Here is a 72,089-nt window from a genome sequence, read left to right as displayed (position 1 = left end):
CACTGTGTTTTAATGTTTCATATTAAAATCCGTATGTATCCGTATTAAAATACCAAAGTTCACTTTAGAATAGAATAGAAAAAAACCCATGAACTGAGTTAAACCAATTCTTTGGAAATTTTCCTATGTTAATAGGAATAAAAACTCAGAACAAACACTTTCAAACACACATGTGATAACATATGTTCAAACTCTTCCTACATCCATAAAATAAATTTTTCTATTTTTGAATTTTATTAAAACCATTTTCCTGCAATTCTGCACAAGCAGCATCAAATTCATCATTATTGTCCGCCCCCCTCCTCCTTATCCCATCATCAGATTTGTAAGTCGTTCTGTGGACAGATTCGCAATTGTTTCTTCACTGGCTCAAGCAACATTCATCCACTTTATGAGTTTTTTTTGGCAACAGGGTATCAGAAGTTCAAGATCTTACTAATGGCTGCGTTTAGCGACATGTCCCAGCCCATTTCAACACTGCTAACATCGTTTCTCGCGGTTCAACTGTTCAGGAACTCGCCTCATCCATCTGGTTGAACGGACCATCATTTCTCGCTCTCGATCCTGTTCAGTGGCCCCCTACTAAAGTGGATAAACTCTCCGAAGAAAATCAGCAAGTTTTCGACAAAGAAAAACGTAAAACCGTACTTTGTCTCGAAGCTAATTCTAACCACATTCTGGATTCCATTGGAAATTTTAGCTCGTATTTGAAAATTATTCGTATTATTGCCTGGATGTTTCGTTTTGCTCAAAAACAAGCAAAGATTGTTAATTTGTGTCCCCAATGCATTCGCTATCGCCCAAAGTTGTTGCAACAAATTATGGAAAATTTGCCTGTGGAACGACTCAACAAGGCCCTTCGCAAAGTGTGCTGTCCATTTTTGTGGTCCAATCAACACTTATCTACGTATTAGAGGAAAGGTTCCCTACAAGTCATACATCGCTATATTTGTTTGTCTCGCTACCAAAGTTGTCCATATTGAAGTGGTATCCGACCTGTCAACAGATGTCTTCATTGCTGCCCTAAAAAGGATGATTGGTCGTAGGTCGTAGCCCACAGATATATTTTGTGACAACATGCAACATTTTTCTTTGGTGCAAACTCTAAGTCGTTCCTTTTTGAGCCAAAAAAATCAAATTTTATAATTAATTATTGCTCGAACCAGTTCATTAATTTCCGTTTTATTTCCCCTAGGGCACCACATTTTGGCGGATTTTGTTTTACTTTTAATTTGCATTTAGAATTGTATTTAAATTTTGTTCCTATTTTTGGCTCACTGTAAACAAGTTGAGTTGGTACATTGGAAGTGAGAAACAAATAATATTACAACAGCAGTGTAGCTAGGCTTGCCAGACGTACTGTTTTCAGCAGTACGCGTACTTTTTTTTGTAATTATACTTTTAATTGCATAACCCCTAAAGAAGTACGCAAATGTACTTCTTTTTAGTATTTGTACTTCTTTTTGTACTTTTTTTGTATTTTACCATAATTTTATAGGTGTAAGCATGACCATAGACAAATATTCCATAGAATCGCTATTTAAGGACTTCATAGATAATTTGAAAGTGAAATGTTAAATGTTTTAATGGTCTGTAATGCTCCGTCATGTACCTATTCGATAGCTTTATCCAGCCCCGCTGTGGAACCATTTTTAAAAAAACTATACTGCCATTATTATTTTTCATCGCAGGGTGGCTAATTTCTTGAAAATGAAGTATCTGAGGATGTTGGAAGAAAGTAATAATTGATATGTTTTAAATAATAAATAAAAAATAATTTAGATAATAATATATTTAAAACACAAATTCGAATAACAGAGATGAAATTTTAACTGTTTTCTAACAGAGATAGAGAATTTTTTTATTTTATTGGATATTTTTTCTTTAGAAAAAGATATCAAACATGTCTTTACAATAAATGGTTGACATGTATTTAAAAATGTAAACAAACGAAACAAAAATTTCGTGAATTTGACATTTTCTAAAGGAAAAAATATAAATTAATAGCACAAAAAATGTTGATACATTATAGCCATAAATTAGTTTTTAAATGACTTTATTGTGAAAAATCATAACAACCAATGTCAATCTAGTATCTGAGGATGTTGGAAGAAAGTAATAATTGATATGTTTTAAATAATAAATAAAAAATAATTTAAATGATAATAATAGATTTAAAACACAAATTCGAATAACAGAGATGAAATTTTAATTTTTTTTAAAAATTTTATCTCTAACAGAAAATTTTTTATTTTACTGGATATTTTTTTTTTAGAAAAAGATATCAAACATGTCTTTACAATAAATCAATTTGACATTTTCTAAAGGAAAAAATATAAATTAATAGCACAATAACATCAAAAAATGTTGATACATTTTTGCCATAAATTAGTTTTTAGATGACTTTGTTGTGAAAAATCATAACAACCAATGTCAATCTAGCGTTTTTAGGACAATTTAATTGATTTTTTTTTAATAAACAATTGTAATTTTTTTATTCAATTGTACTGCTTTTTTAACTGCGATGTACGTTTTTTGTTGATTTCAAATCTGGCTAGCCAAAGTGTAGCCCTTATTTACAAGATCAATTGTTAGGCTTAAGGAAATTATTTTTAAATAATGAAATCTTTGTCATAGTTGAATTCAATTAAGCGTCATCGATCTTTTTACTTGTCTTGGTACCACGGTCGTTTTCTTTTGTTCTTAGGAATTAATCACTGCCCATAGAACAATTTCAGCAACATATAGACAACAATTCAAAGTAAACCGAACTACTCTATAACGTGAAGAAAAAGCTCTTCATCGTACAAGACTAAAAAGGTATTTTTTCGTTTTTCAAAATGTGCTTTTTGAATTCTATTCTAAACATAAACATAAATTAAAGCACGTAGAGCCCAGAGTAAGTGAGAACATATAAAAGTTTTATAAAATGTTGATGTATAAACATAAAATTAATCATAATTTTATATAATATTGAACCTAAAATCATAAAATTGGACACGCAGCTTCCTGATTGTATAAAAATCGGTATGCGAGGAATTTTAGATTGAAATTTCAACATGCTGATTTATTGAAAAAGAGTTCGTTCTTCAACTCACTTTTTTTAATTGTCTGTAATATTGAGACTAGAATCATAAAATCAAATTTATAGAGTTCTTTGAAAGGGGATTTTTGATAGTGCATATACATTTACAATAATAACACAAGTTTACAAATTAATATTTTTTGTTTGCTCATGGAATCAAACATATATTTTTGGAAAGGGCTATGTCCGGTTGTTAATTAATAATTTTATTTTTTTCCTATACGTCGAAATATAGTCGGGCGAGGCCGACCATATAATACCCTACACCTGTTACAAAAATGAAATGTTTGTTTTCATAATAAAGCATTGTAGTTGAATTGTACCTTGCCTCAGATATAAATACTTAAGCCATTTATTGTTGAATAAAATTGTGGACATTTAAGTCAAATTTTGAAGGGGGCTTTGTATAGGTGCTATGGTCAAATGAGACCCTATAATTATAAAATTCATGAGAGTATAGTGCCATAGAAGATTTCATTGAACTATCATCAAAATGCGACCTGTAGTTTGATTACAACGTTTACAAGCCCTATTCAGGGGTTCAGTTGTATGGGGGCTAGGTGAAATAATAGACCGATGTTAACCATTTTCAATAAGCTTCGTCCCTGGGACAATAGAAATTTCATTGAATTATCTTCAAAATTGCGACCTGTAGTTTGATTACAAGGTTTACATGGACGGACATAGCTAAATCGACTCAGAAAATGATTCTAAGCCGTTTGGTATACTTTAAGGTGGGTATAGGACCAATATTATTGTGCGTTACAAACATCAGCACAAACCCAATATACCCTCCCCACTAAAGAAATAAACAATTTTCAAATTTTTAATATTTTAAGTCAAGGCTTCTAGATTATGTTTGAAATAATAAAAATTAAAAAAATTCATACAATTTACGAACATATCCTTAAATACAGTGGTGTCGGGATAGAGTGAACAATGGATAATACGAACAGCCAATTAGGCCTATTTAAACATGGGCCTAATTGAAATATTAAAAACGCTGAGTGCTATCGGGCGAAATTTAGGATCTATTAAGGAAATATTCTCAAATAAAATTGACTAAATTATTATCAAATGTTTATAAATAATATTATGATTGATTTTAAGATTTTAAAATAACTACATAAATTGATTGTAAAATGCTAAAAAATTAATATGGTAAACAACCCAAAATGTTCGCTACACTTTGGCAACTCAATAAAAACTGGGACCAAATGGGTCTTAAAATATAGGGGCAGAAGTATTTTATCATCCCGAGATCCAATATTGATAACATTTCATAAAAGAATATATTATTGCCAATTTTAATTTAAGTGCGCTATAATTTTGAATCAATAATTAAGGACTTATTTCATAAAATACTTTCTAGCGCATTTATTTTGTTATTTTATAATAAATTTCAATATTGTTTTAATAAACAGGACTATATGTTTTAATTTTCCACAAAAAAATGTTATCTTAAGTTTTTAATGGTATAAAAAGAGAAAATAATAAGCAGAAAGTGCGCCATATCTTTGAGCAGTACTTTATATTAGCACTCTCTGACTCTCTTTAGTTTTTTTTTACCACTTAAACAAAGTTTTTTAACATTCTTTTGATTAAACAAAAATTTTCTATTGTTATTTGTGGTCTTACCATGTGTGTATAAATGAAAATAAACATGAGTACAAATAAACCAAAAAAGTTTATTTCTTTAAATATTAAGCAACCCAGCGGTAAATGAAACAAAGTACTTAGATAATATTCGATGACATCAGTATGACGTTCTAAGCGAGCAATCTAAGTACTTAGAGTGCAATGTATGCGTAATCCAACATATCATGCACTTTAATTATAACATAGATTACGATTTATGCAGAGAGTTAGCTGCCTTCTACATGTTGTTTTTTGTTTTTATTTCTTAAATTTTAAATTTACTTCATATATTCTAGTTTTAATACTGACAATTTCCTCTTGATTATTTACAGGATCTCTAAAGGAAGATGACCGAAAGTTTCAAAACAAAATTAAGATTCATTTCATTTATCTTCGTTAAAATTGTTTAATTATATTTTTATTGAATTAACTATAATACATGTTTATTATTTGATGATCATTTTTAAATAAACTTGCATAATTTTAAAATAAATATAAAAAGTATATATTTTTTCTATAACAAAATCGGAAGACATGGTACTTTAACTTACAAATGCAAATAGGATTGTAATCTACATACAGTGTCTCTCATAAGTATTCGAATTTAGGTATAATATGAAAAGAAACCAAATTTAATAACATATTTTGTATGCAAAATTAATAAATTAATTTGATAAATTGTCTAGACAGTCCTTAGCTTTGATATCACGCTTTTTAAAACTTTAAAAATTCACATTTACTTAAATTAATTTAGCTTTATTTAAAAAAAGTCCATAAAATTACCTCACAAAAGTATACGAATTTTTTCTGTATTTCATATTTGACTATATTATACGAAACACAAAAATTAGAATCGAATGGTTTTTTTACTAAAAATTGTTTTAAAGGGTAACTATCAACCGAATGGATATATTTTTGGACCATTTGGTCCACAATTTTGGGGCATTTGTACCATCTTTTCATGCAATATCATTAAAATGGCGATTTTTGGCAATATTTGTATTTTTTCTCCTTTTTCCCAGAGATAAAACCAAAATTTGTTATTAGGATTTAATATACCCCTTGGGGTATCTAAAAATAATATTTTTTGTTACAAGAATCTGTATTTAAACGTTCCAAGATATATTATTGAAATCATTCTTCTATCGCTAATTCAATTTATTGGAACTCAAGTCCATTTTTATAATACTAGGGTCAACAATTTTCGGGAAACTTGTCTTCTATATATTGTTTTAGATATCAGCTGTTATACATTTTAAGTTTTCAATATATTGTGGAAGTGTACAACTCCAAAGCATGCCTCGAAGAAACGCCATTCAATATAGTGGAATCATTCTTTTTATAACCAATGGCCTATAGGCTGAATGTCACCATATCATTATGGTCTAAGTCAAAAATATTGATATCTGTTTAGATATTATCTACTATGATCAAAATAAACCCAAAATTTTGGACATACAGTGTTGTTGTAATAGGCAACATAATCGTGAATGTTATGAGTAGTAAAAACTAAAATCTACTGTATAGGATGACGTTTTGTTAAGGCATGTTTTGGAGTTGTATACCGCTACGATGTCTTGAAAATTTAAAATATATAAGTACTAATATCTACAATAATATAACTAGCCAACTTTGTCGGAAAATATCGATCCTAGTGGTACGAAAAGGGACTTAAGATCCAGATAATTCAATTAGAAACAGAAGAACGATACCAAAAATATATCTTAGAATGTTTAAAAACAGATCCCTATAAAAAAATTATTATTTTTAGATACCTCAAGGAATCTATTAAATCTCAATATTAAATTTTGGTTTTATCTCTGGAAAAAGAGAAAAAATGGCAAATATGGTAAAAAATCGTCATTTTAATGACATTATATGAAAAGATGGTACAAATGCCCCAAAATTGTGGGCCAAAAATATATCCTTTCGGTTGATAGTAACCCCTTAAAACAATTTTAAGCAAAAAGACCATTCGATTCTAATTTTTGTGTTTCTTAAAATATGGTCAAATATAAAATACAGGAAAAATTCGAATACTTTTGTGAAGTAATTTTATGGACTTTTTTTAAAAAAGTTAAATTTATTTAAATAAATGTAATTTATCCAAATTTTAAGGAGTGTGATATTAAACCTTAGAACTCTCTAGACAATATATCAGATTTAATTATTAATTTTACACACAATAAATATTATTAAATTATGTTTCTTTTAAAAGGACACTTAAATTCGAATACTTATGCGAGACACTGTATGTACATTACATTCTTATTTGCAAGCGTTTATAGGCGTCTCATTAACTTCGCTTAGAACTCCATACATTATGTAAGTGAAATTTTAATTTGTCTTAATGATATTGTGGCTTACATTCTAAGCGAGAGCACATCGATGAGGCAGCCTAGGACACTTTTATGTTAAATCTAAGTGGAAGAATAAGTGAAAGCATCACCACTGACTGCCACGAAATATCACTTAGATAAGCGGGTACATAATGTGTATTTTTACCGCTGGGAAGAAATAAATAAAGAATTGTACAAAGGAGTAGGAGTAACAGTTCTTGCAAAGAAATTTGGTGTAGCTAAGTCCACAATATGTGGCATTAAAAGAAACAAAATAATATTACAAAGTGGAATTCTATGCCAAAGTAAAAGAAAATCTTTGCGAAAAGCGGAAAACCAGGCGTCGAAAAAATACTATACAAACTGGTTTTTAAAGCAGCGATATAAAAACTTTCCTGTAGATGGAGATATGCTAAAGGCAAAAGCAAAAAATTGCGAACAATTATACAATACAGGTGGTTTTAACGCAAGTGCAGGCTGAATCCCGTTATGGGATTCACCTATTAAAAATTTGTGGAGAAAATCTCTCTTTCGACAGTACCTTTAAAAGCAAATTGAATGCTTTAATCAAAGTACATGGATTGTGAGATGAACAAATTTACTTATGTTATGCAGTAATGCCTGTAATGGTTCCATATGTCGTTTGTCCGTCAGGTTTGTTATTTAATGTTTATATTTTAGCGAATTCTATTTTTTTAATCAAACTTACAGCCAAAGGACTTACCAGTTAAGGACATTTTGCTTCTCGACAATGCCCCTTGTCATCCACCGGAGCATGGCCTTATATCTGACGATGGATCAATTTGTGTGGTATACATTCCACCAAACGTAAACCCAGTTATACAACCGATGGACTAAGATGTTATAAAGCTACGTTCACACCTGTCAAATATTTGACGTTTTTTATCAAATATTTGTTGGCTGTAATGTGAACACAAGAGCAAACAAAAAATCAGCTGTTTTTCGTGAAACATTTTTATTTGTCAACCTACAAATATTTTACCAATGTGAACACCAAACAAGAAACATTTTTGTTTAACGTTAAAAAAAAACTATTTAATTTAAATTACAAAATTTTTTTACGATTTCATAAAAATGTCTGCCTAAAAACAAAAAATTAAATACATTTTCATTTCATAATGTACTTAAAATGAGTATTTCTGTTTTGACGTTTTGTTTGAAGAAACAAAGCCAAACACAATTTAATACAAATATTGATATTACAACAAATAATTTCGTAAAACAATTGACGTATAAAACAGTAAAAAAAACAAGAGTTTGCTTGCAGGCAAAGAGGAACATAACAAGAGGAACAATTAATGGGCAACCAAACCAAAAATATATGTGTTTATATTAACTAAAAAGATATATCATTGAATAATATATATTCTAAAATTTCATTTAATAATGTTTTTCAACAAAATTTTACCACAAAAAAATCGCTATAAGCCGGGAAATAAACAAATTATAAATTATTTTCGTTAAAATATCTATAAAATTTGAAATTATAGAGAATTGTTTATTATTGATATATTTTTATATCCATTAATTTATAATTAATTAAATAATTTCTCAAGTAATTACTAGACTATAGACAAAGTAGTTTCAATTTCTCATTATGTCAACCTGATTAACCATCTGACAATAAAGGCGATTTGAAGTTTATGTTTAACCGTCTTGTCTATACCCGAACATAATTACGTACATCAATACCCAACATACCCGGGTATGTCATACAATTTATATGGCTATTTCATCTTTTTATACATTTCTAGTGTATAATTCAGATAATTATTAAAACTAATTTAATAAAACGTCTATATATATAAATTAAATAGTTTTTGATCATAAACCATGCAATTTTAGTTTTCTTATTGCTTTCCTATTAACAAAAATATCATACATATGTAAAAAACCTAAAGAAAAACGCCTTCATAACGTATAATTTACATTATGCAGAATTTGACTTTGTAAAATTTTGACTTCAAGAAGCTATTACTCAGTGATCGGGAAAGATAACACTGTGATACAAAAGTGAAGAAAAATAAAATGCAGGCGTTCTCATATACCAATTCTATTTCGTTATAGTCCATAGAGTACGAATATATTTTTAGTTTTTCCCTATCACTTCGTTAACTTACTTTTTAAGAGCAAAAGATGCGAAAAAGAGCCATTTTTGAAGTTTTAAATTTGAAAAATCATAAGTTTAGTAGTTTTCATCCGATTTTCAAATCCAATATTTTTTTTAATGATACAAGTGTTGCCTTTTAATATAAAAAAAAGAAATCCAAAATTTATGGTCAAATGTCTGAGTCCACAATTTTCGATTTTGGGGAAGGATCCGAGATATCAGAAGTCGTGCATAGAATATGACGTCGAATTAAAAAATTTTCTAAGAGTGAAATATAGCTACAGTCAAGCCATAAATATTGATATATCATATGTTACGATCGGACTTAAAATGGCGACGTTATATATAAAAAACAAAAAGGGCGGTATTTCTAGGCGTGGCAAAAAAATATTTTTTATATTTTTGGAAATGTTATTAACATATCTTTAATCGTAGGGGGTGACTGACTCAACTTTTTTTTCGACCCACCCTACTGTCCATGTAAACCTTGTGCGCAAGGTACAGGTCGCAATTTTCAAGATAATTGGATGAAATTTGGCACGCGCATTTTATTTGACCCAAGGACGAAGCCTATTGAAAATGGTTAAAATCGATCCATTATTTCACCTAGCCCCCATAGAACAGGTCCCCCCGAAAAGGGCTTTTGAGCTCATAATTATGTTAAATATACAGATATATCGATAAAATATGGCACAACTAAGTTTTATAGAAGTCTTGATGACCCTGCCAAATTTCATAAAGATCGGGCCCCATCTGACCCTAGCTCCCATACAAAGTCCCCTTCAGAAAATTACTTGAATGTCCCAAATTAATTTATAAACACAAATATCGCGATGAAATTCAGTACAATAAAATATTATGTAAATATAAATATATCCACAAAATTTTATCGGGCTTGGTCCATATTTGCCCCTAGCTACCATATAAAGCCTCTTTCAGAAAATTAGTTTTTCAACCATAAATTGCTTAAATGTATCGGAACAAGGGAATATTGAAGATAAATGCTTTATTATGAAAAATAAATCACATTTAATATTCATAACTGGTGTAGGGTATCATATGGTCGGCCACGCCCGACTATTCTTTCTTACTTGTTCTTATTTGTTTTATTTCAAATAACACTGTACGTAAAATTTCAACTTTCAAAAAGACACAGAAAAACGCCGAAACACGTGAACTTAATTTTCGGTCGTAGAATCTAGTGACATACTCCGTTTTGAAAAGTTGGGTCAAAATCGGGAGATATTGCATTTTCAAATTTAAACTGTTTCTGAGGTGATTTTTGATTATTTAAATTTGAAAAACAAAACTCACACACATAGAAAAGTAAATAAATACATGAAACTAGAGTCTATTTGAATTATTATGCATATACATTTAGTTTTTTATAATTAGTTCGTATGTCTATGCGTGAAAACTTTTTTCAAAATTTAAAAAAATAAAATATCACCTCATAAAAGTTCATACTTTAAAACGCAATATCTCCCGATTTTAACCCAACTTTTCAAAACGGAGTATGCCACTAGATTCTACGACCCAAAATTAAGTTTAGGTGTCTCGGCGTTTTTCTGTGTCTTTTTGACATACTTACAGTGTAATTAATAGGTATAATAGAAAAAGAAACGAAAAGTTGTTTATAAACGATTTTTATACCCACCATCAAAAAATATGGGGGATATATTGTTTTTGTCATTCCGTTTGTAACACATCGAAATATTGGTCATAGACCCACAAAAGTATATATGTATATTCTGGGTCCTTATTAAATTCTAAGACGATCTAGCCATGTCCGTCCGTTTGTTGAAAACACGATAGAGTCTGAACGGAAACATCTAGAGGGTTGAAATTTTCCACAAACATTTTCTATAGGTAAGGTTCGTTTGATATTGAAAATGGGCAATATCGGTCCATGTTTTGCCGTAGCCCCCATACAAGTGGCCCCCCGAAAAACGGTGTAAACAGTCATAGCTGGTTTAAAAACAGCAGTATGTCTATTAAATTCCACATAAAGAAGTTTTATATGAACCAAAATCTTCCTACCTAATTTTAAGAGAATCGGTCCATAATTGACCCTACCCCCCATACAAGGTCCCTCTCAGAAAACGACTATAACGCTCTTAACTTGCTTCAAAATAATAGCAATGCAACGAAATTCAACATTAACAAGTTTTAGGGAAACTAAAATCTCTCTGCCAAATGTTATGGAGATCGGACCATAATTGACCCTTTCCCCCATATAAGGTTCCCCTCGGAAAATTACTTTAAAGCTCACAACTTTCTTAAAAATACCAGTAAATCACGAAAGTCAACATAAAAAGTTTTAGAGGAACTAAAATCTCTCTGCCAAATTTTATGAGAATCGATTCATAAGTGACTCTACCCCCGATATAAGGTCCTCTCTTAAATTCACTATAACGCTCATAAGTTGCTACAAAATTATAGTAAAGCAGCGAAATTCGACGTAAACAAGTTTACGGAGAACAAATATCTCTCTGCCAAATTTTATGGATATCGGCTCATAATTGACCCTACCTCCCATATAAGATTACTCTCAGAAAATTACTTTAAAATTCATAATTTGCTTCAAAATGCCAGTATATCAACGAAATTGACATAAACATGTTTTATAGAAACTAAAATCTCTCTGCCAAATATTAAGAGGATCATGACGATAAAATTCTTCAGTTTTATGGGATCTAAAATAATTTTGTCAAATTTTATGACCATCGAGCTATATTGGATTAAAGCCTACATATAAGGCTTATTGAATGCAAAATCTTTGTAGAAATTTAGGAGGATCCAAAATTTACCATAAGTAAATTTACTGGAAATCAAAACATTAAAAAATTATTAAATATGATAAATCTGTTTAGAAAAAATCTAATAAATGATTAAATTGAAGTAGCAAAAACATCGGTTGTTTCCAAAATTCACCTGAAATTTAAGACATATGTTTTGATGGTGGGTATATAAGATTCGGCACAGCCGAATATAGCACTCTTACTTGTTATATGTATTTGGTAACTTGAGTCAACTAGACTATAGACTATACTATAGACTAGACTAGAATATAGATTAGAGTATAGACTAGCCTATAGAAAATGAGAACTTTTTATTTCAATTCAGAAAATATCAATTGAAATTAAGGTTGCCAGATTCCGATTCGCAAAAAGCTTGACATTGGGTTTTAAAAAGCTGGACATAAAAAAATACTGAGAAGATGTTAATTTTGGTTTTGTGTAAATCATTTCACAGTGATACACCAAAAAAAATGCAGGGGTTATCATATACCAATTCCGTTTTGTTATAGTCCATAGAGTACGAATATATTTTTAGTTTTCCCCGATCACTTCGTTAACTTAGTTTTTAAGAGCAAAAGATGTGAAAAAGCGCCATTTTTGAAGTTTAAAATTTTAAAAATCATAAGTACGTAAGCTGTACGTAAAGAAATTGACTATCGCTCGCAATAATATTTATTACGACATCAACTGTTCAAGTCTTGAGACATGTTGTCAGTGATGATAGAAGAGGGAAATCATAACTTAGTTGTATAACAAATGTACAAACAGTGTTGGCTAACATGATTTAACAAAGATAACAGTGTACCAAAAAAAAAAAATATATTTAGCTGGGAAATTAAATTTTAGCTTGAAACTGGACAAGCATCAAAAATGCTGGACAATTCAGCCAAGTCCTGCCAGGCTGGCAACCCTAATTGAAATTGAGATTTTCCATTTGAAATTCAGAAAAGAACAGAAATGAGATTTTTTTTTTTGAAATTCGGAAAACAACAATTGAAAATGAGAAAAAAATAAATGAAAATGATAATATTACGATTAATTTTAACCAAAGAATATCTATTACAAGAATACGCATCTCGACATGCGGGTTGTTATGTTTTACACGTACTCTTTATGTATCACGACCCGCTATTGAAATGGTTTGTACTTCTATAACTACTTACTTTTCAATGACTAGCACTTACCGTCTGCATTACTTTTAAGTATTCCAGTAATGGCTTTCTTATAATCTGATATAGAAGTACTTTATTTTATATATGTTATATATTAATATTGTATAAATTTAATTTTAAAACTAATAAAAATAGTTAAAATTAAAACAAATTGGTAAATTGTTTTTTTCGTGCATGAAAATATACAATAGAGTGGGTTGGTCTCTATGGACAAAAAAAAAGTTGTGTCAGTCACCCCCTAGGATTAAAGATATGTTAATAACATTTCCAAAAATATAAAAAATATTTTTTTGCCACGCCTAGAAATACCGCCCTTTTTGTTTTTTATATATAACGTCGCCATTTTAAGTCTGATCGTAACATATGATATATCAATATTTATGGCTTGACTGTAGCTATATTTCACTCTTAGAAATTTTTTTAATTCGACGTCATATTCTATGCGTGACTTCTGATATCTCGGATCCTTCTCTAAAATCGAAAATTGTGGCTTTAATGGAATAAAGTACATTGAATTATATGAACTATTAGCTTTTAAAATGCTCACTTTTATGCATAAACGCCTATTTTATAGATATTTAAAAATGTTCAAGTATTTATCAACCGTTCCCATAACAAACTATTAATTTTCCAGGAAAAACAGTCGAAACTTTTTTTAAATGAACTATATATAACAGAAATCCGTTTTATTGTTGCAGTTACAAACCATTTCAGATCCTACTTCCTTTCAAAATAGCAGAAAGTTAACTATGTATGTACTATATATCAATACAGCAATATAGTGGTTTTGCTATGTCCGTCCGGCTGTCCATCCATTTAAACCTTGTAATCAAACTACAAGTCGCAATTTTCCAGATAATTTGATGAAAATAGCCTCAAATATTTCACTTTACCAAAGGACGAAATTGTTTGAAAATGGATTAAATCGGAGCTCTTAATTGTGGCTTGTCGTTATTTCCCTCTTAAACACTTCCATTATGATGAAATTCTGCATATCTAACTCCTATATGAACATAAATCCCTCCACCAAATTTTGATAGGATCGGTCTATAATTGATCCTAGCTCCCATATATAGGCTCTTTCAGAAAATTAGTTTTTCATCAATAAATTGCCTAAAAAGAATCAAAAAATCAACTCATAACTGGTATCATATGGTCGGCCATTCCCGACTAATATTTTTTTATTAGTTTTTATTTCAAGAACTTCTTTAAAAATATATAACTATTTAAGAAAAGTTAATCTATCATTAAATAAATTTATTAAATTTTATAAAAATTAGTATAAACATTTTTGAAAATTGTTTAAAAAAGAACCAAGAGACATGCATGTAATTGTATGATAAAAACAAGAAATATTTTTATAAAGTATAACTATTTAATTTTGCATAGATTTTTATAAAATAAAATGTTTAGTTTTTATGTACCTACGTGATTTTGTTATTAATTAATAAAATTAAATGCCGAATAAAATTATCTTCCTTGTGTTAAGATAAGGGCAGAATGAAATTTGTGTATTGTAAATTAATTTGAAAAAATAGTTTTCGACCATATCCCTAGCAAATTAATTGTTTGTAGTTAGAACTATACAGGTATTTTTAAATACCTGTAAAATAGGTGTTTATGCATAAAAGTGAGCATTTTAAAAGCTAATAGTTCATATAATTCAATGTACTTTATTCCATTAAAGCCACAATTTTCGATTTTAGAGAAGGATCCGAGATATCAGAAGTCACGCATAGAATATGACGTCGAATTAAAAAATTTTCTAAGAGTGAAATATAGCTACAGTCAAGCCATAAATATTGATATATCATATGTTACGATCAGACTTAAAATGGCGACGTTATATATAAAAAACAAAAAGGGCGGTATTTCTAGGCGTGGCAAAAAAATATTTTTTATATTTTTGGAAATGTTATTAACATATCTTTAATCGTAGGGGGTGACTGACTCAACTTTTTTTTTCGACCCACCCTAATATACAATATACTGTGGCTGCAAAACATGTGTTTGTTTGAACCAAATTATTTTTGCACTGCACAGTGGGGCAGAATCGAAATTTTTTGGAAATAAATCTGGCATTTCTAAACGGCTGATTCGATCGGTATAATTAGGCGTGGTATAATTTGGCGTGAGCGTAGCCCAGGAGTATTCGAGTTTAAGTTTTGAAAATGAACCCTGCAGATGCCCCAGGGACGGCGCTGTGGCGGCTCAAAGTAAGGTACCTACGACATGTAAAATGTTTAAACTCGTGCCATTTTTTTGTTTTTCATCCAAATACAAAGATTTTTATATTTTTTAAAAGCGCTCGACGAAACATGCTTGGACATACTACTTATCTCTTATAATATAGGCATTTAAAAATTTAGTGATACAAAATTTACCATACCTTGGTCCGCCTTTTTTTGAATACCGGGCGTAATTTTGGACCAAATGGACTCAATTTTTTCTTGATAGCTAGACAACAAAATTTCCAATAATATACAATTTCAGATCAATATCATTTACAGATCCAAAAATATATGTTTTTTAATTTAAAAATTCAAAAAATTTTAGATTTTTGCCGTTTTTGTTTTTGCCAAAAATGTGTGTTATCTCTTTTATTAATAAAATAAAATTTTCTTTAAGGACATATAACAATTTTATAGTTTTCTAAAAGGTATTTTTACGCAGAACGCTTTGGCCTATTTTTTTAAAATGTTGCCACTGCGTCCTTCCGAATATGACCTATTTTTTATCAAAACTTAAATTTTGGGCGACATGTTCTAAAATCCCAAAGCTGGGATCAGAAAACTGAAAGCAGTTTTGAAAACCTCAATATGTTTTATATTTACTCCAAAAGTATTTTCCCAGCCCTGAAAGAAATGTGGACCCTTGGCCAAAAATGTAAAAAATCCCATTTTTGGGATTTTCATTCCTATTTTTGGGAATTGCGGGATGCCCTTTTTCTTATTTGAAATGACAAATTTAACAAGCGTTGAAAATTTCATTGAGTTTTGTTCATAAATAAAGATTTTGTCTTATATTACATATTTGTTAAATTTCTAAAACTATGATTTATATCAAAATTTTAATAGGGTCGCAGATAGCTACAACAATTTAGTCCATATTTATCCCTTAATATCATTTTTTAGTTAGATATGGAAATTCTCGATCCTTTACAAAAAATTTCAAGCCAATATCTCAATTACATTCAAAAATATGTTCATTTAAACCTGTGTCCTTTAATTTCATCTTTTTCATATTTTAGTATTAAGTATAACAGAACATACATTTGGTGTTGAATAAAATATTTGGACAATTTTTAAAAATTATTTAGTTAATTATTTTATTAAAGACAATAAAAAAATTATAATTTTATTATGAGCCACGCACAACAACACCTAAATCACCCCACACAAACCACCTTTCCCGCCCACCGAAATATAAAACACAATTTAATACAATATCATCAGTTAGTATAATAGATTTTTTTATTTGAACTGTTTATCTTAAACATAATACAATTAATTCTTACAACCTACTTATATAGTTAATTCCTAACACTACTTATTTTCTATAAAATAATCTGTAATACGGTATACATATCCAGAAGGTAATATAAATCCTTTTAAATCTTCCTTGTTTTGAGATGATAGAGTTTCATAACAAATTCATCTTTTTCGCATAGGATCAGAAGATAGAAGTAAACTATTAAAAATATCTTCATTCTGTGATTGCCTGGAGCATTTTCTTGAGCTGAATAGTTGAACATGCTTAAAACCTCGATTCCTTGCTTCCTGGGCTTCTTCTGTTAACTCTCCAAGTGGAAGAATATTCGATTCAATTATTATTTGACCATGACACAATACTTTGTGTACTGTTGGTGTTAGTTCCCCCCATGGATACAGAGATACAAGTAATTTAGAAATGTCAGATGTATATTCCCCAAATCGATTTCCATTAATTTTATGTTTACTATTCAGTGCCATTAAAATAGTGTTAACTCTTCGAAAACTCCTTGTCGATTCCAGTTACTTTTGAAGTAATTTCAAAATCACGAAAAAACCTTCTCGCCGTATTACCGTCATTTGTACTACCGCAACTTGGAAGTGGTTTGTCGATGTTTAATCCCATCTGAACTTTAAATTCTTCTTGAATTCTGCTTTTTTCCGCAGCTCTCAGTTCTTTCAATTCTTCATTATTTTTTGTTGATTTAGTAAGATTCTCTGGCACACTTCTATATTTGAGGTCGTATGCTATGTGTAAAAAGTAATCCAAAAATCGTATTCTGGCATGAAGTAGTGAAATTCCGAAAGACAGGACTTCTTCATTAATACTTCTGCTTTTGTTTATATTTGAGAATTGCGACTTTTTGTCATTACATATTGAGCATCTCCAGAAGGAAGAAGTTTCTGTTATGTCATTGCTGACCTTTCCATCAATCATTGTTAAGCTTAGCTGATATGATACGTTAATAGAGAATTCCTTTATTTTTATGCAAATGGGCTCCAGTGCATTTATTTCATCTTTTAAATATTCCACTAAATCTTTTGTTGTTTTCTTTGACTCCTTTATATATTCAAATCCAATGGGTCTACAAAAATTTTTTGAACCCGGAGTTGTATTGATCCATATATCTTCAAATGAATTTCCGATGCTTGACGATGATGGACGAATTCGTAATGACACTAATGATGACATAAATACACTTTTGTAGTCTGCTAATGTCCGACTTCCACAAGCTTGTTTGTATTCTGGAAGTGCTGATAAACCGTCACATCCACTTAAGACAACATCACAGTTATGAATTTTCCTTAGTTGGTCTTCTGAAAAGTCTGACACAATTCTTGATGCTGTGTTTTCGAGCAAAGATGATATATCAATACAAGCTTCCACATCATTAACAGCAATAGGTGATGGTAGGATAGTTTGTTTTTTTTCCTGGATCGCCTTGTATGATGGTAATATATTGTGTCCTTTTTCATGCAGAGCTTTCCTTAATATTTGGTACTTATTTCGACTGAGACCCAGTTCCAACATAAGCGCTATTGCTTCCTCTTCAGTAAAATTTGATTGTGATGTTGGAGTTGGTATACTTTCCACAATTCGCTTAAGTCGTTTTGGTGATGCATTAGGAAGAATAGTTGCAATATGTACGGCATCCATAGGTTGGTTTTCCTTTTTCAGCATTTCGTTAAATGTATCAGCAATTTCCTCATTTGAGATTGAAAAATGTTTTTGTGTGACCCTCTTTTTTTTTGACCTTGAACATAAGCCTTGCAAGGCGCTCCTGTTGATGTGTTGTAAGTTGAGATTTCCGTAGTAGTTTCCATCCAACTACAAAATTTTAATCGAAATTTCTTTTGATTTCCATCCACAGACTTACTTTTTACATCAAAAAGTTTTAAAAAGTTTTCAATTTTTGATATGCCTGTTTTGTCTACTTTTCTACTATATGTAGTTTTTATATAATTTGAAATGTCTTCAATTCTTTCTGGCCCTTTTGAAGATACACTCCATTAAACGGAACACAACTATTCCTACTTTAATGTAATCTTCATTGTAGATTTATTAAATATGGTACTTAAAATCTGAGAAGTTTACTTATATACCAAAGTAAAAAATTACGAATTGTCTACCTATTAACATTTAGGACTATATTACTATAACCTGTAATTCAGTCATTGATATTTCTTATTAGTGAATGAATCGAAATTATCATTACCTGTATATTTTTACCTACATGTCGAAAAAATTTAGGTAAAAAATAGTTATAAATTTCTGAAAATTTAAGCATAATAGGACCTTTTAATTATAAGGATAAGCAAACAAATAGAAAATAAGTAAATATGTTCTGTCATATTTAATACTAAAATATGAAAAATATGAAATTAAAGGATACAGGTTTAAATGAACATATTTTTGAATGTAATTGAGATATTGGCTTGAAAATTTTTGTAAAGAATCGAGAATTTCCATATCTAACAAAAAAAGATTTTGATATAAATCATAGTTTTAGAAATTAAACAAATATGTAATATATGACAAAATCTTTATTTATGAACAAAACTCAATGAAATTTTCAAAGCTTGTTAAATTTGTCATTTCAAATAAGAAAATGCAAAAAAAGAATTGAAAAGGTCAAAGGGCATCCCACAATTCCCAAAAATAGGAATGAAAATCCCAAAAATGGGATTTTTTACATTTTTGGCCATAGGGTCCACATTTCTTTCAGGGCTGGGAAAATACTTTTGGAGTAAATATAAAACATATTGAGGTTTCCAAAACTGCTTTCAGTTTTCTGATCCCAGCTTTGGGATTTTAGAACATGTCGCCCAAAGTTGAAGTTTTGATAAAAAATAGGTCATATTCGGAAGGACGCAGTGGCAACATTTTCAAAAAATAGGACAAGCTTTTTACGCCAAAGCGTTCTGCGTAAAGATACCTTTTAGAAAACTATAAAATTGTTATATGTTCTTAAAGAAAATTTTATTTTATTAATAAAAGAGTTAAGACACATTTTTGGCAAAAAAAACGGCAAAAATCTAAAATTTTTTGAAAACGTATATTTTTGGATCTGTAAATGATACTGATCTGAAATTTTTTGTATATTATTGGAAATTTTGTTGTCTAACTAACAAAAAAAAAATTGGGTCCATTTGGTCCAAAATTACCCCTGGTATTCAAAAAAAGGCGGACCAAGGTATGGTAAATTTTGTATCACTAAATTTTTAAATGCCTATATTATAAGAGATAAGTAGTATGTCCAAGCATGTTTTTTCAAGATCTCGTCGAGCGCTTTCAGAAAATAATTCAAAAAATCTTTGTATTTGGGTGAAAAACAAAAAAATGGCACGAGTTTAAAAATTTTACATGTCGTAGGTACCCTACTTTGAGCCGCCACAGCGCCGTCCCTGGGGCATCTGCAGGGTTCATCTTCAAAACTTAAACTCGAATACTCCTTGGCTCACGCCAAATTTTATCCCGATCGGATCAGCCGTTTAGAAATGCCAGATTTATTTCCAAAAAATTTCGATTCCCCCACTGTGCACTGTTTGGTAAAACAATACCATCAAATATTTGTTCAAGTCTGAACATGAAATAAATATTGCGTTTGTTTGACGCAACTTTAGAAATATTTTATAACAAATTTTTGGACCAAATATTTTACAGGTCTGAACGGAGCTTAAGAATAACTAAACCAAATTTTAGATATGCTGCAGAATATTAATTCTGATGTGAGTTCATTTAATATTAATTTCACGAGGCTGCATATGTTAAATTATTTTCTTTAATAGACGGCTTATACTGTAGACGACGTTAGAGAATGGAATAATATTGAAGCATTGTTGCCCAATACCGAAGAAGACGAATTGAGTATCAGCACAGACAATGAAGATAATGATACTGCGGTACCATTAGAAAGTGATGTATTCCAGCAACTCAAGCAGTGCAAATTTTTTAAAAAGCCATTGAATGGGCTGAGTACAATACAAGTAATTATGAAAATATCTTAGTTTTACATAAATTTCGTGATTTAGCTGTACAAAAAGTTAACGAACAAACATTAACAATTTTTGTTCCTTTGTAAAAATATAATAGTATTTTTTTCCAATCTCGATAAAGTTAATATTCTGGATAAAGTGAACAGACCTTGCATTAATTAGTTCACTCTATCTCGTCTTTAGTCAATGAAAGCAGTTCATAATATTTCTGCTGAATCTGGTTTTGTGTACTTTTTCCGAAAAACTCTTGGAAGTGTGAGTGATAAAAGTGGCATCTATTTACCAAGATTTAAGAATATTGCAACGTAATTTTTATTAATATTTTTGTGAAAGGAATCCATTGCAGAGATGCAAGCCGTAAAGGCGCGACTGGTGGCTAGCCGGATAGCTGATTTTTTTCAGTAAGCCGCGCCGGCGCCGATTTACTCGGCTGAGCGGCGGCTTAATTTCCAGCCGATTTAAAAAAATACTTAGTCCTCTTTTACATTGAGACTTTTTCCCCCTGGTCTTTTCTCAATTTTCTTTTAAATGCCCTTCGTAAAATCTTGAATGTTTACATTGAGACTTTTAAGGCATGCCTGCTTTTTGAAATTAATTTACTGTTTTAAATATTTTATAAATGAATAAATCTATTTCTTTAATATTTTTTATATTAAATATAGTTTTAATTAATTAATTAAATATTTATATAAACAAATTTATGAAAAAATACTAAAATACATATTTTTGCTACTATTAGCTGTATGTTTTAGTTCTTCTTATAGTTATTTATTTTTTATTAAAGATATAATAACATTTTAATACTCATAACATTTGAAAAAATAAATTATTTTTAAATTAGTTGAAATATGTAAAAAATTAAATTATTGCAAATGGCAACACTAATTCATGTGTGAGAGTAGTCGCGCACGATCTTTACGCTGTGAGAGCAGAATAGAAATAAAGCAACTAGCAAAATCACGAACATGAAGGAAAAGCAATGTCGAAAAAACCCCTCAAATTACGATTCGTGCGTGTCTTGCTACTTCCCTTTCTTCTTTCCCCCCTTTGCCTACAAACACGACACGCTTGCGTGCTCACCCTTGAGAAAAAGTCTCAATGTAAAAGTGGAATTAAACAATCTTAGTTTTATAGATGTAATTTTTCACAATAATCTTCCCAAAATACAACACTATTTGCTGGTTACTTTATTATATAAATCCGAATACCTAATACTAAAAACAAAATTACAAAGCGACAATGAGAGACCAAATTCAGAACAAATTGGTTCCGAACCAATCAATGACAATGAAATACTCGGTGCTCAGTCATTCCGTACCGAAGATGAAGTCTTAGAGAGCAGTTCATATGATGATATTACTCTTTTTCAAAATAATGCCGACCATCAAGTAGGTGAATACCAAAAAATTCTACGGCGCAACAAAGCCGCGAAGGAAGTCGCCAAAATTGTGCTCAGCGAGAGAAGAAAGAAGAGAAAATAGTCCCATAGTCTGGGAATATTTTGGCACTGACCCTCCGCGGGAAATCAATATTTGAAAAATACCGTTTCTGTAAATTATGTTTCGAAATGGAGCATACAACTTTGAAAGGGTAAGTTGATTTTTATAGTAATTTTTACGTTTCTGATAAAAATGAATGCTATGTAGTTTCGGCGTATCCACCTCAACTTCCAACCATATAACGCACCTAAGAAGCGAACGCGAAGTTGATCTAAAAACTAAGAACTCACAAATAAGTTTAAAGAAGACAACCGAAGCTCTTTCAGGATCATCTTCAACTATGATTAAATAAAAAGAGGATGAAAAATTCTTAAATGCCAGAAGAATAGCTGAAATGTGTTGTACTGATCTACAGAATTCAATATAGTTGAACGGAAGGGGTTTGTAAAATATTTATCATATTTTAAGCCAGATCTGAAATTTGCAAAAAGTATAACTGTAGCCACAACAGCATTACAGGATGAGTATGATGTTTACTTAGGCACAGTTAAAAATATTTTGAAAGATGCTCCAAAACAAATTTCATTAGTTTTGGATTTATGGACTGACAATTACAAAAAAATGCATATATCAACATTAAGGTTCATTATTGCAAAAATTTTAAAATGGTTTCAGCATCATTAACTACCGAATGTTTTTCCCACCCCCACACTGGCTCACGCATTGCCGATACAGTAGCAACTACATTAACTAAATTTATATTAAATGATAGATTAATTCATGCTGTGAGCGATGGAGGCTCTAATATTATTTCTGGGTTGAAAATATCAAATATATTGCGATACGAGTGCATGGCGCACTCACTTCATCGCTTCTTGGTCCACGACGTTCTGGAGGATTCTGAATTTGACGCCATAAAACTAATAGTAAAAAAACTTAAAAAAGTTTTTAAAAAATTATCATATGCCATAGAGGAGTTGGCTTCAATTCAGAAAGATTAAAGGACGATGGTTTAATTGAAAAACTTTTAAAAACCAATGAAACTGCAATTAGAGGAGGATTTTGGTTTATCGATTGACAAGCTACAAGAGGAAGGACCCAACACATTAAAAAATTCCAACGATACCCGGAATACATTACTTTATATGTTCCGAAGTTTCGCTAAAAATTTTAATTCAATATATATAGCATTAATAAAAGCGGAAAAGGAATCATTTATCTTTAATGAAATGGAGAAGCAGATTATTAAGGAGTTTACGGAATTCTTGGCAATTTTCAAAAAAGCTACAGTATATTTACAAGGACGAACTTATCCAACAATATGTAGCACGATATTTTTTTACGAAAATATTTTAAGCCAAATAGCAAATAACGAAAGTGTTGCTGAATTTGGTATATTGATTTCGCTGTACAATTTTACGAAACAAAACTTTAATAAACGTTTTAAAATAAAGAAACTGGCCAATTTTAGACAATTGGTTAAAAAAAGAAGACTTAATTTATAGTGAATTATTGAAAATATTAAATGACAGTCCACCAGTTCCCGTTGAAAATATTGTACAAGAACTCGGACCTTCAAAAAAAACCGGTGAGTAAATTTCATTAAAAACATACACAGTTTTTAAAAATCTTAATGTATTCAACACATTTCAATAACAGAAACTATCACAACTCCGAAAAGAAATGATAGATTTTGTGGCTTCAACCAGTACGCAAACATCAAGCCATTCCAGCATCTCACGGGAATTTAAAACATATTTCGATGCACCATCAGAAGATTTGGAATGTTTGCATTGGTGGAAAAAAAATTCAATTTTTGATAAGATTTCTTTTGTTTTAAGTATTTTCCCAACTTATCCAAATTCACAAACTTTTGTTTTGGTATACCAGCCACGTCGGCATCATCAGAGGAAGCATTTTCTGTGACTGGTGCTTGTATAACAGCCAAGAGAAGCCGACTAAATTCCTTTACTATAAAGAGGCAGCTATTTGTGCACGATAATAGCCATTTGGTAGAACCAATACTAAATAATAAGTAATTTTTCTTTTAAAATCCAGACTATGCCCATCAAAACTAATTGGATCTCATTAATTTTACGTTTATGTTTATTTTTATTTTTTAAATGAATAAAAAACTGTATTTTTACGTTTTGTTTAACGTTTTTATACCATTCACCTTCGTGAGAAGGGTATATATAAGTTTCTCATTCCGTTTGTAATTTCTATAATATAATTTTCCGACCCCATAAAGTATATACATATATTCTGGATCCTTATAGGTTGCGGAGTTAATTAAGCTATGTTCGTCTGTCTGTTTGTCCGTCTGCGTATTTGTTGAAATCAGTTTTTAGAGGACCCCAGATATCGGCGAGATCCGAATCTTAAATAATTTTGTTAGACATGCTTGCGAGAAGATCGCTATTTAAAATCAGCAAAATCGGTCCATAAAATGGATACAACCTCTGAAAATTTCATAAAAAAGAACATTTTATTTCATGCTTTGATATAAGCAACAACAACAACAACAACACTGCTTATTCATTGAGTATTTCATTTCATATGTTTGGATGGCTGTGTGTTTCATTGCCTTGTGTATATTAGTTTTGTTTCTTGGTGCATTCAGTTTCATATGTTTGGATGTCTTTGGTTTCATTGCGTTGTGTATTTTGTTTTTGTTTTTTTGTGTATTTCGTTTCGTATGTTTGGATGCTGTTGATTTTACTGCCTTATGTATTTTATGTGTTTATTATACTCTCCACAACCATCAGTGTGTCTGTCTGTCTGTCTGTCTGGTTAAAACACGCTCACGTTAAAACTAAGCAAATGAAATCAACCAAATTCACTAAGAATATTCAGTGTTTTCCTAAGCAGTTTGGTATTGAAAATCAGCAAAATCGGTTCACAACGTAAAAAGTTATGAGTAAAAATTTCTGACTAACTCAAAAAAAATAAGTTTTTTTCCCTAATTCGTGAATAGTAGTTTAAAATTGTAACAATCGATCCAAAATTTCCCATAGCCCCCATACAAAGGTACATATTCCTGGAAATTAATTTATCGTTAATAACTTCCTCAAAAATATCGGTATCAACACAAAATTTTGTACATATTGACATTATATGAACAGGAATCAAAACTACGGACTTAGATCTGTATCGGTCCACTTGTAATATTTATTTTATTCCATTACGATGAGGGTAGCGAATCACACTGGGTATAGCTAGTATGTAATAAAATCTTTATTTATTAATAAAACTTAAAATTTTCAACGTTTTTTTAAGTTTGTCATTCTAAATATTAAAGTATAAAAAATGTTAAAAAATTTCGCAATTCTCAAAAATTGGATCGAAAATCCCACAATTGGTATTTTTTTATTTTACCCATAGGATCCACATTTCTCTCGGGGCTCAGAAAATACTTTAGGGATAAATATTAATCACATCAAGTCTTCCAAAACTGCTTTCAGTTTTCCGATTCCTGCTTTGGGATTTTAGAACATGTGGCCCAAAGCGAGATAGTCAAAAAATAGGAGCGGTTGATAAAATCCATAACAAATATTTGACGGTTGCATATACTTTACAGTTTGTAGTCATTTTATTATATACTTTTATTTTGAGTTGTATTCTGTTTTCTGCTGCTTTACCAACACTAATAAAACAAGTAAGAATTTATGTCGGACATGGCAGACCACATGATACCCTACACCAGTGATTATGTTAAAAATGTTGATTGTTTTTTACTTTAATTTTTACCTTAATTCAATAATATTTTCGTTGACATAAACGTTATGCAGTTATTTATGCAGAATATCATCATGATATTAGTGTTCATAAGTGAATTTTGACTTGATGTCATTTTCTGAAGAGGACCTTGTATGGGGGATAGGATCAAATGAGGCCCGATCATTATGAAAATTATCAATATACTTGTATAAAACTAAGTCTTACCGACTTTTGAAGTGATACAAGAACATTTAACATATTTATGGGCTCAAAGCTCTATTCGGGGGGTACGGTTGTATGGGGGCTATACGAAATAATGGACCGATTATAACCATTTTCGTCCTTGGGTCAAAAGAAGAGCATTTGCCAAATTTCATCAAATTATCTTGAAAATTGCGACCTGTGGAGTGCGCACATAGCCCAATCGACTTTGTCCGATTTAGCCGATTGGTATACTTAAAGGTGGGTGTAGGACCAAAATTGTTGGGTGTTACAAACATCAGCACAATCAAATAGCCTCACCACTATAGTGGTGTAGGGTATAGCTATGGTAGTGTGTGTTTGGTTTAACTGGTTTAAAAGTTTGTCATAAAATCAAATTTTAAATACTTTGTCGATAATTAATTTAAATTCCTTTTTTTGTCCTTATTGAACCGGCAAAATTCTCATATCCGCAATAGTTTACACAAACAATTTCCTTTAAACCTAGTGTGTGTAATAAACTGTGAATAAGGATGTTTACTGTCGGTAAATCAACTTTTAATGCACTATCCCTTCCAACATTTGACAGACAAAACTGTTGCGGATCACCCCAGATACCACGTCTAAAGCACTTCTGGGCGATTGTCAGAACATATACTATATTTTACAAAAACATAATATCCCAGCAAAAACCTGGTAATGACTTGTACTTACCTAACAACTTTTCAGTGACAACTACATACCATTTGCATTATTTATAAGCAGTATAATAATGACTTTCTTTTATTCTGATATAGAAGTACTTATTTTCGGCTTTGTCATTCTGTTTGCGCATTTCATTTGATTGCTGTGTTTTACATAAAAAGAAAACCAAATTGTATTTGTATGTGAAAAACATTATGTATTTGACGCGTAATGAAATAGCTAAGTAGTGCAGAGTGTTTTGATTTCATATAAACATTGGCCAAAAATAGAAGGAGTCATCGCAGATAAATGAAAATTGGCATAACTAGTAGGAAAGCAAAAATAAAAAGTTTTGTGGAAATTTGGGACGGGACATGCCCACCTCTCATATATCTCGAATAATAAAAATTACATACTATTTGCAAATATTGACCGAATTAAGACAAATGAGAACAAAAGATGAAAATAGACAATACAAGTAAGTGTTCTATATTCGGCTGTGTCGAATCTTATACACACTTCACTATGATGTGTTAAAAAATAGTCGTTACGAATTTTATTGCAAAAAATCAAAAAATACCAGTTGTAAATTGAAAAAACATCAGAAAGTCCCTTTTTATAGATTTTCATCAAATCAGGGTGCTGCATGTGTGCATAAAACGAAAAAGTAACAAAAATCCTTTCCTACAGATTTTCATTGGCTTAGGACTCTTACCCACATTATCTCAATGTCTGGTTATATTTTATCGTAAGGTTAAATTGACAGTTGACCGGGGGTGGAGTTAACGGGGCTTAATATTTAATTTTATGTTTCAATATCATAGAAAAAGTACCTTTTGAAGAACGAAAAAGTACCAAAAAGTTCCCTGTTATTGGTTCTCACTTACTCCGGGCTCTACATGCTTTATTTCATATTTCAAGGTCCAATATTATAGAAAATTCTGAAGGTACCTTTTGAAGAATGTTCTCATTTACTCCGGGGCACAGTGGTCGAAATACGCATTCCGGCGTCATTTAATTTAAAACAGCGTTAAAACATAAATAGTTATTATACCCTTCACCTTCGTGAGAAGGGTATATAGAAGTTTGTTATTCCGTTTGTAATTTCTATAATATAATTTTCCGACCCAATAAAGTATATATATTCTGGATCCTTTTAGGTAGCGGAGTTGATTAAGCTATGTTCGTCTTTCTGTCTGTCTGTTTGTCCGTCTGTGTGTTTGTTGAAATTAGTTTTTAGAGGACCCCAGATATCGGCGAGATCCGAATCTTAGACATGCTTTCGAGAAGATCGCTATTTAAAATCAGCAAAATCGGTCCATAAATACCGGAGATATGAGCAAAAATCCGAGACAACTTCTGAAAATTTCATAAAAAAGACATTTTTTTTCATGCTTTGATATATAAGCAACAACAACACTGCTTATTCATTGAGTATTTCGTTTCATATGTTTGGATGGCTGTGTGTTTCATTGCCTTGTGTATATTATTTTTTTTTCTTGTTGTATTCAGTTTCGTATGTTAGGATGTCTGTTGGTTTCATTGTGTTGTGTATTTTGTTTATTTTTTAGTATTTCATTTCGTATTTTTGACGCCTGTGTTTCATTGCCTTGTGTATATTGTTTTTGTTTCATGGTGTATTCAGTTTCGTATTTTTGGATGTCTGTTTGATTCATTAGGTTGTGTATTTAGTTTTTGTTTTTCTTTTTGAGTATTTCGTTTCGTATGTTTGGATGCCTGTGTGTTTCATTACCTTCTGTATATTAGCGGAGTTCAGTATTTAGTGCACATGATTTTGTAAAAGAGCAAATGCAAAATTTCATAGCTTTTTATTGCAATCCAACAACAAAACTCACACTGTTGCAATTGTCACACCATTGCATTCATGCAATACTTAAATGGTATAGTTTTTTTGGTGCGTTATTGCGTTTGCAATTTTCTCATTAAAACAGCTGTCAATTGTAAACAACAAAATAAATGAAACTAAAACAATAGAGGCAAAAATTATTTCAAATAAATTAAAAAATGAAAACCCAAACAACAAGTGGTCAACAGAAGGAATATAAATGTTGTTTGATTATTTGGAGGCGGCACCAAGTATAGAAGTACGTTTTTTAAGCAAATAAGTGTTTTTTATACAAACCGCGGAACTGTTACAAAAAAATTAATGTTAGTTGAGGCCGTATACATAAATGGAAAGTTAGGTATCTACAGACCACTTATAAATAGGCGAAAGTCTTACATTCAGTCCAAATCATTTCCTGGTCAACTTCTTCCAAATATTATTGAAAAAATCAAACAAAAACTTTCATTAATTGTTGACTTCTATCAGCTGTTAAAAAGCTTAAATTGCATTGCAAATATCAAAGAAAGAAACCGCTCACAATCGTTAGCAATATATTTGCAAGATTATACTTTTACAATACAAAACGCATCAAACATCGAATACCGCTATTGTTTTTGTTTCTTGGTGCATCAGTTTCGTATGTTTGGATGTCTGTTGGTTTCATTGCGTTGCGTATTTTGTTTTTAGAGGGTATATTGGGTTTGTGCTGATGTTTGTAACGCACAATAATATTGGTCCTATACCAATCGTATAGTATACCAATCGGCTTAGAATAATTTTCTGAGTCGATTTAGCTATTTCCGTCTGTCTGTCTGTCTGTCCGTCCGTCCATGTAAACCTTGTAATCAAACTACAGGTCGCAATTTTGAAGATAATTCAATGAAAATTGGTACATGATCCTCTGTTATCCCAGGGACGAAGCCTATTGAAAATGGTTATGTTCGATCCATTATTTCACCTAGCCCCCATACAACTGAACCCCTGAATAGGGCTTGTAAACTTTGTAATCAAACTACAGTCAATATAAGATAATTCAATGAAATTTTGCACACGATCTTCTATGGTACCAGAGACGAAGTCTATTGAAAATGGTCAACATCGGTCCGTTATCTAACCTAGCCCTCATACAACTGAACCGGACTAATAAGACTTTTAAGTTCATAATTATGTTTAATATACTCGTATCTCGACAAAAAGCTGCAAAACCAAGTTCTATACTAGACTTGATGACCCTCATGAATTTTTTAATTATAGGGTCTCATTTGACCATAGCCCCTATTCAAAGCCCCCTTCAAAATTCGACTTAAATGCCCACAATTTTATTCAACAATAAATGGCTTAAGTATATCTGAGGCAAGGTACAATTCAACTTAAATGCTTTATTATGAAAACTAAATCACATTTTTTTGTAACAGGTGTAGGGTATACTTGTTTTATTTTGATATAACGACAGTAATGTTAATTTCCTTCAAATTCATACATTAAAAATACAAAATTACAGTTGTAAAAGTATAAATTTGTTTATTCAATACCACTAATTTTAAAATTATAATTTGTTTTGTTTTTATTTCGAAATGAAAAGTCACTTTTTCGATGAAAAACATTCAACTTGAATGGATAGCCTATAGTTGTATTTGGTTATCCTAGACACAACGCAGTGTTGCCTAAGCAAATCTTATTCAAAAAAATACATTTTCGACATGTTTTAAATCAAATCTAGTAAAATAAGTAGATTTGGATTTGTCAAAACTATATGGTAAATCTACACGTTTTCAACTAGCTTTGCCCAAATCAGATTGCCCAAATAAGATTTGCTCAAAACGCCTCAGTGGAAACATAACATTAGAGTTAAAAAATAAATCAAAAAAATTTTTTGATAGCACAGTCAAAATATTTTGTATGAATATAAACAGACCCTAACACGTAATGTATCCGTTCGCATTAATCATTTTGATCGATGGGCGCAAAAGTTATAGCGGTTTTCACCTAAATACTTAAAAAATTCTTAAAAATAGTATTTAAATATGTTATATTTAAAAAAAAAATGCACATAATTGTAAAAATAATTTAAATTCAGTGCGTTAAATACATACCATAAGATTTATTTTCAAAAATTTTTAAAATACACAGTAAGAAATTTTATTCCAAAATTTGTTTAACTTGGTGCTTATAGTTTATGAAAAATCGCGAATTAAAAAAAATTGTTAATATCTGAATTCTACGAGCATGATTTATAAGGGAATGAAATTAAAAAATTATAGTTTGAAGGAATTAAATATTTATAGAGTGATACTTTTTGATGCCAGGTACATTATATTTGGCTCACAAAACCTACAATTATTTTACTTTTTTGGTGCGCCCCAGTTTTACATTAAAGTATTAACAAAACTTGCAAATGGTTATAATTTTGTCGAATTTTGAGCATCATCCATGATATGCCTTTGCAAAATGTGTTTAGATAAAAGTGATGTCTTTGTAACTTACAAGGACATTTTAAATACATTTATGATCCCAAACCATTGTGTTTGTCATTATCTTCATGTCTATTCATAAAATGTTTGTATAAGTCGATGTTTGATATATAAAACCGCAAAAATAAAAAAAAAATTTTTTTTAAAGTTCATAAAATTTTTGAATTCGAATATTTTACAATGCTCCTCCGATTTTATATTTCGAAATAACAAAAAACTTATTTTACGCAATAATTAAAATTATTTCCTATTTTAAGAAAAGGAAACAAATTTTTTACAAATTCTGAAAGATAAAGAACGACATAACGTTTTTTCTTGAACAGTTAACAGCAACAAAATACACTAATATTTTTGTAGAGTTAAACAAGTATCTTGTGTATAGTTTAAGGTTTAAACTTAAGGCTTAAAGAATATAAAAACGCAAAAATAAAATTTTGAGTTGTGTCACTTTTGTACTAGGTGTGCGCTATGTAAATGCGAATGTGCCGCGCCAAAAACTGATATTTTAAAAAATTTACGTTCAAGTTTTCCAATTTTTGTAGCTGTCGTACACATCTCCTATTCAGGACACATTAACGAGATATATCCAATATCGTCGACAGTGTCTCCAAATTTAAAACAACACATTCAAGAAAAAATAATATTGACACAGGTTTGTTTTTAATCACTCTTGCTCCCGGTAAATCTGTAAATGTATTATCCCACATAAAATTTTTGTTGCGTCAGGTAGTATCTTGGGAATCACCCAAGGCAAATTCTAAAGAAATCCAATGTTGGCGATGCCAACAGTGGGTTCATTTCTCTAAAAACTGTAACCGAACTCAGGCTTGTGTTAAATGTTCGGAATCTCATAAATCGGGTGAATGTAAAATCATTAAAGGGCAAACGGAACCTATTTGTGTAAATTGTGGTCAAGAAGGACATCCAGCTAATTGGCGTGGATGTCCTATTTTTAAAAACTATGCTAATGCTAGAAAAAAAATTCTATAGAAATTATTAAAAAAAGACAATTATTAGCTGCAAGAAATGTCAACAAAGCAGTTAATAACTCAAATTTTATATCGAATAATGTATCATTTGCTAATTGCTTTGAAAATTCTTCTTAAATTACTGAAAGAAAAACTCCTTCTATCATAGAAAAATGTTTAAAGGTTGCTCGAATCTTATGTATAGAGGAAACTTTATCCTTAGAAGATAAAATTGAAAACTTTATAAATAATTATAAAAATTGTACAAAATCACAGGTTAAGAATGATGGTTAAATCTTCTTAAAGAAGTTCAAAATACTTATGGTAAATAAATGTTTAAATATGTTAACTTATAATGTAAGATCTTTAGTTTCTCATAGTAGAAGGATCGATCTATTAAATACCCTTAAAAGCAATAAAATTGACATAGCATTTCTTCAGGAAACACATCTGAACTCAAAACATAAAATTTTCTTGGAAGAATATTGTACTATACGAGATGATAATACAGTTGGTATTGGAATTATTTTGAAAGACAAATATTCTTTCCGTCGAATTAAAATTGATGGTGTATTATTTCCAAATTTATTTGTTGAAATTACAATTATAATAAATGGCACATCAAAGCGTTTAATTTTCGGTTCTCTATACATTCCATGTAATTCAAATCTTTTTATAATTTATGACAGCCTTTGTACAATAAGAAACTTTTGTAAAAATTACGATGGAATAATTTTAGGCGGTGACTTAAATTCAAGAAATATTGCCTGGGGTGATAATTTGAATAATTTAAACGGAAATACATTATTTAACTGGTTACAGGATTTTTCTGCAGAATTTTTAAGAATTTCTGACAAAATTCCTTCATATCCCAATAATTTATCTTACTTAGATCACCTTATAATAAGCTCTAACTTGATAAACATTACAATCCCAAATTATAGGATAATATCTTTACCAACATTTTCTGATAATTTTCCTCTAAAATCAAAACTTGAGTTTATAAGTTTTGAATTCATATTAAAACAACCTCGATTATTAACATCTTTTAAAGACACAAATTGGACAAATTTTAAAAATGATATTGAAATTAAACTTCAGAATAACTTTCCTGCTACAAATTTAAATCTAACAAATTCTGAAATAGATAACTATATAAATGAATTTTCGGATCATATAAACCAAATTTCGAATAAACATTAAAAAAAGATTGAGATAAAAAATAAACGTTTTTATATTTCGGATAAAATAAAACACTTATTTAAATTAAAATACATTTGGCAAAAGGAATTAAAGAAAATATTCACAAGAACTCTTAAAAGAACCAATCCAGATTATTTACTTATCAATAAACAAATAGAGCTGATTAAGATAATAATTAAAGAACAAGTACAAATAAAACAGGCAAATTTATTTAATGAACGCATAAAACAAATTAAACCTGGTCCAAGTGCTTATAAGAAGATTTATAACATAATCGAAAAAAAACAAGAATCATATTATGATCTCCAAAGGGAAGTATTTTATATGGTTGTCCTAATTATAATTCCAAACATTAATGATAGTTTCAGTTTATGGTAGCCCCAACCATATTTCTTCTTTGCGTGTAGATTTGTATTACCTTTGAAGTACAAAAAAGTCCCACTTTACATATTCTCACTATAAATGCAAAATTTCATGTTTCTTGGTTCTTGTACTCTCATATTGAATTCAACACAAGCATGGAAAATGTTAGAGTGCTATATTCGGCTGAGCCGAATCTTAAATACCCTCCACCAGCTACTTTTATATTAATACTTTTCTAATTGATCAAATATTTGTAGAAATAAGTTTTCTCATATCTTAAATAGAAAAATCCCTAGATTCAAACAGCTCAAATCTATTACAATTCCAAGATTTATTGAACATTACCAACGCTTGGCGATTTTTATTAATTTGCATGTATGCATGTGTGTGAAAGATTTAAGGATTTTCAAAATACATATATATAATTTTGTTCTACACAAATTGATAATGCAACTAGTTAAATACGGTTTTAGGGGCAGGACCTAGTATGGGAGATATGACCAATTATAGACCGATCGTAAAAAAATATTTAAGCAAAACTTCTGGACATGAAAGCTATATTTCAGTAAAATTTTGTATCTATATCGTAATTTAGTAATAAGTAATGTGTGTTATCGTGCCAAAATCTTGAAATAGAATTTTTGTATCAATAGCTTTATTTGGTAATGAGTAATGTGCATTTAAGATATTTTCGAAAGAGGACCTTGTATGGGAGCTATGACCAATTGTGTATATAAAAACAAAATTTCAAAATTCTGTATCTATATCATTATTTGGTAATGAATATTGTACATTTAAGTAATTTTCTGGAGGGGGCCTAGTATGAGAGCTATGACCAAGTATGGACCGATCGTAAAACAATTTCTTAGTGTAATTTATGTATATAAGAGCAATATTTGTGCTAAATGTATGGATATCAATATTTTGTAATGAGTTATGTGCGTTTATGTGATTTTCGGGAGGGAACCTACATGGGAGCTATGACCAAGGATGGACCGATAGGAAAAAAATTTCACAGTAATATTTCTGTATATGTGAGCAATACCTGTACCAAATTTTATGTGGATATCTTAATGTAGTAATGAGTTATGTGCGTTTAAGTGATTTTCGGGAGGGGACCTTGAGTGGGAGCTATGACCAATTATGAACCGATCGGAAAAAAATTTCACAGTAATATTTTTGTGCATATGAGCAATACTTGTACCAAATTTTATATAGATATCTTAATTTGTTAATGAGTTATGTGCGTTTAAGTAATTTTCGGGAGGGGACCTTGTATGGGAGCTATGACCAATTATGGACCGATCAGAAAAAAATTTCTCAGTAATATTTCTGTATGTGAGAGTAATATATGTACCAAATTTTATATGGATATTTTAATTTTGTAATGAGTTATGCGCGTTTAAGTGATTTTCGGGATGGGACTTTGTATGGGAGCTATGACCAATAATGGACCGATCGGAAAAAAAATTCACAATAATATTTCTATGCACATGAGTAATACTTGTACCAAATTTTATATGGATATCTTATGTTAGTAATGAGTTATGCGCGTTTAAGTGATTTTCGGGAGGGGACCTTGTATGGGAGCTATGACCAATTATGGACCGATGGAAAAAAAAAATCACAGTAATACTTCTGTATGTGAGGGCAATACTTGTACCAAATTTTATATAGATAACTTGATTTAGAAATGAATTATTTGCGTTTAAGTTATTTTCGGGAGGGGACCTTGTATGGGAGCTATGTCCAATTATGGACCGATCCAGAAATTTTTTTCTCTGAATGAATTCTATTGACATAAGATTTGAATTTGTCAGATTTTGTAAAGATTTCGACATTGTGACGGAAGTTATTAACAAAAAACCCATTTTTCGGGAATATGTACTTTTGTATGGGAGGTATATAAAATTGTGGACCGATTCTGACAATTTTCAGTAGGAGTCACGCTCTTGTGTAGAAACGAATGTATGCTGATTTTCATGGAATTATCATTCATAGTTTTCGAGAAAATTACATCAGAATGTGTAAAAAATGCTTATTTTTTTCGAGGTTGTTTCAAATTTTGATTCATAACTTTTCCCGGTGTGAACCGATTTTGCTCATTTTCAATACCAAACTGCCTAGGACAATAATAAATATTTTGGGTGAATTTCTTTAATTTTTGTTGCTTTGTGTTAACGTGAGAATGTTTTATACAGACAGACAGACAGACGGACGGACGGACGGACATAGCTAAATCGACTCAGAATTTCATAAGGTCAAGGAATATATATACTTTGTTGGGTCTCAGATGAATATTTCTTGGTGTTACACACGGAATGACAAAGTTATATATACCCTCTATCACCACTGATAGTGGTGGAGGGTATAAAAAACAATTTAGTCTTTCAGAATTATCTGTTATCTGTATTAAAATTACTGATAATGAACAAAAATTGATACACCTTAAAGATCATTTTACATCCATATATACATCAATTCCCAAAATTGCAAATAATTGTGAAATTACTAAAATCATTATGAGATATCTTTCCAATTTACCAAATAGAATATATAATTATAATGAAAATTTCTCATCTTTGAATGTTCAAAATGATATTAAATTGACAACATATGATAGTTTATTAATACACACAAAATGTGGTAATAATAAAAAATCATCAAGTTTAGATAATATTTCAAATTTCCTTATTAAAAGATTTCCACAAAAAGCTTTTAAATTTCTTACTATTATTTTTAATAACTGTATTAATAATTCTTACTTTCCAAAAGCTTGGAAAATTACAAAAATTTGTCCAATTCCAAAAAAAACTGACAATACTGACATTTCTAATATTCGACCAATTTCATTTTTATCTAATCTTGGAAAACTTTTTGAAAAAGTAATCAAGGAAAAAATGGATATCTCGTTGGAAAATCAATATATACCTGATTTTCAATTCAGGTTTAAAATAGGACATTCTCCTTAAATTTCATAATGATGTCAATATCTCTTGATATTGAAAAAGCCTTCGATAGTGCTTTTCATAATGGTATACTTTTTAAAATGATTAATATTTAAAAATTTTGTGTTGAGTTTCAAAATAACTGTTTAAATTTAGGAAATATTAATCGGGGTGTACCTCAAGGTTCTGTTTTATCCCCACATTTATATAACATCATTATATACGATTTTCCCCATACTATTTTAAATTCAAAAAGTATTTTTTATGCTGATGATTCTCTTTTATATGCACATGGTATCTCTCCATTAGAAACTTTAAGAACGGTTTCTTTACATTTGAATGTTGTGGACAATTATTATAAAAAATGGGGAATATCCATTAATGTTTCCAAAAGTAAAGCACTTTGTCTAAGAAATGCTTCGGGTAAATGCAAGAGCTTTGTTGTTCCGGAAAGTAAAGAACTTAAATTATTTTTAAATGGAAATGAAATTCCATTTGTTAATAGCCTACGTTATTTGGGAGTTTACTTTAATAAATTGGTTAAATTTAATGAAAATGCTAGAATTTTTCTCAATAAGGCCAATCGAGTAAAGGGATCTTTTGGTAGTTTATTTAGAAACAAATATTTATCACATAAGACTAAATTATTACTATATAAGACCAGTATCAGACCTATTCTTTTATACGCCTTTCCAATCTGGTTTTCTTTATCACCCTCTATAATGAAAAATTTCTAAATATTAGAAAGAAAAATTATTAGACTTTATTTAGATAAACATTTTGAAGAAGAAAACAAACGTTTTTCTAATAAATTTATTTACGATTTGGCAAACATTAAACCTCTAGCTTGCTACGCGTTTCAATTAATGAAAAATTTCATTAACAGACTACATCTTCATGATAATATTTTGATCAAAAATATTATTGAAGAACAATCTAATCTTAATTGGTCAAATACCAATTATTTTTCTCCCCTAGGTTATTTGGATAATGAAATTGCATGTGATCACAATTTATCGACAAAAATTTATGTTTCCACTATCAGTGGAACGCATAGGGGATAACTCATATTTTTTATTATTATATTTTTATATATGTACATAGATATAAGCTTATTTTTATGTAAACTATAATTCTAATTCTTAATCGTGCCGGGAGCAAGCACACTTCTATATAATGTTAACCATTTCTATTAACACTACTACCAATGCCAAGTTAGAAGCTGTATAAATTTTATTCACATGTTATTAAAACAAAACATTATAATTTTAAGTTTTCGAATCTACGTTTCATTTTTTTCAGTACATCCTCTACGCATATGTACTCGATGCTGTCTGAGCAACTACTAAATTAAATAAAATAGGAATATGTATGTTTTTAGTCTGCGCAAATGCGCTATGAAATGGACCCCATTGTATTAGAGTTACATGGTAAATTGGATAAATCTATATATCAATTTCATATCATGTAATCCAACCAATGTTACCGTTGGAAATTTTCAAAAAATGCACAAAAAGGGGATTTTTCTGAAAAAAGTCGCTCTGAAAGGGGATTTTTAACGCAAAATGTGTAAACTTAGGTAAAATCATTTCATTTGTATTAGGAACATGAAATTAAATAAAAGAGGTCTTTTGATACCTTTTCGTACTTCAACTGGTACTTTTTGATTTTTCTAAAATATTTAATATACTAGATTTTTGTACCCGGCGTTGCTTGGGGTTATAAGTGGTATTCTCTCGCCAGAGTAAACTAAAAAATCTGCTTTATGTCCATAGATCAATTCCTAAAATTTTTCAACATCCAGAAATATAAAAATTTCATTAACTTAAATAATATAATTGTTCAATTCACAATCGATGTTGTAGCGTTGTATGTGTTGTATGTCAGCAGCTGCTACAATAGTCATAACAATGTTGTTGGTATTTTCTATGCAAAAGCTATATACAACTCCTACGACAATTTTTCATATGTTTTTCGAATGTTGTAAGAAAGTTTAGTGTTGCCAATTGTTTATTTCAACATATAAACAAAAAATTCAAACGATTTTAGCATAAAAAACGATAAAGTGGTAACACTGAAATCAAAAACAAACAGCTGTTTACCAAAACAAAAGAGCTAAAAGCATTCAACCACGGTGACAAACAGTTCTTGCTATTGGTGGAAGTTTTTTGTTATTGTTAACACCAACAATTTATAACGGCTTTTACCAAACTCTTAACACAAATACAATTACTTGCTGTGTGTTAACACAGTTGTTTCTTTTTCTGGAAATAAAAGGAAATTATTTTCAAGGTTATAGTTTATAGGCAACAAATAAGTGCTTGGTAGATATGGAGGAAGATGATCCGGAAGGATCAGCGAAACGTAAAGCGCTAACAAAAGATGGGGAAAACAAGGCTTTGAAGAACATACATGGTGATGCGGTAAGGAACTTTGGGGAACCCAATGCATCCACCAGTTCTGATCGGTCAGGTGGGTTAGCAGAAGATTCAAGTATTGATGGAAATTCACAGGAAGGTAAGAAATTGTTGGATTCAAAATCGAGTTCTAATATGAATGTGAACAATCTCTACCCCGAAAATCATCCTGGTCCTTTCCACGTATTGGTGACCTCAGATATCGAGATAAGTTCCAGAAGGAAAAACTCTGAATTGTATATGTTCGAAAAGCTACAAAAATTCGGTTTTAAAAGGAACTACACCTGTAAAAATGTAGGTTATAATACATTCCGGTTCTCGTTTAATAATTTCTCTTCTGCAAACAATTTTGTCACAAATCCAATTCTAAGGACTGCCCAACTTAAGGCATTCATCCCAGACCGTTTCATTGCTAAGTTTATTGTAATCAGAAACGTTCCTATCTCCTTCACGGATGAGTTGATAAGAGAAGAACTACAATTTGAATGTAATGATTTTGAGGTATTCTCTGTTTTTCGCTTTACGCGACGTGAAATTAAGGAGGATAAGGTAATGTTTTTACCCACTCAAACAGTGAAGATTGGCTTCATAGGCGAGAATATCCCCAAGAGAGTTAGAATGTGTGGTACAATGGCGGAGGCGGAATTGTATATTCCTCCACTACGACAATGCAAAAACTGTGGCCGGCTAGGTCACATTGCTGACAGGTGTAAATCCTTAAAAAGATGTCTCATATGTGGTGAACAGATTCCATGCCCGGATAACTGCAAGGAAAAGAAATGTGAAAACTGTAGGAAAACTACAAAATGTGTCCCCGAATGCAACTCCCCCAAATGTATTCTATGTAACTCTAAGGATCACATATCATCAGATTCACATAAATGCAAAAAGTGGACTTCTGAAAAATCAATTAGGGAGATTATGACAATATCTAATCTGTCCAGGAAAGAGGTTATGGAGAAATATCCTTCCCACAATTATTATGAAATCTTAGGTGAAGAAGGCTATGAGAATGCATTTCCTCCTCTAACAAGACATAATCCGGATTCATTGGATGTAAATCGCGAAATTAATAAAAGACTAACTAAAATTCGATATAGCAAAGTGGCCGCCTCGATTCCCAAACGCATCCATGAACTAGCTAACCCTATTACCATAAACCCTTCACAACCCACGTATGATTACCCTAAGTATCACAAAGTATCTGATTTTGAAAAGCTAGTGAACATCTTTTCTTATAAAATGGCTACCGTATTAAAATCCATCAATTGTACTGAGGGACTAGACATCCTTAACAACTTTCAAGTAAGCATACAATCAGAACCTTCAGCAAGAATTCGTCAAGACAGCAACAAAACTAATGAAAGCAGTTTTATACCTGCGCCCAACTATTAACAGTCAACTTCCAACAAGTAAAACCAACCAGAACAAACAAGCAATCTCAATTCTACACATTTTATTTTCGTCCTCAAGCAGCCAAAATTATGAACATTCTACAATATAACATACAAAGTATAAACAAAAACAAGAACTTTTTGGAAATCTCACTTAACAAACTTCAAATTGATATTTGTATTCTTTCAGAAATCTTTAACTTCGATGAACGCAACAGTTTTACCTTTTTACAAAATTATAACCTATATGTAAGGAAAAGGAGTGACAACTACGGTGGTGTTGCCATTGCATTCACGAAAAATATTAAGGTCAAACAAATTCCGTTTAATACCCCACTGGATATACTAATCTGTAAGACTCTAAATCTAAAAAACAACCTCACCATCGTCTCATCATATTTCCCTCATTCTATTAGAACACACCAATTCAAGACAGAAATGGAGAGACTACTAACATTTTTGGAAAATAGACAGGACGTTCTCCTTTGTGGCGATTTTAATGCTCGATCTCGACATTTTAATGATCCCAATGACTCCTCACGTGGTACGATTTTAAATGAATTACTATTATCTTCTTCTTTCCGACTACTTAATGATGGAAGTGTCACTTTCAGGAAATCTAAATTTGACCTATCCAATGGATCGGTACTTGACTTGTCGTTCACATCATCACCTATGCCTTTTTCATGGAAAACAATAAACTCACATATCGGTGGGAGTCACCACTACCCGATTTTAATTTCACTACAAAACAATATACTGGACTTCCCAAAATTTCTCTCTAAACGTAAACTAGCAGAAAACCTAAACAATACTAATTTCATGCCAAATTTTGAAGATATTAATAAAAAAATATCCGAAGCTATCAAAAAGTCTACATATAAAACCAAACCCAACAAGACCCCAAAAGTATGGTGGGATGAGAAAGTGGAGAAACTATATCGGCTAAAACAAGCAGCTCAAGGATCTTTTAATTCATGCAAGTCCGCTACAAATGCGGAAAACTTAATTCTGGCAATCAAAAACTTTAAAAATGGAGTAAAAAAGGCAAAACAAGAATCTTTTTCAAATAAAATCAGTACTCTCTGTGAATCTCCCAACTCTAAATCTTTGTACAAATTTTTGAAAGGGTGTACAAATTATTCAGCGAATATGTCTACTACCAAATGGTCCAGGGAAAACGATGGGAAATTTCTGGAACATCTCAAAGCTCAAGTTACTAATATCTCCACCATCCCATTTATTCCGATCAGCACCTCCCCAGCCCCCAAATTTTCTATGGATGAATTTCTCAACACCCTGGAGGCTAAGAAAAAACCATCTGCGGCAGGTTTAGACAACATATCATACGAAATGTTAAGAAAACTCCCGATTACGGCAAAATCTGTGATTTTAAATGCACTTAACCTTCAATGGGAAAAATGCCATCTAGTTGAAGAGTGGAGATCTATCAAAATTGTCCCTATACCCAAAAGGGACAAGGACCTAAACAATTTCACCAATTTTAGACCAATTGCTTTACTATCGGTATTTTTGAAGGTAATTAACTTAATGATTAAATCTCGCCTTGAAGAGTTTCTGAATGCTAACAACATTCTACCTTTAAGAACATATGCGTACAGGAAGGGGCGGTCTGCGTCGACTTGTATTAATGATTTACTGCACACGATAACTTCCGCAAAGGAAAGGGGGGAAAAGGTAATTGTTTTATCTCTGGATATTTCGAAGGCATATGATTGTGTTGATATAAACCGTCTTAGCCAAATTCTGATGAATGATAACTTTCCAATTCACATGACTAATTGGATCATAAAATTTTTGGAACGGCGATATCTTGTACTGGGTGATGAAAAAATTGAAATTTCTAATGGGATACCCCAAGGAAGCTGTTTAAGTCCGACTCTATTTAATATTTACACCAAGGAGTTACATAACATCACTAATAATAACACACATCTCTTTCAATTTGCCGATGATTTCATAATGGTTTCAAACAATAAGGAATTTAGTGCAGCTTGTGATAATTTGCAGAATAAAGCCAATCAGTTTTATTCTATGCTTAAACAACTCAATCTTACATACAACTCGGAAAAAACCATGGTCATGTATGTGGCCAAGGGAGCTAGACTAGAACCAAAGATAAAGATTCAAAACACACCAGTTGCTAATGTCAAATCCCTAAAATTTCTAGGCAGACATATTAAGAACAGTCTATCTCTAAAGGAACACTACCAGGAAGTATTAATAAAATGTAAACCGGCAATAAATGCGGTCAAAATGGCCTCATCAGCAAAATCCTCGATGACTCCTCAAACTACCGTCAAACTAACCAAAACGTTGGTATTTTCAAAAGCTCAATACGCAATATCCTCAATGGCACATGCGCCCAACTACATAAATGCCAAATTAATGTCATTTCAGAATCAGCTCTTACGAACTTGTTTAGGTTTAACAAGAACAACTCCGGTTCAGGCAATCTATGCCTTATCTGCGATTATGCCTCCTAAACAACGTGCCCAATATTTGGCTGCCAAGGAACTTCTCCGTGTTAAGGTAACGTCCTGTACATTATATAATCAGATCACAAAACACCCATCACGAAAATCCAGCTGGGGATTCATATATACGAAATTTAAGGACATCTTTGACTCACTGAATCCACTCTCCAGAAATAATTCCTCTTCCAAAATTAATATTAAAGTTGACTTACTTCAAGCCGGAAAAAATGATACACCAAAAGAGGTACTAAATGCTATATACACTGAATGTATAGATCAATTAAAGGGTGAAGGTTTCTGTATCTGGGCTACTGATGCCTCGGTTGGCTCAAACACTACAGGTTGTGCTGCGTGCAACATTTCTTGCAATCACAATTTTCTGTTTACAATTGGAGGAAAAGTTTCATCACTGACAGGTGAACTTCACGCTATTGATAAAGCCATAGACATTATAATTGAGGAAGGTATGGAAAAAGCTGCCATTCTTACTGACAGCCGCAATGCTTGCTTATTACTTAAAAAAAATACGTCCCAAAATGACTTAGTAAACACAATTCTCAATAAAGTCGATAAGTCCTTAATTTCGGAAATCTGTTTAATATGGACCCCCTCACATGTGGGCATTAAACCTAATGAAACAGCTGACTACTTCGCAAAAGCTGCCACCAATGCCGGTATGGATATAACAACAATTCCCTCCTTAAAGGATTGCTCAAGATCAATTTACAACATCTTATGGGAAGAATGGATTGATGACTACAGAAAAATGTCGCGGAAAACGGGTAATTTTTTTGCTAGCATTTTCCCTACTCCACCCAGGAAACCATGGTTTCATAATGTGCACCTACCCCCTCACAAGATCAAACTGCTAAACCGTCTACTAACTGGACACACGAAATCCAAAGTTTTTCTTAAACGCATGTCAATAGAATCATCGGACATCTGTGATTCATGCAATGTAATTGAAGATACAGGCCATCTTATTTTTACATGTACCAAGTACAACGACATCAGACTACAATTTAAATTATTCCAAAAATTCAACAACATGCACCAAATTCTATCGAAATTTGAAATAAATGACTTGATGGAGCTTCTAAAGTTTATTGATGTTGCCAACATAAAACTATAACACTTGTCACTCAAACAAAGAAAACATACACACAGAAACAACTGCCTCTTAAAATACACGCAATCGTGAGAAAACTAGCCCTGGTATATGAGTAGAACAATATACTCGACCAACCCTGTCATTAATGACAGACATCGAAAAAAAAAAAAAAAAAAAAAGAGCTAAAATTTAATTAAAAACTGTTTATTTATTTGTATAAAATGTGGAATAAAGAAAATAAAAAAATTGAAAATTCAAAGAAATTAATTTGGTTCATTTCGCATGTTTAATTAGTTTAATATTTTTTGACTTTTTTATCTTTTGACATTGTTATGTATATTTGTTTTGATTGTTTTGTTTTTTTTCATTGAGAACATAAACTTATGACTTGCTGCAAAGATCTGTTCACAATCACTGTTACTACACTTTAGTAGGTACAATATACAACTTGATTGTGAATTGAACAAATATGTAAACCTTGTAATCAAACTACAGGTCGCAATTTTAAGGATAATTCAATGAAATTTGGTACATGATCATCTATTGTCCCAGTGACGAAGCCTATTGAAAATGGTTACGTTCAGTCCATTATTTCACCTAGCCGCCATACAACTGAACCGCTAAACGCCCGACTATAATTTCATTTTTTTTCCTGTTTTTCCCTCTAGGGTTGACTTTCGAATGTACACATCTCTGAAACTAAAAACGCATCGTCTTAAATATTTTTACTTTAGAACGAAAAAATCAGACTTAAACATAGAAGTAAAATTTTTTCCAGTTTTTTTTCGCCTTTTCTCTTATTTTTTGTCAAACTTTCGAAACGGAACTTTGCTAATACATATTTCAGACACTTTAAAAGCTTAATCCGAAATATTTTTGCTTGAGTATATACAGTAATTAGTATTTACGCCCAGAAGTACGAATTTTGTCCATTTTTCATCCATATACCCCTTCTTATTCCTTCTTATCCAAGCTTTGGGAAACAATATAGACTATCACACCATATGTTTCAAATTTAAAGAAAATCGTTACAGCCGTTTAAATGAAATTAAAAAAAAGATACCAAAAACGTTCCGGTTTTATCCATCTATTTATTTATTACGTGTTTGTGCTGATGTATGTTTAAAGTATAACAATCGGTTCAAAATCACATTCTGAGTCGATTTAGCTATGTCCGTCCGACTATCTGTCTGTCTGTCTGTCTAACTGTCCATGTAAACATTATGCGCACGCTACAGGCGCAATGCAAGATAATTTGATGAAATTGTAGCATGTAACCTATGACGATTTGAATAACTTTTCTGTTTAAGGGTTTTAATGGCTTCAGCATGCATTTTTCTCTTTGGGAAACAATATAGACTATCACACCATATGTTTAAAATTTAAAGAAAATCGTTACAGCCGTTTAAATGAAATTAAAAAAAAGATACCAAAAAAGTTCCGGTTTTATCCATCTATTTATTTATTACGTGTTTGTGCTGATGTATGTTTAAAGTATAACAATCGGTTCAAAATCACATTCTGAGTCGATTTAGCTATGTCCGTCCGACTATCTGTCTGTCTGTCTAACTGTCCATGTAAACATTATGCGCACGCTACAGGCGCAATGCAAGATAATTTGATGAAATTGTAGCATGTAACCTATGACGATTTGAATAACTTTTCTGTTTAAGGGTTTTAATGACTTCAGCATGCATTTTTCTCCAGCTTCTTGCTCGTCGGCTAATGGGGCAATTCGTTGCCATTATTTATCCTGTCTAGCTACAGTAATCATTTTAATTTAGCATGCTGTATGTTCAGAGAATAGGAGTAGATGGATAGGACAGAAAAGGAAACAAGAACAAAGACTCATAGGATTCTGAAATGTTTACCTTTAGCGTCATAGATTTTATTACGCAATAAGCCCTCCCAACCATGACCATTAACCAATTCATCCTAAATTTTGATATTATGATCCCATTTCTAACAATCTACCTAGATAGAAACTTGGAAATCAAAACAAAAAGTATTTAGAGTTTCATTTCATGCAAAATTTATTCCAAAAGAAAGCGATATTTATATATTTCATAATACCTATAGGATATTCTCCGAAAACTAGCCTAACTTTATCTGTGATATATAATAACATAAAAATTTATTCATAATTGTTAAAATTTTGAAAAAAAAAAAATTTTAATTAAGACTATAAGCAGAATTTTAATTCTAGAACTATTTTAACATTAAATGAAAATTAACGATAGAAGAAAAATTTAAATGGTAACAAAAAAATATAAAATTTAAACTATTTTAAAGCAAATTGCCTTAAGTTTTTTTTTTTAATTTTGAAGTAGTCTAATTAAATTCAAATTTGAGTAATTTTTAAATGTAATCTAAATTATGTAACAATATAACAAAAAATTTAAAATCAAATGGTAATTTGCATGCTATATAAAAAAAATAAAAACAAAAAAAATTAAGGGTCTAACTGGGACTCGAACCCGGATTACCGATTTTATCAGAGTGTAAATTATGATGCAAACAAAATTATTTGTTTAAATAATATATCGTGACCCTATATCCAAAATGTGCGAACTCAATTTTGGGTAAAGTGAGTTTTTGATGCAAAAGGATTCTTCAATGCATGATCCACGTCTGGTATAAATTTGAAACCAAAAAAGTAATTTTTGAACATTTAACAACAATTTTTGTTAATATGCTATCTCAAAGTTAAATATTTATTGAAGAAAATAAGTGCTAACTTTCATACAAATTTTACAACATTTTTTAAAACTTCAAATTTATTTAAAATTTATTTTGTATATTAACAAGATGAACATGCTGAAAACAAAACAGGTGAAGATTAATAAATTGAATGTATAGTTTTTAAGATATGATCATTTATATATTTGTATATAAAGCCAGTTTTAGACTTTAAATAATGTTTTTCCGAAAAATGTAAAGTTATTTCAGAAATCGTTTATAACACTAAGATCTATAATATTCTATGGTTCCAATTTAGAATTTTGATTATACAAAAGTCTTTAAATGTGCAAATTATGGAGTATTATTCAAAAAATATTGGTACTTTTTATATTCAAAAACTTTTCATAATTTAAAATATTTGTACTGAGAATAAGGAATAGTAAACAAGCAGATATGCCATGAGTTTTTCTACTTAAATGGTGTAAATGCATCTTATTGGACTTACTGGTTTGACTTATATCCCTCTAAAAAAACCATTTCATAAAATTATAAAATAACGCATATTATTACAAGAAATGTTTGTTCTATTCTTTGAACAAAACATGCTAACTTAGAACAAATATTTGTTTTTTTGTCGACCAAAAAGTGCTATCTTAAATAAGTCGCTAAAATGTGCAAAATATTAAAATTTTTTCATAGGTAAGAATTAGTAAGGATGTTAAAAACGTATTATGGAAGAAATATTGTCTTTTAGTGCAATATTTCACGAATTAAATAGTTTTTGTGCTTTCCTGAAAACTAGACTTTATTGATTTAGCACTTTTTGAATATAGGGTATCGATATTATAACGATACTGTTGTGATAAGATTGTGATTAAAAAAAACCGAGAATTATTCATTTAAATGCATATTATTTTCATTTAGACAAAAGTATTGTTTTGTTTACTCTAAATTAATTGCAAACCAATTAAATAAACAAAGTTAGTTTTATCTATTTGTTAAAAAAAAAACAACACAAAACTTTTAAAGTTTTCACCACAATTTGGTGAATAACCAATTAACGGTATACATCTTATAAAGTTCATTGAACTTTACAAAACTCTATATTTTGTGTACCGTTATGGAATTTTTAAGTAATTATTTATAAAAATTAAATTTAATAACCAAATTTATCAATTTTGGCCAATGAATTTGGTATTATCTGAAAGGATTTTTAAATTCCAATTCAAATTTTTAATAAAATTTTGGGTATTTTACCTCAGATTCCATAAATTTATATCTGTCACTATTTATAATCAACATTCAATATAACGTTTTTCTTAACAGATATTATTAACAGTTCAATATATAATTCTGTTAATAACATTAGTGCATGTAATTAACATAGGTGTCAAAATGTAATGAGCAGCATTACCTTTTAAGATAAAAGGCAATGTTAAGTGACAAATGTAAATTTATGCTATGTTTTATGTTTCGTTAAATTTTTGTAAACAAAGGAAATTAGAAAATTAGAATATCAACTTACATTGGTGTCTGTGCTCCATCGATGAAAGTACTTTCACAGGAACATTATTTGTATAAACAAATGTAAGTTTGTATACTGTATTTACTTATGTACGTATGTATATATATATTTTTTTTTAATACTTTTAAATAATTTTAACATTCCCTTTGAGTTTTGGTTTTCTTTTTATCCATTTGTTTTACACTTTGTTATTTTATCACAACAATCGCGTTTCATAAATTCGTGAAGAATTTTTAATATATTATTTCTTTTTAAATAATGATCAAAATGTACACTTTATTATAAAGAATATTTCAACGATTTCGATTTTAAACCAAAAAAATCTTATATTATTTACCAAATCACTGGTGGATCGGAAAGTATAAGTATTTATTAGCTTACTTATACTTTGCAAATTCCATTTGTTACAATCAATTTAAGCAATTTTACTGAAATTACTCTATGATAACTTTGTGATAACCAAATTTAAGTTAACTTTTAGTGCTGTGAAGATAATTTTAAATTTTGACACTGTCATATTAGATGTTAAGGCAATCTTCTCTGTGATATTAGATTTACGGTAATTTCATCTGTGATATTAGATTTAAGGTAATTTTATCTGTGATATTAGATTTTAACTATTCACTCAATTTTCGATGATAGACAATTTTGAAGGTTTTAAATATAAATTCTATAATTTTACTATAATTCTGATTTTTCTTTTGCGGTTTGAAATGAATTTGGTTTAGTTATTTGCCACTTTCACTTAGCTATTGGGTATATATATTTTTTTTTGGTTATGGTTGTGTAGATATTTTGGACAAGAGTCACATTTCAGCGAGTGGTGAAGAATATTAATATTGTTGGACGGGTTTTTAGAATGGGTTTCCCGTGCCCACGGAAAATTCCATACAATTGGTAATTGATGCAAAGCAATACCGACTCAGATGGTGTTGAGATTTCAATATAACCTCACTTCGCAATATGCCAATATGGGCCCTCTTATAAGTTTCGCTAAATAAATAAAGAATAAACATTCTGAAGCGAGGAAAAGTTATATCTATAAAAAAACTTAAAACTCACATTTGAATAACAATTGCCAGAATTTCGGTCCAATTTAAACTACAAGGAATTCTTTTCCAAATATGATTTTCCTTTTTAGCCAGTTAATTATTATTAACTCCTGAATTTAAATGCCAATCAAAATCTAGTTAAAAAATGTCGGCTTTATGCCACAATTTGACTTTTATATCAAGGTTTGGTAATGGAAAATTCACGTTATTACAATTACACATGCATAAAACCCCCATACATAAAAAAAAAAAAAATATAAAAGAAACCAACTTCACACCAAATACCCGCACTGCATTACCATTCGCTCAAATGCCTGACGAAATGCACTATGGGGCACAAATTAAAAAAATCGGATCTGATTCCTCCACTTAGCAAGTAAATATGCATTGTCGAAATTGTAAATATTATACAATTGTGAATATTATTAAGCAAACAATTCTTAACTGTAACAATGGAATTAGATTAGGATATACCAAGATACATAAAGAAATAACTTTAAAAAAAATTAAAATTTGCTAAATTTATTTAACTCAATCAATCGTTTTCATAGTAGAAATTTTAAAATAATATTTGGTATTTGATTTACGATTCATTTTATCCAAAAACAATTTTTTTCCTTTAACTCCATTTTTTACAATTTCCAATTTATAAGATTTTTCTAAATCTTTTGGAATTTTAAGTGTCAAAATAAATTTTAGGAAAAAATGATAGAATTTCATCAAAAATTGGTTTTAAAATGTTGGCGCTACATGTACCCTACAAAATTTTGCAAATTTAGGGGGAGAAAACTCAAAATTTTTTTGATTATTTTTTGCCTTTGTTTGAATTCAATATGAGATACAATTGTCCAAGTAGTAAACAAATGTATTTAAAAGAAAAGAAATTTGACCCAAAACAATAACGGTACTCCGAAAGTAACAATAACGGTACAGAAAATTAAAACTAATTTTTACCTGCTGCATGTTCCCTAATTTTGAACTATTATAACTTTTTTTGTTTTTGAAGATTTTTTAATATTTCTTTTTGTCTTCTTTTAAGCTTTTATTATATTTAATAACAGCAATAACTTTTTTAAGAGTATGATTGAGAATAAGGTGACCACGTATTTTAAAGTTAACCGTTAAATGTATGTAAGTATATTTAAAAAGTGAGACATTTTTTCATGGACTCAAAATCATAGAATACCACTTGTTTCTGGGGTTCTGTTGTACCTATATGATAAAATGATATGTAACACCGTGAGACAATTTTGCATTTTTTTGTTGGACTTGAACGACACTATATATGAAACCTGAGATCATATATAGTAGAACTGCGTTTTCAGTTTTTCATTTTGTGATCTTTTCTCCCTTTTAAAGGACTTCAAAGTTTTAAGGATATACAAATTTCAAAAAAATTATTTAAATAGTTCCGCTCATTATTTTTTTTTATATGAATATAAAATGATAGAACATTTTCCAGAAATAGATACAATTTATTATTATTACTTTTCAGGACGAAAAGTTGTAAAAAATGTCCTTTGAAAAATGTATCCTTTTATATCCTTGAAAATTTCCAATATATTTTTCTAAAAAAATATATGTTGAAACCATGCATATACTTTAACACATGCTTAAATTTCGTTCTTATAGCTTTATAAGTTAAGCCTAAAGAGAAAAAAACATGTTATTAAGTTCATTAAAAAAAAAATACTTTTATCGATACAGCAATTAAGATTACAAAAATATTAGATAGTACTTTTTGGACTTGAACAAGTCCACTGGAGATCGTATATAGTAAATCTGCGTTCTCAGTTTTTAATTTTCTGATCTTTTCTCTTTTTAAAGGAAATCAAAATTGTAAAGATGTAAAAATTTCTATTAATATTTATATACATATTTTTATTAATTAATGTTTGTCAAATAAAAGAAGACGGTCACCAGAAATGGAAACAATATTTTTTAATTTTTCAGGACAACAAATTTCAAGGAAAATCCTTTAAAATTTTTTCTTTCATGTCCCAGATAATTTTCCTACTAATTTTAAAAAAAGGGTTGAGTCTATTAAACGTTAATTATCTTATGTAACATCAAGCATCTAGTAGTTTTGAATTGACATGTCAAAATTCTTATTAATAATTTTTAATAAGTGGTAATTTTTAAAAAGTAATTTGGAATGTCTTCATAAAAACAAATTTTGTGTTGTTTGTGGTTTATTTGTACCTTTTAATAAAGGAAAAAATGTAACAAAGGCTTTTGTGGAAAAGTATGAACAATATTTTTTAATAAACATGGTTCCGATGGCATGGTATATACCACAAGTTGTGTGTAATTATTGTTACAAGGCGTTACTACGATCTTAGCAGTTCCCAATAAAATATGTGTACCCAGTAATTTGGATGAAGCGGAGTGAGCATTCGCGCGAACGATTCCACCAGGACCTAGCAATTATTGAAAATCGCTTTAGAGGAAAGAGCACTAGTCGCAGGCTCGCTAAATACTGTTGGTCGATATGTCGAGATTCACATACTCCATACAAGCGGCAGAGTAAACGTATTTATTTTTCTCCATAATATATTTTTATATTTCTTCTTTCTTTTATATCTTTATTTAGTATTTAGTATAGCTTAAATATTTTTTTTTTATTATAAAAATTTAATTTTTTTATAATAATTGTTCCTGCTGGTACTAATTGGGAATTTGTTAGAATTATACTAAAATATGAAAGAATAAAATTTAAGTAACTCTTTTGTTTCATTTCCAATGATTGTAATTTTTTTATTTGATACACATATTGACAAACATTTATAAAAATATTTATTTAATTTTTTATAAATTTGTACATCTTTGAAACTTTGAAGTCCTTTAAAAAGAAGAAAGGATCAGAAAATTAAAAACTGAGAACGCAGATTTACTATATATGATCTCCAGTTTCATGTGTCTGTGGACTTGTTCAAGTCCAAAAAGTACTATCTAATATTTTTGTAATCTTAATTCCTGTATCGATAAAAGTATTTTTTCTTTAATGAACTTAATAATATGTTTTTTCTGTTTAGGCGTAACTTATAAAGATATAAGAACGAAATTTAAGCATGTGTTAAAGTTTCAGCATATATTTTTTTTTAGAAAAATATATTGAAAATTCTCAAGGATATAAAAGGATACATTTTTCAAAGGACATTTTTTACAACTTTTCATCCTGAAAAGTAAAAATAAAAAAAATTATCTACTTCTAGAAATTGTCCCCTTTCATTTGATATCCATATAAAGAAAAACTAATGAGCAGAACTATTTAAATAAATTTTAAGAAATTTCTATTCAGGAATGTTATTTCCGAAATAACATTACTTCCAAGATACTTGGATCTAACTTCGACGAATGCCTGGCAGTGGCAAAGAAAGTGCTCCAGAGTTTCAATGTCCTCTCCACTCTACATTCGTCTGAATCCGCACGTCCAATTTTGCATAGATGTGCTCGTAATCCTGTGTGTCCACTCAGAATACGTACCATCATACTAACTTCAGACTTGCTCATTTTGAGGAGATTTTTCGTCTTGCTCTCATCAGGGTCACCCCATAGGATCTTCGTGGTTCTACCCACTGTTTCATTATTCCAAGAGGCCTTATGGGATTCTCTCACCCATATTTTTAGTTCAGCTTTTGTTGCGTCGAATGGTTTGTCAGGTTAACTGCCTCGAGCGCCCTTCCCTTTAAAGCTATTACATTCGCCCTTTCGTTGCCGACTACTCCCGAGTGGCCTGGTACCCATATGATGTAAACCTTACCTCTGGGAGAGTATTCAGTTAAAGCTTTCTTACAGTCCAATACGGTTTTAGATTTAGTTCTATCACCTGATATCGCCCTAATTGCCTTCCGGCTGTCGGTAAATATATTAAATGCTGTGGGCGCCATATTTATTCTAATCCAATTTACGCATTCCGTTATTGCTCGTACTTTTGCCTGGAAGCTTGTGTTATGATTAGGTAAACGGTGGTATATTTCTGTTTCTGGGTCTTCAATATAGAAACCCAGCCCCACTTTGTCCCCCAATTTAGAGCCATCCGTGTAACAACGGGTTCCTACTGGTATTTGCTCCAATGTTCCGCTTGACCAAGATATTCTATCTGGGATCAGCGCTTCAAAGATTCCGACATATTCTGCGTCTGGTATACGATCCGGCACGTCCGATGATTGTGTATAACCTTCCAATGTGTCCAGTATACATTGATGACGTGTCCTATAACCGCTTTTGGCCAGTTCGCCTAAAGTAAAGAGCCGTTCGGCTGTAAGCGCCGCCTCATATCTTAAATATGAGGCGCCTTGGTTGAAGTAGTACACATGGCACCACTTATACCCAAGCAGCATGTACGCTGAACTGCCTGTAGTAGTTTGATATTGCACCTTTTGTCTAAAGCAGTCCACCAGTTTATTGAAGCATAAGCTAGAATTGGTCTAATTACACTTTTATAAAGCCAATTTGTCATAGTAGGACTAAGACCCCATTTCATGCCTATAGTTCTCCTACATATCGCCCAGCACCGATGTGCTTTGTTGATCCTATCTTCTATGTGGTGTCTCCATTTTAATTTCCGGTCGAGAATTACAACTAAGTACTTAACTTTGTTTGTCACTGGTATCTTCTTGCCCAGGAAGCAAGGTTCAGTATACGTAGAAATTTTTGTTTTTCTTGTGAAAAGACAGATTTCCGTTTTTGCCGGATTAACATTGAGGCCTCTCGATTGAACCCAGCTCAAGGCCGTATTCAGAGCCTCCTCAGCTCTTCTACACAAGTAATTTGGATCCTTTCCCTTTAAAAGTATTACGACATCGTCTGCATAGCAGATAGGTCTAAGTCCTTTCTCGGTTAGAGTCCTTAGGAGGCTATTAATCGTGGTAACCCAGAGTAAAGGTGACAAAATGCCACCCTGTGGTATACCGCGAAAAACTTTTTTCTTGATAGTTATATCGTACATCTCGCAGCTTATCCATCTGTTCCATAGCATGTGGTTGATCCAGTTACGGAGCACCCGGTCAACATAAAACTGGTCTAGGGATTGGATAAGAGTATCAGTGTGCACGTTATTGAAGGCGCCTTCGATGTTAATGCATACTGCCAGTGTATACAGTTTGCTATCAAAGGATGCACCTATGTAGTGGACAACTTCGTTTAAAGCGGTTTCCACCGATCGTCCCTTTACATAAGCATGCTGCTTATATTTAAGGTCTTTGTCTGGTATACTGCTTTAAACCATACTATCGACTATCCGTTCCAAGGTTTTAAGTAGGAAGGACGCAAGAGTTATCGGTCGACAGGACTTAGGTGTCGCATAGCTAGGTTTTCCTGGTTTGGGTATAAATATTACCCTTGCATCCTGCCATTTAACTGGGGTATATGCCAATTTTAAGCATGCAGTGAATATTTGTGACAGATGTACGGAAACCAGTTCCGACTCCATCTGCAAAAGTGCCGGGAAAATGCCATCCGGCCCTGCAGCTTTATAGGGAGTAAAGCTCTTGATTGCCCCTTTAACCATGTCAGATGTAATAACTATTTCCGTATTAGCCTCCCCTTCCTCCAATATCGGTTCGTCTATGTTATTCGATATACCGGGTGGGAAATGAGAGTTTATTAGGAGTTTCATTGTCTCCTCCATATCCTCCAGCCTCCTGCCCGTGTCATCGATCATAAATTCCGGCTGAGCATGAGTTTTGGATAGGAACTTTTTATCTTCGATATGTCATTTACGCTATCTACCTGTTCACAGAAAAGTTTCCAGGAGTCTCGTTTGGCTTTTCGAACGATTTTCTTATATTCACCATGTTTTTTACGGTACTCATCCCAGTATACTGCGGTCTTTTTACGCCGTGCCCGGTTAAATTGTTTGCGAAGAGTCTTTCCAAGGTTCCGGATCTCCCCGGTTACCCAGGGTTTCTCCTGGGCTGATCTCCGCTCTCGCAGAGGACAGCTGTCCTCGAACGATTCAACCAGGGGCATTTGTGGACGTTTCTACTTTGGCGTCTATATCCTCCTTATTTCGACATTGAAAAGTGTCCTGACCTAAACGGTTCTTTAGTAAGGTCCCGAACATTGTACAATTAGTTTTAGACTTATTCCGAAACTTTATCGGCTTTGGTGGTGGTCTTAGTATCTTGAATCTTATGTACCCATGGTCAGAAAAGGAGTGCTCGTCCGAAACTCTCCAATCCTGAATTTCGGTTATAAGCTCTTCTGAACATATAGTTATATCTAATACTTCTTCTCTGATTCTATTAACAAAGGTAGCTTTATTACCTAAGTTCAATGTGATCAAGTCTTTAGTATTAAGGAAATCCATAAAGGCTTGTCCCCTGCGATTGGTGTTTGTACTACCCCAAGCTACATGGTGGGAATTTGCATCGCAACCTATTACAATTTTCTTATTTTTCCTTTGTGCCTCTTCAACCAGTTTCATCAGATCCGACGTTGGTGGTAGTGTCGGAGAATCGAAGGGCAGGTAAACGGAAGCGAGATATATGTTGCCACTACTTTGCTTCAGTATGGTTGCATCCGATGTGGGTAATCCTGTTGAGAGGAGAAAACATAAGTTCTTGTGATATAAGATACATGTTCTCGGGCGAGACCCTGTATCAGCGTAAAAATGTTGGAAATTTACGTGATTTCATCCAGAAACCTTGTTGCGAATCGTCCAAGGTTCCTGGATTAAAGCTATATGTATTTTACCTGTGTTATTTTTATCCATCAGAGCATTGGTAGCCGTCTCGCTCCGATGGAGGTTTATTTGGATAACCTCAATCATGGTCATCCATTAAACTGTCTTCCAGCGAGTTGGTTTTCACCTCCTCGCTCTTTGGACTTGACTCCTCCGGGTAGACAGAAGTGGCTATTGATGCAGTGGGTACTATTGATTGCACTGCGGTGTCCTTTTCTAGCATTGGAATATGAGACTGTTTAATCGACACCTTCCTAATTTCCTCGATTTTAGATTTGGCTCCTCAACTTGCTAATGATGCTTTGGGTACAGTCGTAAGTGTTTTAGAGTCCTTGTCGGGGCCGGTTTTGACAGCCCTTTCAATAGGCGCCTTCCCAATCCTTTTATATTGACAGTGGACTTTAAGAGCACCGGAAGTTCACTCTTCTTTGCCAACCCAGCTTAGCGCCATCCCAGGGAGGAGGGATACTTTCCACCAAGTTCCTTAGGGTGCTAACACATTGGTGAGATGCCAACCTCATCAACATCATGCCCATGCTGAACTCACAGCTCACGATCTCTATTGGTTGTTTGCCTTTTGAAGCGATTGCGTGGTCCACTATCTTATTGTTCACCAGATCTTCTACCTTACTCTGCTGGTCTATTGGAATTTTGCCTGTCGGATTACCGGCATCGTAAACTGCATAGCAAAGATCGTCCCAGTGTCTTCTTCTGGCAACTTTGGCTTCTCCTTGAGTGAAGTGTGGCTGTGCTTCCACTGCGTATTAGAAGACGGGGAGCTCTTTTTCTTCTTAGGTTTATTCTCAGTTGTCAACTCTTCGGGAGACCTGATCCTCTTTGCCTCAGATCTTGTGAGAGATCCCGATTTTTCCTTAGGAGTGTCGTGGGATTGGCTAACTATGATATCCTGAAGCATCTTTTTCAATTTCCTCCTCTGTGCTCCAGATAGTCTTTTCTTAGTAATAGATAGTTTAGCTATGCTATCACTTACCTCTTTCAACATTTGCTCTACTTCATCCTTCTTGGGATTTCCTATAATGGTGTTGTTATTATTATCATCTGAGGATTCAGAGTCGGAACCCTCACCTATATTTAAAGGCTGAGGTAGCTTAGAGCTCTCTCCGAGTACATCCTTCTCTTTCACCACTATGTTTTTACCAATGGCATGCTGTACACTTGACGCATTGTCCGCCACGGAGGCCAAGGTACCCACCTCCGTAGTATTATTTTGCTCACGATTGCAGGATGACGACGAGCCGTGACTCGCGAGTGGATCAACACTTGCCGCCGGTACTTAAAAAAACATTAAAATATTAGCAAAAGCAACAATTTTTACTTAGAACAAATATATTTATTGTTTATGAGCAAAAAGTACCAATTTTTACCCCTTTTTCCCCTTTTGTCCCTTCTGGGCCATGATGCTTCCTAGTGTAGATCAATCAAGTTTTTAAAATTGATGTGTTTGTAACATGTACTGGCGTAATTGAAACATGTAATAAAGGTGCAAAAGTACCAAAAATAAAAATATTTTCCGGTTTTTACCCTTGTGTTTTAAATCTTTCTAAAGATTAATATTTAATTGTCAAATTTTGACTCTATAAATATCTTTTCTACAAATGAGTGTAGAATGCCCTATTTTGCCCATTTTTACACCCTGAAAGATTGGCAGTCGGAAAAGTACTTTACTAATACATATATTTAAGGGTTTTGAGAGGTAGAACACAAATATTTCCACGTAAGAATAAAAACTTAACATTATATAAGAAAATACAAATTTTACCCGTTTTTCCCCTTTTTGTGCCTTTGCGGCCTAAGATAAAAAAGTGATATAGCCTATTGACGTTTTCATAGCTTTATGCTTAATAATTTAAAAATTCAGAGTTTAGTCCCCCTAAAATTGCAAAATCTGACACTGTGCATACTCTTCCTATTGAAAATGGTTAAAATCGGTCCATTATTTCGCATTGCCCACATACAACCGCACCCCGAAATATGGCTTTTGAGCTCATAAATATGTTAAATGATCTTGTATCACGCCAAAAATCGGCAAAAATCGACACTGCTGATTTTTGTAATTATCGGTCCTCATTTGATCCTATTCCCCATATAAAGTCTCTTCATAAAAGGACTTGATGGTTCAAATTCACTTATAAACACTAATATTACGACGATATTCTACATAAATAACTTTAATGTAGACATAAATCCGTTTACCAAAATTAATAAGGATAGGCCCATATTTTTTCTTTTAGAAAATCCTTTTTTGTCAATAAATTGTTAAAATATTTCTGAATTAAGGTAAAAATTAATTTAAATGCTTTATTATTAAAAAAAAATAATCAACATTTGTAACATAATCACTGGTGTAGGGCATCATATTGTCGGCCATGCCCAACTATAAATTTATACTTGTTTATTCATTTGTTTTATTTATTTATTGAAGTAGTTTGAATTGGCTGAAAATATGCATTTATTGAGTCCCTTTACTCAGCAAATACAGATTACAAATGTCGTTATTTTTCGGAAAAATTTTCAAATTTTAACAAAGATTTGTATAATGTAAATAATTGAATATTACATTGTAAACCTCATACAATTTCACAATGTTTTTTTCTTTTTTTTCGAAATTATTAAATTTTGCATTTTATTTTAATATTTTAAACTTTTTTATATGAAAAAAAAAATCATAAAAATCTCTTTTGATCCATCTCGCCAAATATTGACCCCAGGACAAAAATTTTGAGAAACGCTATCTTGTAATTAATTAAACTTTAATTTTAGTTGGGAACATCGACACCTTATTTTATACCCTCCACCACCATAAGTGGTGATAGAGGGTATATATAACTTTGTCATTCCGTGTGTAACACCAAGAAATATTCATTTGAAAACCAACAAAGTCTTGGTCCTTATGAAATTCTGAGTCGATTTAGCTATGTCCGTTAAAAGTTATGAATCAAAATTTAAAAGAACTCCGAAAAAAATCAGCATTTTCACGAAAACTATATAATATAATTCCATGAAAATCATAATACATTTGTTTTTACACGAGAACTTTATTCCTGTTGAAAAATGCCGTAATCGGTACACAATTTCTTATACCTCCCATACAAAAGTACATATTCCCGGAAAATGAGTTTATTGTTAATAACTTCCGTCAGAATATTGATATCTTAACAAAATTTTACAAATTAAAATTCTATGACAATAGAATTCATTTAGAGAAAAAATTTTAATAGGTCCATAATTGGACATAGCTCCCATACAAGGTCGCCTCCCGAAAATCACTTAAATGCACATAGCTCTTTACTTAATTAAGATATCCATATACAATTTGGTACAAATATTGCTGTTGTACACAGAAATGTTACTGTGACATTTTTTTCCGATTGGTCCTTAATTGGCCATAGCTTCCATACAAGGCCCCCTCCCGAAAATCACTTAAACGCGCATAACTCATTACTAAATTAAGATATCCATATAAAATTTGGAACAAGTATTGCTGTTGTACACAGAAATGTTAATGTGAAATTTTTTTCCGATCGGTCTTTAATTGGTCATAGCTCCCATACAAGGTCCCCTACCGAAAAGCACTTAAATGCTCATAACTCTTTACTTAATTAAGATATCCATATACAATTTAGTACAAATATTGTTCTTATATACAGAAATGTTACTGTGAAATTTTTTCCAATCGGCCTTAATTGGTCATAGCTCCCATAAAAGGTCCCCTCCCGAAAATCACTTGAATGCACAATATTCATTACCAAATAATGATATAGATACAGAATTTAGCCAAAATTTTGTACAAATATTGCTGTTGTACACAGAAATGTTACTGTGAAAATTTGTTCCGATTGGTCCTTAATTGGCCATAGCTTCCATTCAAGGTCCCCTCCTGAAAATCACTTAAACGCGCATAACTCATTACTAAATTAAGATATCCATATACAATTTGTACAAGAATTGCTTTTATATACAGAAACGTTACTGTGAAATTTTTTTCCGATCGGTTCATAATTGGTCATAGCTCCCATACAAGGTCCCCTCCCGAAAATCACTTAAACGCACATAACTCATTACTTAATTAAGATATCATATACAATTTGGTACAAGTATTGCTCTTATATACAGAAATGTTACTGTGAAATTTTTTCCAATCGGCCTTAATTGGTCATAGCTCCCATAAAAGGTCCCCTCCCGAAAATCACTTGAATGCACAATATTCATTACCAAATAATGATATAGATACAGAATTTAGCCAAAATTTTGCCTTTATATACATTAATGTTATTGTGAATTTTTTTCCGATCGGACCATAATTAGTCATAGCTCCCATACAAGGTCCTCTTACGAAAATCTCTTAAACGCACATTACCTACTCATTACCAAATAAAGCTATTGATACAAAATTTTGCACAAATATTAGTTTTGTATACAAAAATTATATGTTTAGATTTTTGCACGAACGGTTCATAATACATATAGGAGCGATCGGTCCCATACAAGGTTCCCTTCCGAAAACCATTTAAACATACATTACTTATTACAAAATTACGATATAGATACAAAATTTTACTGAAATATAGCTTTTAAATACATAAATGTTACTTAAAGATTTTTTTACGATCGGTCCATAATTGGTTATATCTCCCATACAAGGTCCTGTCTCGAAAATTTCCTTATATCTTTCACACAAATTATTAAATATCGCTAAAGTATATCTTAGGGCGCTTTAAAAATATAAAAGAAAATGGCGTTTGTAATGTTCAATAAATCTTGCAATTGTAACTGCAGCTGGTATTTAAGATTCGGCTCAGCCGAATATAGCACTCTAACTTGTTCCTCCATGCAAACGGAGCCACCCTAATGTACATATGCCTGAGACTATCAAAATGATAGTATATAATATTTATTGCTCGGACTTCTGCCTGGAAGCTAGTGTTGTGATTAGGTAAACGGTGTTATATTTCTTTTTCTGGGTCTTCAATATAAAAACCCAAACTCACTTTGTCTCCCAATTTAGAGCCATCCGTGTAGCAACGGATTCCTATTCGTATTTGCTCCAAAGTTTCGCTTAACCAAGACATTCTATATGGGATCAGCGTTTCAAAGTTTCCGACATATTTTGTCTCTGGTATGTGTCCAGTATACATTAGGGTGATCGACTCGGTTTTTCAACCGGTTTTTTCTAAATGTTGATTTTTCGAATATCGAATAACCCGGTTTTTTACTTTTTAAAACCCGGTTTCGAATACTTTTTTTGTTTTGCATTCAAAGATTACTTAAATTAAATTTTGAAGTATATAATAATACAGCCGTCAAAATTTTAAAAATATTTGAGTCCAGGAACTAGAGTATATTTTTCTAACATAACTTTTATTAAACTTCTTTAATTTCCCTAATTATTTAACAAATTTTATTTGTAAAATTTATTGGAATATACTGTGTGATAAAATTTTATCTATCTTAGGATTATATTCCAATTACAATAATTAATTTTGGGCTAAAATATTATGGAAGTGTTGGAATGCCTATGAAAATTGTTTAAACAGGGATTTTAGAATAAGCTAACATAACATAGTTAATTATGTTTAAAGGATGTTCCAATTTTTTCCATTTTTTTACATTAAAGAAATAATGTAAATTAGACGACTATATCTAAAGTTATAAAATTTTAAACTGTTAAAAATCAGTTCGGCCCATGTTACATTTATTAATCAAATTTAAATATATACGTTATTTTTTTAAATTAAAATAGATTCTGTTGTTACTAATGAATTTTTTCTGAATTTGAAAAATGTCAACCGGTTTTTTTCAAATGTCAACTATTCGAAATCCGGTTTTTGGAAAATGTCGAATAATCGTTCACCCTAGTATACATTGATGACGTGTCCTATAACCGCTTTTGGCCAGTTTGCCTAAAGTTATGAGCCGTTCGGCGGCAAGTGTCGCCTCATAGCTTATATGGGAAATACTCTTTATAATTTAGATTATGGGGTTCAAAAAAATAGGAAATTTTTTTATAGCAACGATATTTTGTGTGGACATTGTTTAAGATCTTAAAAGTACAATTATCTTCTCGTGAAGATAAGGCAAAAGCCTCCAAAGTTATAGCTGTTTAAAGTTAACAGTTTAAAAAATTCCCAAAATTACGTTTTACCTGAAACTCGAAAATATAACTAGGGACCCAAAATACAAATCAATTTAACCCAAATATTTTAAATATTCGTGGATAAATTCGCTTTTTTTAAGACTTTTCAACCTCTTCAAAAATTTTTTTTATAAAACTAAGTACACTTCTTTTATAGACTATTTAACATAATGAATTGATACATTAATTTACAATCATTAGCTAAAAAAATTATGCATTTATGCTTGATATTTTTTTTTTAAATTGAATTAAATCCAAAATGGCTGCATTTTTTCGAACGGCCCATAGATTTTTCTATAAACCTCATTAATAGCAACCTAAAGGTGGACACGTTATTGGCTTCTGTCAAAAAATGTTGAAATATTGTATTTTCATTTAACAAGTCACACATTGTAGTTTGTAACGCGTCTGCCGCGAAAAGTTCAGCAAGTTTCAACTTTTGACGCGTCGGCAGCAGATCAGGGTTGTATTTTGTTTTTTGTAGAATAAAAATAAACTAAAATGAAATAAATTTCTTCAACAATGGAAGAAAAATATATAAAAACTTTAAATTTTGATTTTTAAAACAGTAATAATCCTAAAAAACATTAAAAAAGAGATCAAAATGACGCGTGGTATATAACATATTCAAAAACATATTCTTATTCTACTCGGATCGACCTTACCGAAAAATATGTATTTCGATCGCGCGATATTTTGGGTATATTGAAGTTACGCTCTTAGTGTGCTTCGCGAAAAAGCCCTTTTTTCGAAACTTTCACGTTTGTTTTTCCAATACTTAAGCTTCTCCCACAGTGATATCTCCAAAAGCACATTTTGGAGATATACATCAAACGACGCGTAATTACGTTGTCTACTTTCTAAATTTTGCATAACCGAAGAGACGCAAATACTATAGCCAAAAACTGCAAATTTTTTAAATTTGGTTTCAAAATTTTACGACCACGTCAGGGGTATTCTGACTTCATTAGCAAAATTGACTTTCTCATTTGTAAGCCGTTTTCATAATATCCAAAAGTTGTGAAAACAAGTAAGAGTGCTATATTCGGCTGTGCCGAATCTTATATACCCTTCACCACAGTGTATTTAAAAAATATCAATTCTATAAAATTTTAATTTATTTCATTTTCCCGTTTATATCATTATTATAGCAATAGCAAAACGAATAACAACAACGCTAAACGAAATAAACACACAAAAAAACAAAATACACAAGGCAGTAAAACCAACAGACATCCAAACATACGAAACGAAATACATATGGGGGCTAGGGGCAAATATGGACCAAGCCCGATAAAATTTTGTGAATATATTTATATTTACATAATATTTGATTGTGCTGAATTTCAACGCGATATTTGTGTTTATAAGTTAATTTGGGACATTCAAGTAATTTTCTGAAGGGGACTTTGTATGGGAGCTAGGGTCAAATGGGGCCCGATCTTTATGAAATTTGGCAGGGTCATCAGGACTTCTATAAAACTTAGTTTATCGATATATCTGTATATTTAACATAATTATGAGCTCAGAAGCCCTTTTCGGGGGGTTCTGTTTTATGGGGGATAGGTGAAATAATGGACCAATTTTAACCATTTTCAATAGGCTTCGTCCTTGGATTAAATAAAACGTGCGTGCCAAATTTCATCAAATTATCTTGAAAATTGCGACCTGTACCTTGCGCACAAGGTTTACATGGACAGCCAGCCAGACGGACGGACGGACATAGCTTAATCGACTCAGAAAACGATTCTAAGCCGAATGGTATACTTTAAGGTGGGACGAATATTTTTGTATGTTACAAACATCAGCACAAATCCAATATACCCTCCCCACTAAAGTGGTGTAGGGTATAACAAAAACAATATACACAAGGCAATGAAACATACGAAACGAAATACTGAAATTTTCAGAGGTTGTCTCGGATTTTTGCTCATATCTCCGGTATTTATGGACCGATTTTGCTGATTTTAAATAGCGATCTTCTCGAAAGCATGTCTAACAGAATTATTGAAGATTCGGATCTCCCCGATATCTGGGGTCCTCTAAAAACTGATTTCAACAAACACACAGACGGGCAGACAGACAGACGGACATAGCTTAATCAACTCCGCTACCTATAGGGATCCAGAATATATATACTTTATGGGGTCGGAAAATTATATTATAGAAATTACAAACGGAATGACAAACTTCGAAGGTGAAGGGTATAAATAAACTAGTTGGTTTCAATCAGTTTTTTGAGAAATTTTGACTTTAAATGTTTATTTCTCCAACATGGAACTACTTTCGACCACAAAATTTTATGTACGTATTCTTTCAAGTCTTGTGAATAAAAATTCGTCATAACTTAATTTTCAAAATATTAAACGAAAGAAATATTTAATGCATAAAGTTGATTTCTTAAAATCTAAAACAAAAGAAGAATTTCCTATATACGTATGTTTCAATGGGTGGAATATCTAGCATTTTTTCCAGAGCCTTGGTTGACGTAGTGCTCATGGCTCCACTTATACCCAAGCAGCATGTACGCTGAACTACCTTAGTAGTTTGAAATTACACTTTTTTTTAGAGAAGTCCACCAGATTATTGAAGAATAACTTAAGATTGGTCTAATTACACTTTCATAGAGCCAATGTGTCATAGTAGGACTAAGACCCCATTTCATGCCTATGGTTCTTCTACATAGCGCCCAGCACCGATGTGCCTTGTTAATCCTTTTCTCTATGTGGTGCTTCCATCTTAAATTCCGGTCAAGTATTACACCTAAGTATTCAACTCTGTCTGTCACCGGTATCTTTTTTCCCAGGAAACAGGGCTCAATATACTCAGAAATGATTGTCTTTCTTGTGAAAATACATATTTCTGTCTTCGTCGGGTTAACATTGAGGCCTCCAGGTTGAGCCCAGCTCAAGGATGTTTTCAGAGCCTCCTCAGCCCTTCTACACAAGTAATTTGGATCCTTTCCCCTTAGAAGTATTACGACATCGTCCTTTCTCGGTTAGGATACTTAGGAGGCTATTTATCGTACAGTTACGGAGCACCCGGTCAACATAAAACTGGTCTAAGGATTGGATAAGAGTATCAGTGGTTACTTTATTGAAGGCGCCTTCGATGTCAATACATACCGCCAGTGTATACAGTTTGCTTTCGAAGGATTCACCTATATAGTGGACAACTTCATTCAACGCTGTTTCTACCGATCGTCCCTTTACATAAGCATGCTGCTTATATTTGATATCTCTGTCTGGTATACTGCTTTTAACCATACTATCGACTATCCGTTCCATTCCATGCCCGTTCCTCCTTAACGATGCGAGTTGTGATAACTATTTCTGTGTTAGCCACCACTTCCTTTAATATCGCTTCATTTATGGTACTCGATATTCCAGGTGAGAAATAAGAGTCCATTAGGAGTTTCATTGTCTCTTCCAGCCTCCTGCCCGTGTGATCAATCATAGACATGAGCTTTGTATAGGAATTTTTTATCTTTGATAAGTCATTTACGCTATCTACCTGTTCACAGAAAAGTATCCAGGAGTCTCGTTTGGCTTTTCGAACGATTTTCTTATATTCAAGTTTACTACGATACTCTGTATACTGCGGTCTTTTTACGCCATACCCGGTTAAATAGTTTGCGAAGAGTCTTTCCAAGTTTCCGTCTCCCCTGTTACCCAAGGTTTCTCCTGAGCAGATCTCCGCTCTCGCAGAGGGCAGATCTCCTCGAACGATTCAACCAGGACACTTGTGAACGTTTCTACTTTGGCGTCTATAACCTCTTTTTTTCGACATTGAAAAGTGTCCTGTCCTAAACGGTTCTTTAGTAAGGTCCAGTTGAGAGAAGAAAATTTAAGTTCTTGTGACATAAGATATATGTTCTCGGTCCAGACCCTGTATCAGCGTAAAAAGATTCGAAATTTACGTGATTTAATCCAGAAACCTTGTTGCGAATCGTCCAAGGTTCCTGGATTAAAGATATGTGTATCTTACCGTTGTTTATTTTAAACATTAAAACGTTGGTAGTAGGGATGCCAAACGGGAGTTCCCGATTCCAAGATTTTCGGGATTTGAAAGTACCGAAAACCGGGATTAAAAAAAATTAAATCCCGGGGAATTTCCCGATTTTAAAAGTCTCGAATTTTTAAGTGTTTTCTGCAGTTTTATACATTATAAAGTATTAAATAAGAGAATTTTAAACTTTTTTGGACTTAGGTACATAGGTGCAGTACAGGTGCTCTATGTAGCCTCGTATGGATCCTCATTACACATACTATCTAAATATTAGGTTTCATCAAATTTTAAATTAGGAAAGCATTGTAAATTTGGATTTAATGGATATTATTTTATATTTATAAGATATAAAAAGCTTTTGCTCAGAAGTAGGTGTTTATTCTACTACTCAATACCTGGGATGGAAAGATTTTTATTCTAAGTACTTTTAATTAATTTGTTTTTCTTTTCACAAAATGCTTATTGAAAAGTAAATGTTATTTTTGTCGGTAAATTACAAAGATTTTTTGAATTTTCTTTATATTTTTCGGGATTTATTGATTCTAATCTCAATATTGAATATTGAAGAATGAGAAATTACCAGACAGTGCCTTTTTGTGAATTGTCATTTAATCAGGATGATGCATATTTAATTTTCAACCAGAAATTCCTCGCATACACATTTTTCTGCAATCAGGAACCTGCGTGTCCAATTTTATGTTTTTACGTTTAATATTATAGAAATTTGTGTTTAATATTATGTTAATCCTATTTGTAAGTCTGTTTGTTTGTTCGTCAATCACGCCTAAAAAGATGAACCAATTTTCAAATTTGGAATTAGAGAGTTGTAAATAAACAAAGCTTTCTTCTATCCTTCACTTTCACCACATTTCCCCTCTACTCTATCCCTTTCCAAAGAAAGTAACACTATCTATGAATGTATAGGCATTAATGCCCGAGTGTTACTTCTCTTAAAAAAAATAAAAAAGAAATAGTGAGATCTATATTTGTAGAGTGTTATAGAATATATTTTTTTCAGAACTTGTTCTAGGAGGGGGCAAAGAGGTAAATACTGATTTTTTCTATCCTTAAGCAAAAGCATTTTCTATTAAGATACTTAATTTGTTTAGGGTTAGGTTAGGTTGATAGGAGGATGTATCTACATAAAATCCGAAGAAATACACCTAGGCCACTATCGGGCCTGTTGTGCGCTCCTTTACATGGAAAATGTTTGTTGGTAAAAACAAAACAAAAATCCTTATATAGTATTCACTAAATATATTATCGGGGGAGCTTTTTCCAGTTTTTCCTACCGAGCACGTCCCCGGGCGGCTGATAGGAGCGGCGATGGACAATCTGTCTCTCCCAGCTATAGTTTCACTTAAACTGAGGGAGGGCAGACTGTCCACCACCTGGGATCTTGTATTCCCCGCGGACCAAAAACTGGTAAAAGAAAATATGGAAAATAAAAATAATAATATAAAAGTTACAAAAACATAGGGGTGAAAGATAAGGATGTACTCAGAGAGAGTTCTAAGCTACCTTAAGCCGACTCTGAATCCTCAGATGATAATAATGACAAAACCATCATAGCGAATCCCAAAAAGGATGAAATAGAACAAATGGTGAAAGAGGTGAGTGATAGAATAGCTAAACTACCTATTACTAAAATACGGCTTTCTAGAGCACAGAGGAGGAAGTTGAAGAAGATGCTTCAGAAAATCATAGTGAGTAAATCTCATGACACTACAAATGAAAAATCGGATTCTCTCTCAATATCTGAAGCAAAGATTATCAGGTCTCCCGAGGAGTTGACAACTGAGAATAAACCTAAAAAGAAAAAGAGCTCCCCGTCTTCTAATATACAGTCGAAGCCAAACCATACCATTCTCAAAGGAACCTCAAGTCAGAATCTTGCGAGTAAGAGGGACAACGCCAAGACAGATATTCCAAAAACGAACACGTCAGCGAAATCAACCTCAAAGGTAAGAGGTTTTTTTCATTTTAATTATTCCTTATTGAATCTTTCTTAAGTAGAAATTTACAATAATAATTAAAATCTAAACCTAAACTATGACTAACTGCCACTGCAGTTTCAACACAAGTTCTCGATTTGATTATCTGGCAAGATCTAGGATTTCCATTCTCCTCAGTCGTTTATGGCAAGGGGATTTTGGGAGATCTATTATTTTCGACATGTAGGTTAAACTGCAGAGTTTGATCTCCTTACGTATTATGGGGACATTGAGATTCCTGTGAATATTACTATTGCGAATGTACCACGGGGCACGTGGTTAAGGTGCTGACTGCTTTCTTTGCAATTTTTCAACATTAGATGTGGATGCTGTTCCCCATAGCTGAATGCCGTTATTATTAACCAAAATTGGTTATTTTTATTTTGCATGTGTACATTTGAATTATTTTTTCGTTTTGGTTATTTTTTGCAAAGAATTGAACTAAATGCTGTTTGCTTTTATTCTAAAAATAAAATTTAAAAAAAACTTCTTTTATCTCTAGTTTTAAATCAACTATGTAAATATACATATCGTCCTGTTTTGAATTTTGGAAATATGTGGAATTTTTTTTTTTTACTATTCGAAATTTTTTTATTACTACAATTTGTACATCTACTGGTTATACTTATGTGCACAAGGGTATTTTTCGATATCTTAATTGGTTAGGATTTAGCAAAAGTACCTATGAGTTTTCCACATATTAAATGTGTTGATTTAAATCATAACAACACCGTAATATTATTTTATTTACACTAGTCAATCTAACACCGTGTATAATGAATCCTCTCTCTCCTTTTGGTGCATCCATGAACTTAAAATCACTTTTTTGGTCGATTCAAACTCGTCCGTCCTTCCTTTAATATTTCTATTGGAACTTTTTATGTAAAGAATTGGCGATAATTATATGAAAAAACGAAATAGGCTGTATTTCGCATTTCGATTTTTATGGAATTTGGTGGGAATAGTCTACGTACTTAGTAGATTATGTCCTCCAAATTAACTTTAAAATTTAAAGTATAATTGAAATTTTGCATAAACAGATACTGTGCTAATTTGCCGAAATTCTAAGATAAATGATTTAATAAGAATTAGTAAAGTATTTTCTGCTAATTGATGCAAGAATAGTATCACAATATCTTTAAAGTATTAATCAACTGATACTTTTAAGTAACACAGCTAAGGAAAATGAAATTGTATTGTATACTAAAGTTGTAATAACATCGAACAATAATCGCGATATATGCAAAGATTTGATACTCATGATATTTGACTTCTACTACTTTTAGTTCTTTATTTACATTTTCTAGATGATGTTGTATACTAGCTTTTAATTTTACCGTCTTAAATTCTAAATTTTGGTCAATTTGTCGGATAATTTGGATAGATTACGTTTACAAATATTGCTGAAGTTATGAATGTAATGCTAACATCAGCTACATGGTATTATAATTTGGTCAAATATACCCCTTAAACCCAAATTTCGAACGAAATCTCGAAATCTGTACATAAAATGGGAAGAATTTATAATTTAAAATTGTTTTCCAAAAAGTCATATGTGGAGTATTTTTGAATTACGCTAAAACGCGTTAAAAACTCAGTTATTTTTAAAATAAATATTAATTACACTTATTAACGAATCCGCGAAGAGACATATATTTATTGTTGAAAACACGATAGAGTCGAAAAGAAACAAGATAGAAAACTGAAATATTTTGCCAAAATATTTTTAATTGACCCAGTATGATTGGTATTGAAAAAGCGAAATATCGGTCAACGATTTCCTATTCAGAAAATTACTATATTGCTTAAAAAAGCATCTATAGCGATGAAATTCAATATAGAAAAGTTTTATTGGAAATGTATTTGTCAAAGTTTATGAGGATCGGTACATAATTGACTCTATCCCTCATAAAAAGTCTCCTCAGAAAATGACTTTAAAGCTCATAATGTAATCAAGTTTTAATGTAACTAAAATATCTCTGTCAGATTTTATGAGAATTGGTCCATAATTGACCATACGTCTCATACAAGATCCCGTACAGAAAATTACATTAACGCTCATAACTGTCTTCATAATACCAGTTTAGCGACGAAATTTAACATAGTTACAAGTTCCACTTCAGAAAATGAATTTGTTATTTAAATGTCCAAATGTAAACATGAAACAAATAAAAATGAATTTGTTTACTTTTTTCTTAATTTGGTTATTTTTTATTCGAATTTTGGTTAGAAAAAAAATTTTGTTGTGGCAACACTGAACCGTGGGCCAATTAGCCAGTGCAATTGAGCTGACTTTAATTTTATTTGTGTAACCTTAGCTTCAATATGGTGGCTCCATGTTAAACGGAGCCACCATCAAGATGGATACCAAGGTATCGCACATGGATCTGTTCTGGAATTTTGACGCAGTTTATCTGTTTTGAAGGACAGTTTTCTTGTCATAGAGTAAATGTAACGTGAGTACATTTTGTTGCATTAACTTTTATTTTCCATTTGTCCAGCCATTTTTCCAATTCGCCAATGTGAGTCTGGAGTTGTGCAGAAGCTATTGAAGGGTTTTCATTTATACTTACAAATGCGATATCGCCCGCTAATGTGGATGTGTAAGTCAGTGCGGTCGTTGGCATATCTGCAATATATGAAATATATAGGAACGGGCCTAGAATACTTCCCTGGGGTACTTCAGCAGATATTTTATGACGTGAAGAGATCACATCTTTAGATCTGATGAAAACATCTTTCATATATGCAATTTTTAGACAGTTTGTGAACATTCGCAGGTAGTAAGTGATAATTTTGTGTATTAGTCCATCGTGCCAGACTTTATCAAAAGCTTGAGAAATATCTATGAATAATGCTGAGCAATATAGCTTGCTCTCGAAGTCCTTCCGAATAAGAGTGGTTATTCGATGTACCTGTTCGATAGTGCTATGTTTTCTTCTGAAACCGAACTGATGATCAAGAATAATGCAATTATCGTACTATAAGGCTTTCGAGCAATTACTTTTCGAAAAGTTTTGAGAATATAGAAAACAGACTAATGGGGCGAAGAAGTCACTTGAGTGAAATCACTTGACTGACATCTTTTCCCGGTTTTGGTATCAGAACTATCTCGGATATTTTCCATAAGATAGGAAAATATCCAATACGTACCATCAAGTTAAAAAATGAACAAAATAATTCTTAGTGCTGAATTGGGCAGGTTACTTATCATGGTGGTAGTAATTTTATCTATACCAGATGATTTTCCTGCCTTAAGACCTTTGATTGTCGTCTTAATGGTAGAGAGCCGGAATTTTATTGGGTGTGGAACCTCGTTATTTATAATGTAGAAATAGATGAATTTGTGTCATTTTGAGTAAATACATTCTCCAAGTGATTGGTGAATGCTTCAATTTTTTCTGACGTATTTCTTGCCCATTCACCTTTCTGGAGGCGTATGGGTTACTCATATGCAAGGGAATTGCATATTTTTGACAGCCTTCCAGAGACCATATTCTGTTTTCTTAGTTGGGTCTAAGTTTTTGAGGTAATTTCTCAGATTAGATTCCTTATTAATTTTTAAGGCGATGTGGAGTCTTCTTTGGCACTGATTAAGTTGAACCTTTATATTCGGGGATCGCGATTGTTGCCATTGACGTCTGAGTATTCTCTTTTCTTTTATAAGAGACTCAATGTTTCTAGGCCATTTCGAATTTTTGTGGTCTGCCATGGTGACAGGGAGTGTAGACACTTTGACAGCGTCTTGTAAAAAATCGTTAAATATATCGACAGCGGATTGTATTTCGTGGTCATTTTATACTTTAATCAGTTAGTCTTCAAGAATAATCGTTTTCCAATTTATTTGGAGCTTCTAATAACGTTAAAATAGTAGGTGAGTGGTCTGACGGGAGGTCCAGTGAAGGGATCACTGAAATAAATTCTCGTTTTATATTTTTTATTACAGCAAAGTCAATTAGATCGGGAATCTTATTGAGGTCTGTAGGCCAATAAGTAGGTTGGCCACTAGATATGGCATCTAGTCGGTTATGCGATATTGTTTCTAACAATTGCTTACCTCTTTGAGTAAT

At 31.6% G+C, this 72,089-nt stretch overlaps 1 protein-coding gene across 1 annotated transcript; it reads left to right on the top strand.

Annotated features, from left to right (window-relative positions):
- Positions 1–38,741: 38,741 nt before the first annotated feature.
- On the top strand, positions 38,742–40,377 carry LOC119610335. The gene is made up of 2 exons (XM_037965501.1): positions 38,742–39,013; positions 39,113–40,377. The coding sequence occupies exons 1-2, from the start codon at positions 38,827–38,829 to the stop codon at positions 40,306–40,308; spliced, it is 1,383 nt and encodes a 460-aa protein (XP_037821429.1). The 5' UTR covers positions 38,742–38,826; the 3' UTR covers positions 40,309–40,377.
- The last annotated feature ends 31,712 nt before the right edge of the window (positions 40,378–72,089 follow it).

This window comes from Lucilia sericata, unplaced genomic scaffold, assembly GCF_015586225.1.
Source record: "Lucilia sericata isolate MDLA Ls3-8-SP2 unplaced genomic scaffold, ASM1558622v1 Contig000027F_arrow, whole genome shotgun sequence".
Lineage (NCBI taxonomy): Eukaryota > Metazoa > Arthropoda > Insecta > Diptera > Calliphoridae > Lucilia > Lucilia sericata.
Note: the sequence above shows the minus strand (reverse complement) of the source record. Positions and strands in the feature narration are given on the sequence as shown.

Excerpts from the sequence above, each read along its gene's own strand:
- LOC119610335 (XM_037965501.1), top strand. The coding sequence starts at position 38,827 with ATGGAGGAAGATGATCCGGAAGGATCAGCGAAACGTAAAGCGCTAACA. Across the intron at positions 39,014-39,112 it reads TGATGGAAATTCACAGGAAG|ATATCGAGATAAGTTCCAGA; the intron begins GTAAGAAATTGT and ends TGGTGACCTCAG.